Source organism: Dipodomys merriami, unplaced genomic scaffold, assembly GCF_024711535.1.
Source record: "Dipodomys merriami isolate MVZ:Mamm:240054 unplaced genomic scaffold, mDipMer1.0.p SCAF_283, whole genome shotgun sequence".
Lineage (NCBI taxonomy): Eukaryota > Metazoa > Chordata > Mammalia > Rodentia > Heteromyidae > Dipodomys > Dipodomys merriami.
This window is the reverse complement of record NW_027204304.1, coordinates 1,048,250-1,120,338: the sequence shown is the minus strand read 5'-3', so window position 1 is coordinate 1,120,338 and position 72,089 is coordinate 1,048,250. Positions and strand designations below refer to the sequence as shown.

The 72,089-nt window shown below is 36.4% G+C and overlaps 1 long non-coding RNA gene across 1 annotated transcript; it reads left to right on the top strand.

Moving 5' to 3' along the window:
* Positions 1-16,884: 16,884 nt before the first annotated feature.
* Positions 16,885-45,369, top strand: LOC138838569 (uncharacterized). Its single transcript, XR_011375662.1, has 3 exons — positions 16,885-16,991; positions 20,283-20,330; positions 45,341-45,369. It is a non-coding gene; the product is annotated as an uncharacterized lncRNA (long non-coding RNA).
* Positions 45,370-72,089: the final 26,720 nt, after the last annotated feature.

The window sequence follows — 72,089 nt, the reverse complement described above, 5'->3', positions numbered from 1 at the left end:
TCTACATGTAGTTAACCAATTTTCCAGCACCATTTATTGAAGAGGCAGTCTTTCTTCCATTCTATTGTTTTAGCTTCCTTATAAAAGATTAGATGGCTATAGCTCTGTAGGTTCATTTCTGGGTTTTCAATTCTATTCCATTGGTCCTGAGGTCTGTTCTTATGCCAATACCAAGCTGTTTTGATTACTATGGCTTTATAGTAGAGTTTGAAATTTGGTATTGATATTCCTCCAGCAGTGTTCTTTCCGTTGAGGAGCGTTTTTGCTATTCGGGGACTTGTTTTGTTCCATATGAATTTTTGGATTGCCTCTTCTATTTCCTTGAAGAATGAGGGTGGAATTTTGATAGGTATCGCGTTGAATTTGTAGATAGCCTTGGGAAGTATTGCCATTTTCACGATGTTAATCTTGCCAATACAGGAGCATGGGAGGTTTTGCCATTTTTCAAGTTCTGTGTTGATTTCCTTTTTCAGGATTTTAAAGTTTTCATCATAGAGGTCCTTCACTTCTTTGGTTAAGTTAATTCCTAGGTATTTTATTTTTTGTGGGGCTATTACAAATGGAGTTGCTTTCCTAATTTCAGCCACACTTTTCTCATTGTTGGCATATAGAAAAGCCATTGATTTTTGGGGGTTAACTTTATAACCTGCTACTTTGCCAAAGTTTTGAATCAGCTTGAGTAATTTGGGAGTGGAGTTTATGGGATTCTTTAAATACAAGATCATGTCATCTGCAAAGAGGGAGAGTTTTATTTCTTCTTTCCCTATTTGGATCCCCTTTATGTCTGCATCTTGTCTTATTGCTGTAGCTAGGCATTCTAATACTAGATTGAAGAGAAGTGGAGAGAGTGGGCATCCTTGTCTTGTTCCTGAGTTAAGAGGAAATGGCTTTAGTTTTTCACCATTGAGTATAATGCTGGCTGTAGGTTTGTCATATACAGCCTTTATTGTATTGAGGAATGATCGATGGATTCCTAATTTTTCCAGAACCATCATCATAAAGGGGTGTTGGATCTTGTCAAATGCTTTTTCTGCATCTATTGAGATAACCATGTGGTTCTTATTCTTGCTCCTGTTGATGTGATGAATAATATTAATCGATTTGCGTATATTGAACCAGCTTTGCATCCCTGAAATGAATCCTGTTTGATCATGGTGTATAATTTTTTGGATGAATTGTTGAAGTCGATAGGCAAAAATTATGTTGAGAAGTTTTGCATCAATGTTCATCAAAGAAATGGGCCTATAGTTCTCTTTCTTTGATGAGTCCCTGCCTGGTTTTGGGATGAGGGTTATGATGGCTTCATAGAATGTGTTCAGTAGTGAGCTTTCTCTTTCAATTTCATTGAAGAGTTGGAGGAGTATTGGTGTGAACTCTGCTTTGAAGGCCTTGTAAAATTCCGCTGTAAAACCACCTGGTCCTGGACTTTTCTTAGCTGTGAGGTCTCTTATTGCTGTTTCTATTTCAAAGCTTGATATGGGCCTGTTAAGCTGGTTTAACTCATCTTGGTTTAGTTTTGGCATGTCAATATTTGCTAGGAAAAGGTCCATTTCTGTCAAGTTCTCAAGCTTATTAGCATAAAGTTTTGAGAAATATTCCCTTATAATGTTCTGAATCTTGGTGTTTTCCGTGGTGATGTTTCCATTCTCATCTCTGAGTTTATTAATTTGGGTGTGTTCTCTCCTTTTTCTGATAAGGTTTGCTAAGGGTCTCTCAATTTTGTTAAGTTTTTCGAGGTACCAACTCTTTGTTTTGTTGATTCTTTCTATAGTTTTTTTGGATTCTAATTCATTTAATTCTGATTTAATTTTGATTATTTCTTTCCGTGTACTGGATTGGGGCTTATCTTGCTGCTCTTTTTCAAGGAGGTTTAGATGTGTCATTAAATTGTTAGTTTCAGATCTCTCCAATTTGTTGATGTAGGAGCTCAGAGCTATAAACTTGCCTCTGAGTACTGCCTTTGCTGTGTCCCAGAGGAGCTGGTAATTTGTGTGTTCATTTTTGTTGAATAGCATGAACATTTGCATTTCCTTTCTAATCTCGTCCATGACCCACTCATGATGCAGCAGTGTGTTGTTCAGCCTCCATGTGATACTGGACTTTCTTTGGTGGCTTTTTTTGTTGAGTTCTAATTTTATTCCCTTTTGGTCAGTGAGAATGTAAGGTATAACTTCAATGTTTCTGAATTTAGACAAATTTGCTTTGTGGCCTAAAATGTGGTCTATTTTAGAAAACGTTCCATGTGCTGCTGAGAAGAACGTGTATTCTGATGCTGCTGGGTGAAATGTTCGGTAAATGTCTGTTAAGTCTAGTTGATCTATGCAGCTGTTTAGATCTGCGGTTTCTCTGTTGAGGTTTTGCTGAGTTGATCTATCTAGTGGGGAGAGTGGTGTGTTAAAATCCCCAACAATTAATGTCTTTGGATCTATGTGGCATTTGAGGGAAAGTAGTGTTTCTTTGATAAATTTGGGTGCTCCATTGTTTGGCGAATAGATATTTATAATTGTAATATCCTCCTGAAGGAGAGATCCTTTAATTAGTATGTAGCGACCTTCTTTATCTCTTCTCACGAATTTTAATTTGAAGTCTATTTTATCTGATATTAGGATTGCAACTCCCACCTGTTTATGAGGGCCGTTTGCGTTGGAGATTTTGTTCCAGCCTTTAACATTGAAAATGTGTTTGTTTTTACGGGCAAGATGTGACTCCTGCAGGCAGCAGATAGAAGGGTCTTTTTTTTTAATCCAAAAAGAAAGTCTATGTCGCTTAATTGGAGAGTTCAGTCCGTTAACGTTAAGAGATAGGACTGAGAGGTATTTGGGAGTTCCTGCCATGTTATCCACCTTCTTGGGGGCTGCGAAAACTGTGTTCTTCCTAAGTTCTTGGATTTTCAGTTTGGGTGCAGTTTCTTGGCCTTTGTTGCAGTCTTGTTGGTTTTCTATGTGTAGGACATCTTTAAGAATGTTTTGTAGGGCTGGTTTGGTGGAGATGTATTGTTTCAATTTTTCTTTGCTATGGAAGGTTTTTACTTGGCCTTCAGCTATGAAGGAGAGTTTAGCTGGGTACAGTATTCTTGGTTGATAGTTGTTTGTTTTTAGGGCATGGCATACGTCATTCCAGGCTCTTCTTGCTTTGATTGTCTCTGCTGAGAAATCTGAGGTAATTCTAATTGGTTTCCCTTTATAGGTGATTAACCTTTTCTCCTTGACAGCTTTAAGGATCTTTTCCTTGGTCTGGGTTGATCCTGTGTGGAGTATAATGTGACGGTGGGATGTCCTATTCTGGTCTGGTCTATTTGGGGTTCTAAAAGCTTCTTTTATCTAAATAGGCCTATCTTTTTGTATGATTTGGAAGTTCTCTGCTAGGATCCTGTTAAACAAATTTCCTAGACCATTAACTTCTGTTTCTGGGTGCTCCTCTACACCCATTATCCTTAGATTGGGCCTTCGGATGGTGTCTTCCAGGTGTTGGATAGACCTATCATATTTCTTGGACTTGTCTTGGATGGTTGTATGTTCTTTATAATATCTAGGCTGTCTTCAATCCCTGAGATTCGATCTTCTGCATGGTCTAACCTGCTGTCAAGACTCTCTACTTTGTTTTTTATCTCTTTTCCTTCTAATTGGTCAGCTTTGATGGCTTCAAATTCTTTGTTGAAGCTCCGCTTTAGGTCTTGTATGAATTTCTTTACTTCCTTAATTTGGTGTTCAGTGTTTGTTCTCAAATCACTTAGTTGATTGGTTATGGTATCTTTGGACTCCCATTCCTTCTGTTGGGTTCCATTCAGCATTCCCTTTGTGGTCTCCCTGACTTCCTTCAGCTCTTTGTTAATGGATTCCATGAATGCCTTTAGTGAGCTTTGTGTATTCTCTACCTGGTCTCTCAATTCTTGAATTACTCTTTGATTATCTTCCTCCCGTATGTGGGATTCCTGCAGTTCTCTTTGAGTGTTCTCTGCCTGCTCACGCCATTCCTCCCTTTCTCTTTGAGTATTCTCAATTTGTTCACACAAATCCTGTATCAGTTTTTGAGTAGCTTCCTCATGCTTATGATATTCCTGTATAAACTTCTGGGATGTCTCCTCTCTCCCTATCACACTTATACAGTGTCCTTTGTACATTGTCAAATTTCTCATTTATCATGTTTGCTATTAGTGTTTGTAGAGCTATTTGGGAACTCTCCTCTGGATTATTCTTTATCTGTTCTAATCCCTGATTATCAAGATTGGGAATTGAGATACCTGAATTTGCCATTTTTTGTGTTTTTCCGGCTTACTCGGCCCATTTGAGATAAAGATTGCACCAGTTTTGTGCTAGAACACTATCTTAAGGCAACCATCAACCAAAGTTTGCGTTTGTACAGTCAATAGTTCTACAGATACAATCTAGTTCAACAGATATATCTATTCAACATCAAACAACTATATGTTAATGGACTTCGAAGCGCAGAAAATAATTTGGAAAACCAGAAATTATTAGAATTAGCGAGAGATGTGGGTAAAAAATAGGAATAGATTGGTGTGGGGAGGCACAGGGAGAGTTAACTATGTCCTAATCACAATGCAGGAAATGGGTTGGGTAGGATGCAAGTAGAGAGAGAGAGAAAAAGAAGAGACGGAAAGGGGAATGAAGAGAGACCAGAAAAAAAATAGAAACGTAAAAATTAATGTTATTATAGAGGTTAAAAGACCGTCTATTTAGAGAGGAATGTGAATATGTTCAGAGAAGGGGAGGGACATAGAGGAGATGTGAAAAACTTTAAGGATAGGAAAGGGAGAAGAAAAGATCAGAAGTTCAGTAGATCTAGACAAAAAACAAAAAGATAATTAAGAAAGAAAGAAAAAGAGAAAGAAGACAAGAAAAGAAAGGAAAACGCTCATTCACATATTCCTAAAATAAAAATTATAACATGAGAAAAAAAAGTTACAGGAAAACAATTATTTTTTCAGAAGAGGCAAAAATTAAAGATTAATAAAACTTTTAGAAGGGGAAAAAAATATATATCGTAACAAAAAACAAAAAACAAGCAAAAAAAAGAAAAGAAGAAGAAGAAAAAAAAAGAAAAAAAGAAAAAAAAGTCTTTTGATTTTTTGGTGGGGTGGGGAGGAGTGGGAAGAATCCTGTATCTCCCTTTTGTCTGTAACCAGTCTCTTGTTGGAGTCTCTGGTCAGCTTGAGGTCCTGTGGCTTGATTGGTTTCTTAAGTCGGTTGGTTGGAAGAGGCAGAAAAAGGCTCTGCTTTACCCAAGATTTTGAGATCCCCCTCCCAGGTTAGTTTTCTGGCAGGGTGATCTGCTTTGAGAATCACAAAAGAGGGGAATGTGGTGATGAGACTAGGTTCTGGGTAGAGTTGAGGCCTTTCAGCAAACAGTAGCTTTTCCCTGGGGCTATTTTGTGATAAAGCTCACAGTGCCCAGCCTGGAGCCATTCTCAGGGTTTCTGTTTTCAATTGATTGTGGTGGCTGCTAGAGGGAGGGGCAGCCTCTGGCTCTGGTTACCCAGTGAGGCAAGGCACTCCAATGGCTGGCGCCTGAGCTGGGTGACTTTTCCCTGGATGGAGCTGAGTCTGGCAGGTCACTTTGGCGTTAAGTTCTTGTGACCTGCTAAATGACTCGTTTTATTCCAAGGCATGAGCTGGAGCTAGCAGCTCCTCCGAACATTGTTGGTATCCAAGATGGATATCACCAGTGCTGGGTGGGGAGGGGTGGCCTTCCCTCCTCTGCTTCCTGAGAAGGAGTGAGGACGTCGGGCTTGTACTCACGCCGAGTCTTGGATCCTGGGTCGTCTCTGGTCTGCAAACAGCAGGATGAAGATGTCCGCTCCTTGTCGGTTCTTGTTGGTGTTGAGTAGAATCCGCTCATCCGCTGCATCTGGCTCCTTCGTCCCGGACTCTCTGTGTCTCAGGTATGACCCCGTGGCGGTGGTTGCCGCTGCGACCCTGCCGCCGCAGCGGCAGCTCATGTGTTTCCTTGGCTTCCCCTCTCTTGTCTAACTCTCTGTCCTGTGATGGCACACTTGGTGTGATTCTCTGGCTTAGGACTGTTCACTGGAACTCTACATCTGCTTTCTATGCAAGAGCTTGTTCAGATTCCAGCTTCTCCTCCGCCATCTTCCCGGAACTCCCTATGTGACTTAATTCTTGTACTGCACATCCTCAGATAAACCCGTAGTTGACTGTTATACCCTATCCCCCATTGTGAACACACTTAATCCACAAATTTATTACTCAAGTCACAACCTCTAAGACTTAAACTCCTTAATAGCAGTACTACCTCTTTATACCTATATAATATTTTAAACATTTTTATTTTTAAGTTTTTCACATCTGCATTAAATCCCTCCCCTTCTCTCAATAAATTAACGTTCTTATTTAAATAGATTGTTATGGAATCTACATATTTTGAATAATTTCTACCTTTCTATTTTTTCTGGTCTCTTTTCTTTTCCCGTTCCCTTTCTTCTTTTTTTTTCTCTCTCTCTACTGTCATCCTACCTAACCTATTTCCTGCTTTGAGATTAGGACTTAGTTACCTAGCCCTGAGCCTCCGCACAACAATCTATTCCTATTTTTTACGCACATCTCCCCCTAACTCTAATAATTTCTGGTCTTCCAAATTCTTCCTTGCGGTACATAGCCCATTAACGTATAGTTGTTTGATGTTGAATAGATGTATCTGTTGAACTAGATTGTATCTGTAGACTATTGACAGTACAAATTCAGACTTGGGTTGATGCTTGCCTTAAGATAGTGTTCTAGCACAAAACTGGTGCTATTTTCATTTGAAAAGGGCAGAGCAAGCAGGAAAAACACAAGAAAAATTGCAAATCTGGATATCTCAATTCCCAATCTTGATAATCAGGGAACAGAACAGAGGAGAATTCCCAAATAGCTCTACAAACACTGCTGGCAAACATGATAAATCAAAAGATTGAAAGCATACAAAGGTCTCTGTATGAGCGTGATGGGAAGAGAGAAGAGGCAATCCAAAAATTTATTCAAGAATATCATAAGCCTGAGTTAGCTACTCAAAAACTGACAAAGGATTTGAATGAACAGCTTGAGAATACTCAAAGAGAAAAGCAGGAATGGCGTGAACAGGCTGAGAACACTCAAAGAGAACTACAGGAATTCCACGAATGGGAGGAAGCTAATCAAAGAGTAATACAGGAATTGAGAGAGCAGGAAGAGAATACACAAAGATCACTAAAGGCATTCATGGAATCCATTAACAAAGAGCTGAAGGAAGTCAGGGAGACCACAAATGGAATGCTGAATGGAACCCAACAGAAGGAATGGGAGTCCAAGGAAACCATAAGCATTCAACTAAGTGATCTGAGAATAAACACGGAATATCAAATTAAGGAAGTAAAGAAGGTCATACAAGATCTAAAACAAAGCTTCAACAAAGAATTAGAAGCCATCAAAGCTGACTAATTAGAAGGAAAAGAGATAAACAACAAAGTAGAATGACTTGAAAGCAGGTTAGACCATGCAGAAGATCGAATCTCAGGGACTGAAGACAGCCTTGATATTATAGAAAAGAATATACAACCATCCAAGACAAGTCCATGAAATATGATAAATGTATCCAACACTTGGAAGATACCATCAGAAGGCCTAATCTAAGGATAATGGGTGTAGAGGAGCACCTAGAAACAGAAGTTAATGGCCTAGGAAATTTGTTTAATCGGATTCTAGCAGAGAACTTCCGAAACATGCAAAAAGATAGGCCTATTCAGATACAAGAAACTTTTAGAACTCCAAATAAAACATAGAAGAATAGTACATCCCACCATCACATTATAATCCACACAGGAACAACTCAGACAAAGGAAAAGATCCTTAAAACTGCAAGGAGAAAAAATTAATCACCTATAAAGGCAAACCAATTAGAATCACCACAGATTTCTCAGCAGAGACAATCAAAGCAAGAAGAGCCTGGAAGGATGCATGCCATGTCCTAAAAACAAGCAATTATCAACCAAGAATACTGTACCCAGCTAAACTCTCCTTCACAATTGAAGGCCAAATAAAAATATTCCATAGCAAAGAAAAATTGAAACAATACATCTCCACCAAACCAGCTCTACAAAAGATTCTTAAAGATGTCCTACACATAGAAAACCAACAAAAACACAATAATGGCCAAGAAACTGCACCCAAACTGAGAATCCAAAAACCATAGGAAGAACCCAGTTTTCGCAGCCCCCAAGAAGGTGGATAACATGGCAGGAATTCCCAAATACCTCTCAGTCCTTTCTCTTAACGTTAACGGACTGAACTCTCCAATTAAGCGACATAGACTGTCTTTTTGGATTGAAAACCAAGACCCTTCTATCTGCTGCCTTCAGGAGTCACATCTTGCCCGTAAAAACAAACACATTTTCAATGTTAAAGGTTGGAACACAATCTACCAAGCAAACGGCCCCCATAAACAGGCGGGAGTTGCAATCCTAACATCAGATAAAATGGAATTCAAATTAAAATTCGTGAGAAGAGATAAAGAAGGTCGCTACATACTAATTAAGGGATCTCTCTTTCAGGAGGAGAATACAATTCTAAATATCTACTCACCAAACAATGGAGCACCCAAATTTATCCAAGAAACACTAGTTTCCCTCAAATCCCATATAAATCCAAAGACATTAATTGTTGGGGATTTTAACATACCACTCTCCCCACTAGATAGATCAACTTGGCAAAAACTCAATAGAGAAACTGCAGATCAAAACAGCTGCATAGATCAACTGGATTTAACAGATATCTACTGAACATTTCACCCAGCAGCATCAGAATATACGATTTTCTCAGCAGCACATGGAACATTTTCTAAAATAGATCACATTTTAGGCCACAAAGCAAACTTGTCTAAATTCAGAAACATTGAAGTTATACCTTGCATTCTCTCTGACCACAAGGGAACAAAATTAGAACTCAACACCAAAAGCCACCAAAGAAAGTCCGGTATCACATGGAGACTGAACAACACACTGCTGAATCACGAGTGGGTCATGGACGAGATTAGAAAGGAAATGCAAATGTTCATGCTATTAAACAAAAATGAATACACTAATTACCAGCTCCTTGGGACACAGAAAACCAGTATTCAGAGGCAATTTTATAGCTCTGAGCTCCTACATCAACAAATTGGAGAGATTTGGAACCAACAATTTAATGAGACATCTCAACCTCCTTGAAAATGAGCAGCAAGATAAACCCCAATACTGTAGATAGAAAGAAATAATTAAAATTAAATCAGAATTAAATGAATTAGAATCCAAAAAACTATAGAAAGAATCAACAAAACAAAGAGTTGGTTCTTCGAAAAAATTAACAGAATTGACAGACCCTTAGCAAATCTTATGAGAAAAAGAAGAGCACACACCCAAATAAATAAACTCAGATTTGAGAATGGAAACATCACCACGGAAACAACCAAGATTCAAAATATTATAATGGAATACTTGTCAAAACTTTATGCTAATAAGTTTGAGAACTTGACACAAATAGACCTTTTCCTAGCAAATATTGACATGGCAAAACTAAACCAAGGTGAGTTAAACAGGCTTAACAGGCCCATATGAAGCATTGAAATAGAAACAGCGATAAGAGACCTTCCAACTAAGAAAAGTCAATTACCAGATGGTTTTACAGCGGAAATCTTCAAGAACTTCAAAGCAGAGCTCACTTCAATACTCTTCCAACTCTTCAATGAAATTAAAATAGAAAGTTCACTACCGAACACATTCTATGAAGCCATCATCACCCTGATCCCAAAACCAGGCAGGGACTCATCAAAGAAAGGGAACTATAGACCCATTTCTTTGATGAACATTGATGCAAAACTTCTCAGCAAAATTTTGGCCAACCGACACCAACAATTCATCCAAAAAGTCAAACACCATGATCAAACAGGATTCATTTCGGGAATGCAAAGCTGGTTCAATATACCAAAATCAATTAATATTATTCATCACATCACCAGGAGCAAAAATAAGAACCACATGGTTACCTCAATAGATGCAGAAAAAGCATTCGACAAGATCCAACACCCATTAGGATGAAGGTTTTGGAAAAATTAGGAATCCATAGAACATTCCTCAATACAATGAAGGCTGTATATGACAAACCTACAGCCAGCATTATACTTAATGGTGAAAAATTAAAGCCATTTCCTCTCAACTCAGGAACAAGACAAGGATGTCCACTCTCTCCACTTCTCTTCAATCTAGTATTAGAATGCCTAGCTAAAGCAATGACAAGATGCAGACATAAAGGGGATCCAAATAGGGAAAGAAGAAATAAAACTATCCCTCTTTGCAGATGACATGATCTTGTATCTAAAGAATCCCATAGACTCCAGTCCCAAATGACTCAAGCTGATTCGAAACTTTGGCAAAGTAGCAGGTTATAAAATTAACCCCCAATATCAATGGCTTTTCTGTATGCCAACAATGAGAAACTTGTGGCTGAAATTAGGAAAGTAACTCCATTTGTAATAGCCCCACAAAAAATAAAATACCTAGGAATTAACTTAACCAAAGAAGTGAAGGACCTCTATGATGAAAACTTTAAAATCCTGAAAAAGAAAATCAACACAGAACTTAAAAAATGGCAAAACATCCCATGCTTCTATATTGGAAGATTAACATCGTGAAAATGGCAATATTTCCCAAGGCTATCTACAAATTCAACGTGACACCTATCAAAATTCCAACCTCATTCTTCAAGGAAATAGAAGAGGCAATCCAAAAATTCATAAGTAACAATAAAAGACCCCAAATAGCAAAAACGCTCTTCAACGCTAAGAACACTACTGGAAGAATATCAACACCAAATTTCAAACTCTATTCTAAAGCCCTAGTAATCAAAACAGCTTGGTATTGGCATAAGAACAGACCTCAGGACCAATGGAATCGAATTGAAAACCCAGAAATGAACCTACAGACCTATAGCCATCTAATTTTAGATAAGGGAGCTAAAAAAAATAGAAAGGAACAAAGACAACCTCTTCAGTAAATGGTGCTGGCAAAATTGGTTATCTACTTGTAGAAAACTAAAGCTAGATCCTTATATATAGCCCTGCACCAGAAACAACTCCAAATGGATCAAAAACCTCGAAGTCAAAGCAGACACTCTGAAAACATTATGGGATGGAATAGCAGAAACCCTAGGTCTCCTTGTCTCAGGCCAAAATTTTCTGAATAGAGACCCGGAAACACAACAAATCAAAGAAAGGTTGGACAAATGGGATTGCATAAAGTTGCAGAGCTTCTGCATGGCAAAGGATATAGCTAGCAAGATTAATAGAAAGCCCACGGATTGGGAGAAAATCTTTAATAGCCATACAAAGGACAAGGGTCTCATATCTAAAATATACTTGGAACTCAAAAAATTAAATCCCCAACAACAAATCCTCAAAGAAACAACTGCCCAATAAATAACTCGGAGAAAGACTTAATGAGAAACTTCTCTGAAGAAGAAAGAAGGATGGCCAATAGACCCATGAAGAAATGATCAACATCCTTAGCCATAAAAGAAATGCAAATCAAAACAACACTGAGATACCACTTCATTCCCGTTAGGATGGCAAAAATCAAGAACTCTATCAACAACAGATGCTGGAGGGGATGTGGACAGAAGGGAACCTTACTTCATTGTTGGTGGGAATGTAAACTTGTTCAACCACTTTGGAAAGCATTATGGAGGTTCCTCAAAATACTTCACGTAAATCTCCCCTATGACCCAGCAATCCCACTTTTCAGCATTTACCCAAATGCTTACAAAGAAGACCACACTAAAGCTACCAGCTCAACTATGCTTATTGCAGCATTATTTACCATAGCTAAGATATGGAACCAACCCAGATGCCCCTCAATGGATGAATGGATCTTGAAAATGTGGTATATATACACAATGGAATTCTATGCCTCCATCAGAATGAATGACATTGCCGCATTTGTTAGGAAATGGATAAACTTGGAAAAAATTATATCAAGTGAAGTAAGCCAAGCCCAAAGAAACACAGGCTCCATGGTTTCCCTTATTTGCAATATCTAGTATTTGTATGAGTCAAGCGGAAAAGGTCAGATAATGTAATGTTAGGAAAATGAACCCTTAGATATGTATTTTAATGTTTTTTTCTCTCATGCATGTGTTTCTAACGCATTTATAAGATTATTTCTTTGTTGCTTTGTATGCCCTTCCCCACAGTATAACCCCTGCTTTCACTATATTTTATGTCCGTATAATTTGTGGAGGAGATGGGGAAAAACACGTCGTTTAAGGATACAGGTGGACCTGTTGCAACAATGAGAAGTACAAGTTGTCATGTCCAAAACGAGCTTTACAATGTCGGTTTTGGGGGAGAAGAAGGATTGGGATTGGGGAGGGAGGGGGGAGGCTGGGAAGGGATGTCTAGGGTAAACAAAGGAGGAGGCTGCAATATTTGGTAAGAAATGTACGCATTATCCTGCCCATGTAATTGTAACCCCTCCATACAATATGTTCACAAATAAAATAAATAAAATTTAAATAAACATAAAAAAATAAAAAGGTGCGTTTGCTATTTTGTTCAGTCCTGGGGCTTTAAATCAGGCCCTGTACCAGGCCTGACATTATAGTCTTCAAGGATGGTGAGCTTCCCCTTCCCCCTCAGTGCAACAGAGCTATTGAAACCTCAGTTCAAATCCCGTCACTCACAAAAATATTCATCCTGATGTCAGAAGCCAGTTGTTTTAAATATTTTCATCTCCTGTGTAAGTCCTGAGTCTCAACTAGGAAGGGGAATTCATAGGCAACCCTATAACCATGGGAACAGGTTGTCCTCCATGTCAGCACAGTTAAACCTGTCACCTTACTTAGTAAAATACACAATACCTCCATAAAGTAGAAACAAAATAAGGAGAAATTCACTGAACACAAGATTTTGTACACACACGTATGTCAATATAGATCGTATGTTTAAATTATGAATTCATGACTGTAGTGGACCACCCTGGTGATCACTGTCAGATCCTGGGAATGGCCTAGCTCATTAGTAGCTCACATGTTAGTGTGTTCACCTTGACCTATTGGCCAATTGGTCCTACTAGGCCCTGAGTTAAGATCCCAGCACTACCAACAAGTGAATCGTGGAGTAAGAAGCGAAGTGTAAAACTTGTTTTCCTTTTCTCTGAATATCCTTGGTGATCCTGAGAATCCTGGTATGATGGAGAACATTTTTATAAATCTATATGCTTTGTGAAAGGATGTCATCAATGTAATACATGGAAGGGGTTTCATCATAGTACAATCAATGGTAAATAAATGAATATAACAAAAGATACAAGAACAACCACAGCAAACATGTATGGTTGAACATCTATAGGTAAGTAAATATCCTATCTTTACAATGTATATAAATAGTATGTTTCCAGGGCTGGGGCTTGAATTCAGTACTAGTGAACAGGCCTGACTTTTTTATCTTCATCCCCATTGCTGCAGGTTTACCCAGATCCTGAGTTCGAATCCAAAGCCTGGAAGAATAAACAGCATGAATTGCAAGCCAGGGAGCTAATTTTTTTATTTTACTTTTCTCAATACGGTGCTTGAACTCAGGTTATGGCAACTCTGCCTCAGCTTTGATAACCCTAGGCTGGGGTACAGCCACTAGATCTATAGCTCCTCCTGGGATCCTAGACCCCCAGGCCTTGAAGGGAAAGCAATGCACAAAAATGGCCATTTTACGTTTTCTTCCTTTGCATGGTGACCATCATGGGTCTGAATGACACTGTTGCAAAGGGTACTTCACCTTGCATTGCTGAAGGCTGCCAGACTATCAGGATTAACAATGGAATGTTGTCAATGTCAGGGTTGAATGAATTGATCATGGATGATGCTTTATAAAATTAGACAGCATCATTTCAGGAGGCTGATTGATTTGATTTAATATTTATGAAGCATTGAAAGAATATTATTACTTAAAGGAAGGCAATAAATTCAGGACATTGATTTCATTAATAGTTTAAGAATGGAAACAATTTATTAATTACATTACATTAATTACATTAACTACATTGAGGCACAATTAATACCCAGGAATTGGTAAGAATGTAGTTTATCTAACATCTTTGACACTCTATAAAGATATATATTTATTAGCGTACTGCCATCTGCATGTCAATCTTTTCTTATTTTGGTAACCCCTGGGGCTTGATCTGAGGTCCTGGGAACACCCTGTCAGCTCAATTTGCCCCAGGATGGCATGCTAACACTCACCCATTCATGAATTGGGCCTTGTAGGCTTGTAGGCATTGAGTTAAGATGCCAGCACTACCAAAAATGAATCGTGGAAGAAGAAGATGAAGGTGACACATGTTTTCCTTTTCTCTGAAAGTTCTGGGTGTAAGATATGAAGTGGAATACATATGCAGACCTATGTCCTGTGTAATCAATGTAATCAATGTTTTATGTTCCATAATAGTCAATAAAATAAATGGTCAATACATGAATAAAACAAAAAATAAAATAACTATACTGAATGCAATATGGAGTCAACCAATGTATATAAATATAAATCATATATGTAAATTCTACATGAATAGGATATTTTCTAGTGGTGAGGATCTATTTTAGGCATAAGGAACAGACCGGAATTTCTTGACTTCAAGGAGGCCAGCTTCCCATTCCCACACAGTGCAACAGAGTTACTAAGACCATGAGTTTCAAACCCAGACCTGGCAGAAAAATGGCACTTTTGCAGTATGTGAGGCCCAATTCTTATGTATTTTATTATGTCTAAATTTTATGAATGTGATTGTTTAAATGCTTAATAAAGAATTAACTAAAATCGATCAGTGTCCTATAATATATTGTATATAATTTTATCCTAGAATCATTCAAGAACTGCCCATTCAATCAGGACATACATCACATTCCATTGGTATTCATATGGATAGGAATGAGTTCCTTAGAATCTCCTGCCATTTGGAGGTGGCAGGACCAGGATTCCAACTGTGGGCTCCAGCTCCCAACACTTCAACCTGGGGATAGGGTACGCACCGGTCTGTCCAAGAATATCAGCAAGACCAATGATTAGGCAGGCACCAGTGGCTCTCAACAGTCCTCCTTGATACTTACAAGGCTGTAATGGGAGGATCATGGTCAAAGTCATCCTAGGAAGAAAAGTCCTTGAGACCTCTGTCCAACTTCAGTTCCAACAAAGCCAGAAGCCCAGGGCTCCAGTGTTGAAGGCGAGCCTTGAGCAAAAGCAGCTCACAGACTGTTCCCAGATCCTGAGTTCAAGGTCCGGGTCTGGTAACAAACAGACATACACAACAATCTGTGCAGCCATCCAGATAAAGCAGGTCACCCTCTTGTCTCCAACTGAATTGGTCCCTGGGAAAAGGGCTGCGGGAGCTGCTGTCTTTTTGACTCCACCCATGCTGCTTGCATCACAGAAATCCAGCCACACCCCCATTATTTCATGGTTCTTTCTGACCAATGGGATACAAGAATGGTGACCACGCCCACATTCTGTGATGCCCAGTAGCACCTGGATTCCCTCTGTTAGTTTACAACATTACCAGCAGTTGAGGAAGGTAGAGGTGGCTGAGTGATGAGGAAGAGACTCAAGCGACTTTGGATTATAGTAGGAAATTGAGAAGCCTGCCCACACCCTGGCTCCCTCCCCCCTTCCCCAGGTGTGGGATTTCAAACCTCAGGTAAAGTTGCCTGCCAGCCCTCCTAAAGCACTGACCTGGTCCCTGGCCCTGGTTCTTTGCTCTTGGCCCATCTGTTTGCAATGCCACTGCCATTGATGCTTGCCCCACCTGGAGCAGACTCCAGCAGATTTTCCCAGCAGCACAGGTGAGTGGCTGCACCCAAATCACCACTACCCGAGGTCAGACACCCCTCTGGGGGCACCATGACCCCCTGCTTGTTTCCTCACGCTGGCTCTGAGGAGCCACCTTTCTGCCTTGTGCATTTCTGAAACAGAGACTCAATATATGATTCTGGTTGGACTGGATTGAGGTCCTCCTATCTGGGACAGGTATGCTCTACCGCTCCACCAGACCTGGTCCTCTGTAGTTGGGATGGTAGACATGTAGCACCATGCTCAGTCATCGATTTAGATGGATTATCCCAAACATTTAGTCCACAGCAGCCGATTCTTGACCACAGGTGAAGCTCTGGGTAGGGCCACAACCATCAGACCTCATTCTCTTCACAGGACAGTTTTGAGGAAACAAGGGATTTATACAGAGGGAATCTCTGGAGCATGACTTGGCATGGAGGGAGTGGCCTTTAGAGAAGGTTCTTGGCTATTCTGTTAGCAAATGACAGGAAGATACCCGAAAAGGGCTCAGGTGGGGTCAGTTATTAATCATGCAACAGGTGGGGATTTTGAAACAAAACATGGCTCTCTTTCATTATTACCCTATCCCCATGAGGAAGGGGATGCTTCACTGTGTTGAGTTTTGCATCTGGGGAAACCGAGGCACAGAGAAGTCAGGTGATCTCCTTATCATTTTAACTTCACAGGAAACTCGTCCTGACTTCATTACCATCCTCCCAAGGACAATGGGTGCTATTCAATCCACTTCTTGTGGTAGGAAGTCCACTTCTTGTCAGTTGTGGGGCTTGAACCCTAGGCATGGGCGCTGTTCCTGAGCTCCTCAGCAAAAGGCTAGTGCTCTACCACTTGAGCCCACAGCACCACTTCTGGTTTTCTGGTGGTTCTTTGGAAATAAGAGTCTCAGAGACGTTCCGGTCGGGGCTGGCTATGAACCATGATCCTCATATATCAGCCTTCTGTGTAGTTAGGATTAGAGTTCTGAGCCACCGCCACCCGACTTAATTGTAATTCTGACTTTTCTCTCTCTTTTCACAAAACTGGAGGAGGAGGGCCAGCATCCCCATATGGCTGGAATCCACGGTGACCCTCTCATTCTGGAGGTGGGCTCTGGGTCACGAGCTGTCTCGCTTAGCCTGTTGAAACAGCTCCCTGAGGTAAGACCCACTGTGCCCTGGCTAGACTGTGAAATTCATTGTCCATCCAGCCTTACTGGACTTATTATATTGTATTGCTTTCTGCATCATTTTCTAGCACCTGGACAAACTTATGATACATACTTACGGAATGAAAATGTAATGCCTTCTTAAGAAATTCTCTTAGGGCTTGGGAATGTGGCTTCATGGTATGGTGATTGCCTAGCATGAATGAAACCTTGGGTTCAATTCCTCTGTAACACATAAAAAAGAAAAACACTGAAAGGAATCTGTGCCTCAAGTGGTAGAGTGCTAGCCTTGAGAAAATAAAAAGCTCAGGAATAATTCCCTACCACAGAGTTTAAGCCCCTGAACTGGCAAAAAAAGAGTAATTGGAAAATAAAGAACCCATACTTGAAATATATAATTGCTCCTTTCATACTGACACCTGACAATAGCCCCTAATTCATGTATTTTACTTATGTTAGGATACTGTGTGGAAAAAAGGTTTGTTCATTAAGTCACAGCAATTAATGCCAGGAATGTGCTTAGATGTTAGGTGAAGATTAATTCTGGAAATTCAACGATTCCAGGATTTTGTGTCATCACTGCTAATCACAAAGTGAAAATAGTCTAAGTGTGATTTTGAAAACTTTCTGGTCAGTTTTGGCACCAAAAAGGCAGAAGCTAATTAATAGTTGTGACAGAAAATAAGGAATAACTCCAGATGGAAGGAAAAAATGATAGTAACTAAGTTTACCAGAAACTGGTCTAGAGAACCATTTTTGGTTACTGAAGAGCTAGTTGTCAAGTAGGCTTTTCCTCATTGCCTTTAGCATTCTAAATCTCTTAGGCTAGTTCTTAATCTCTGCATGATAAATGTATCTCCTTCTATGCTGTTCTTTCATACCTTATCTCCTTTGTTTTCTAAAAATCTCATTCTTTCTACATTTCTCTATGAACATTTCCTGATACTAAATACACCTATACAGATGTCACAGGATGCTAATGTAAGGGTCCCATAGCTCATGAGTCATTAATGTAACAAAATGGAAAAGGAGGACATATTTACTGCTACCTCAATTTTTCTGAAAATCTACTATGTTATCATTTGGTTAAAAATTCCATTCTTTGTCTACACAGTGTCATTCAGTGCACATATATGCAAATATGAGCTGGGTGTTGGTGGTTTACACCTGTAATCCTAGCTACTCAGGAGGTTAAGACCAGAGGATTGTGGTTCAAAGCAAGCCTTGTCAGGAAAGTCCACGAGACCCTTATCTTCAATTAACCACCAGAAACCCGGAAGTGGTGCTGTAGCTAAAGTGGTAGTGCGCTCAACTTGAACTGAAGAGCTGAGGGACAGTGCCCAGGATCAGAATTCAAGCCACACAACCAACAAAAAGTGAAATATGACTTTAAGTTTTCCCAAAAAGAACGACAAGATCAATAATCTTCCCAAGCAAAAAAATTAATTCCAAAATGATTCAGTGCACCTGCTTTTGCTGAGTTATGTTATAGAATCTTTGCTGTACATATTCTCTAAAAACAAATCGTTTAGGGATACAGGTGGACCCATTGCAACAATGAGATGTACAAGTCATTATGTTGAAAAACGAACTTTACAACTTTGGTGGGGGGGGAGGATAGGGTGAGGGGAGAGGGGGTATGGGAATGGAAGGGAAGGGGAAACAAAGAAGAGGCAACAATGCTTGATAAGAAATGTGCTCGTTATCTTGCCTGTGTAATTGTAACTCCTGTGTACGGTATTCTCACAATAAAAAAAGTCAAATACTAGCTTTCCAATAAACATCTAATATTTCTTCTTTGAAGAGACGTCTATACAGTTGATGTCACTTAGCATTACTCCTACGTGGAACACGAAGTATGAGGCCACTCCCTTTTTAAATCATGCTTGCTAATCACGCAACTTTGTAGACAGTAGAATGGAAGCATAATTCTGTTTCCAATGCAAATCAGATATAAGAGCATGGACTTAATTGGAAAAAAAGTCCATCCTGAGAGAGCAGGGATTATACTAGCCATCAACTGGTGGATAAGATCACATTTATTTTCTTTCCTTTACTTATATATTTTTTGTTGGTGGTGGTCTTGGCACTTGAACACAGGGCTGGGAGCTGTCCCTCTGCTATTCAGCTCAAGCCTAATGCTCTATACTTGAGCCACAGTGCCACTTTTAATTTTCTTGTAGTTAATTGGAAAAAGAGTCTCTGGGACTTTCCTGTCCAGGCTGGCTTTTAACCCTATCCGAAGATCTCACCACCACCAAGCTTAGGATCACATTTCTAACAGTGTACACTCAGCATATGTAATGTGCATGTTCATCTATCTTTATATAAATTCTTTAGTTAAAAATCTATGCTACACCTTAGTCTTTACACTCACAAAATATTTGTAATTTAAAATTTGATACTACTGGAGCAATACAACCTAAGAATGTAAAGTAGTCTGGGAAGTTCAGTTTGCATCCAGCCTGGGCAGAACAGTCTTTGAGAAACTATATATAATTAACCAGCCAAAAGTTGGATTGGAAGAATGGCTCAACTATTGGAATACCAGTCATGAGCAAGGTTGCTGAATAAGATGTTGAGGCTTTGCATACATACATGCAATCATACACATATATACAGAGGCACTTATATGTGCACAAATACACATATGAAGCAACTCTCAGAATATGTGGAAAAGTTAGAAAACAATAGAAAACATGTCCTGAGTAAGACTAGAATCAATTGATAATTTTTAATGTTAGAAAATCCTCAAGTGAACTTTCTTCAAAAAAGTTTAAGAATACTACATAGATAGGGACCAGAGATAGTAAGAGAGTCAAGTAATCATTATTAAAAGGATCAGATCCATGGAGGAATGAATCAGAGACTCCTGCAGGTGCATCTGAAAATATTCATATCCTGTGTCAAATGTTAGAACATCTTTGAAGAGTACATGAACACTCTGAGCAGTGCAGTGCATAATATTACTGGAGAAGTTCAGAATTGCTAGTCTGTATCTAGATTAAATAAACCAAGAATCTATGGAGGGGCAATGTGATACAAGGCTAGAATTCTAGCACTGAGATTAAGATAGGAGATTAGATAGTGGAATTACACAGTGATACCTTCCCTGGACCAGGTAGTATACTTTTGTCTTAATAAAATAAACCAAACAAGAAAGGAATACAAAGTTGGACGTTTGGGCTAATTTTGTCATTATGTTTTGAGAAGTCAAGTTTCTTATTGAAGTGCAACTCATATATAATCCTCAGTTGTGTTTTAAATGCACTCTTCATTACAGAACCTTAGATGCAAAATGGATCATGATTCCCATCCAAAATTTGAAAAAGTAAGTAATCATCACTCTGTTTGATTCCAAGGAAAGGATGAAGGATTACAAAAACTTAAGCCTGGAGAAATAGCAAAGTTAATCTAATGACGGACTATGTAGATCTTGCTAAATTGGAGTTTAGATTTAAAATAAATACTTTGGTTTTGTTTGTAATTTCATATTCTATAAGATACTTACAAAATTCTTTTTAAGTACAGTGTTTAATTGACAAATTTACAAATGTTTCTTGCATTCTATTTGCCTAGAATATTCTTTCATAAGAGTTATAATTAGAACTCAGCTAATAGATAATTACAACACTTCATGTATAAAATTATAATGTGAATAATGTAGAGAGAGTTGCCAACAAATGGATGATATTAATTTATAAATTTAGAAAAAGGGCAATTTTTTTTGGTCCGGTAGTGGGGCCTGATCTCTGGGCCTGGGTGCTATCCCTCAGCTCTTCAGCTCAAGGCTAGCCCTCTACCACTTGAGCCACAGCACCACTTCCAGTATCTTTCTTTTTCCTTATGTGGTGCTGAGGAATTGAACCCAGGGCCTCAGGCATGCAAGGCAAGCGCTCTGCCACTGAGCCACCTTCCCAGCCCGAAAAAGGGCAATTTTTTGAGGCTTTGATATAACATGGTATGAAGAGAATAATTGTGTGACATCTTCTTTCTTCTAACTGTATGTAACACAGGAAGCAATTTCCCTTAATTACTTCCTCTGTATACAGTGAGAAAAATGCTAGGTTTGGGATTTGTTTTTATTTTTGTTTTTGTTTTATTGGTTTGTCCTAGGGCTTGAACTCTGGGACTGGACACTCTCTCTGAGCCTATTTATTCTCAAGGCGTGTGCCCTACTATTTCAACCTCAGATCACTTGTGTCTGTCTTTTGCTGAGAAGTTTATTGGAGATAAGAATCTAGGGAACCTTCCTGCCCGAGTGGGCTTTTGTCAACATCTACTGCGTTGGGGTCCCTGGGTAAGGGTAACGAAATCACCAAGACATAAGGGATGCAGAGTGCAAACAGCAATTGCCACTGAATGCTGTGCTTTATTGTCAGTGGTATTTAAAGACAAGCAAGCATGAGCTTTGCCAAGATTTGGTCAGAAGACATTCACACAAAAATTTCAACAGATACATTTTTACTTGACCTATGAGACAATGTCTTGGTATTTTATGATCTAACCTATTTTAGAGCAAGCTCAAACCACTTCTTCAATATCAGGAAAATGCTTGACCAGCTGATTATCTATGCTTAAGCAAGCAGAAGAGCTACTTCCTCAGCTCCCAGGAGTCTGTGACATGTGTTTTGAGACAGGGAGAGAGAAAATTTTCCCTCTCTAGCCCGGCATCCAAGAGCTTTCTTAATACTCAAACACAGCTCTCGGATAATCCTGAGGCCAGAGCCTGCATCATTCTGCCCCTTTAACATAGACCCTGAGTCTTCACAACTTTATTCTTTTTTCTTTTGTTTTAAAAGAAAAGCTTTCCACAGCGTTATCATAGACGCTTGCATTGGTTTCATAAAAATCAAATATAACAGTACAAGTGCAAACAAAATAATAACAATAATGATTCCCATACTACTAGTAGTATTTAAAATGCTATGTTGTATTTCTTTCGGATCCAACCCTTCCAATTGTTTAATAAATGCATCAGCAATATTAGAAGCATCATCATTTGTAAATTGTTTACCAAAAATATCATGTACATTAAATTATAACTGAGCAATCAATTGAGGAGCTGTAGAATTTCCAGATAAATACTACTGTATTACATTCTAATCATGTATAGATTTATTATATTTTATATTAGTAATGCAAAAGGTAGTAAAATTCCAATCACATTTTAATAATAACTGTTTTTCCACAACCAATAATATTTTTCCTAACCATCCCACTGTCTGTTTAAGAATATTAATCTGTGTTTATATTAGAGCATCAATTTCTACCTGTGAGACCCACAATTCATGTGAATCCCAGTGCCATTCTTCCACAAAGTGCTTAGTTTGTAAGGAAGTGTATAGGGCAATTCCAGACACTGCAGCAACAGTGGTAATAGCAATTAAGTTTAAGATCACATATAATGGCTCCAATCATACGCTTTGTACGTTTTAGTAGTTTGGTAAAAAAATTCAATAACAACACTATCCAAAGGATTTTGGGACCATTCTCTTCCTAATTTAACAGGTAGCCAAATATGAGTTCTTTGTTGTAATATCATAGTACTATTACTGTCATTAAAATTAAGAGAGGAATTAATGCAAGAATACAGGCGACAAGCTACAGCAATAAGACAAGATGCAGAAATAAAGGGGATCCAAATAGGGAAAGAAGTAATAAAACTCTCCCTCTTTGCAGATGACATGATCTTGTATTTAAAGAATCCCATAGACTCCACTCCCAAATTACTCAAGCTGATTCAAAACTTTGGTAAAGTAGCAGGTTATAAAGTTAACCCCCAAAAATCAATGGCTTTTCTATATGCCAACAATGAGAAAAGTGTGGCTGAAATTAGGAAAGCAACTCCATTTGTAATAGCCCCATAAAAAATAAAATACCTAGGAATTAACTTAACCAAAGAAGTGAAGGACCTCTATGATGAAAACTTTAAAATCTTGAAAAAGGAAATCAACACAGAACTTGAAAAATGGCAAAACCTCCCATGCTCCTGGATTGGAAAGATTAACATCGTGATAATGGCAATACTTCCCAAGGCTATCTACAAATTCAATGCAATACCTATCAAAATTCCAACCTCATTCTTCAAGGAAATAGAAGAGGCAATCCAAAAATTCATATGGAACAAAAAAAGACCCCGAATAGCAAAAACGCTCCTCAATGGAAAGAACACTGCTGGAGGAATATCAATACCAAATTTCAAACTCTACTATAAAGCCCTAGTAATCAAAACAGCTTGGTATTGGCACAAGAACAGACCTCAGGACCAATGGAATAGAATTGGAATCCCAGAAATGAACCTACAGACCTATAGCCATCTAATCTTAGATGAGGGAGCTAAAACAATAGAATGGAAGAAAGACAGTCCTTCAGTAAATGGTGCTGGCAAAATTGGTTAACTACATGTAGAAAACTAAAGCTAGATCCTTATATATCACCCTGCACCAGAATCAACTCCAAATGGATCAAAGACCTTGAAGTCAAAGCAGACATTCTGAAAACATTACAGGACGGATTAGGAGAAACCCTAGGTCTCCTTGGCTCAGGCTGAAATTTTCTTAATAAAGACCCGGAAACACAACAAATCAAAGAAAGTTTGGACAAATGGAATTGCATAAAGTTGAGGAGCTTCTGCAGGGCAAATGACATAGCTAGCAAGATCAATAGAAAGCCCACGGATTGGGAGAAGATCGTTACTAGCCATACAACGGACAAGGGTCTCATATCTAAAATATACTTGGAACTCAAAAAATTAAACCACCCAAAAACAAATCCTCAAAGAAACAACTGCCCAATAAATAAGTGGGCGAAAGACTTAAAGAGAAACTTCTCTGAAGAAGAAAGAAGGATGGCCAATAGACACATGAAGAAATGTTCAACATCCTTATCCATAAAAGAAATGCAAATCAAAACAACTGAGATATCACTTCACTCCAGTTAGAACTGCAAAAAATCAAGAACTCTAACAACAACAGATGGTGGAGGGGATGTGGACAGAAAGGAACCTTACTTCATTGTTGGTGGGAATGTAAACTTGTTCAACCACTTTGGAAAGCAGTATGGAGGTTCCTCAAAAGACTTCACATAAAGCTCCCCTATGACCCAGCAATCCCACTTTTGGGCATTTACCCAAATGTTTACAAACAAGACCACACTAAAGCTACCAGCACATCTATGTTTGTTGCAGCATTATTTACCATAGCTAAGATATGGAACCAACCCAGATGCCCCTCAGTAGATGAATGGATCAAGAAAATGTGATATATATACACAATGGAATTCTATGCCTCCATCAGAAAGAATGACATTTCCCCGTTTGTTAGGAAATGGAAAGGTTTGGAAAAAATTATATTAAGTGAAGTAAGCCAGGCCCAAATAAACAAAGGTCACATGGTTTCCCTTATTTGCAATATCTAGTATATTTATGAGTCAAGCAGAAAAGGTCAGATAATGTGATGTCAGGAAAATGAACCCTTAGATATGTATTTTAATGTTTTTTACTTTCATGCATGTGTTTCTAATGCATTTATAAGATTATCTCTTTGTTGCTTTGTATGTCCCTCCCCCACAGTATAACCCCTGCTTTCACTATATTTGATGTCAGTATAACTTGTGGAGGAGATGGGGAAAACCCAGTTTTTTTAAGGATACAGGTGGACCTGTTGCAACAATGAGAAGTACAATTTGTCATGTCCAAAATGAGCTTTACAACGTCGGTGCGGGGGGGGGGGGGGAGAGGGGAAGGAGAAGGATTGGGATGGGGGGAGGGGAGGCTGGGAAGTGATGTGAAGGGTAAACAAAGGAGGAGGCTGCATTGCTTGGTAAGAAATATACGCATTATCCTGCCCATGCAATTGTAACCCCTCTGTACAGTATGTTCACAAATAAAATAAAATAAAATTATAAAAAAAAGAATATAGGCGACAATTAAAACAAGAAATATTAGGAGAAAATGTAAAATTTCCCACTAAAAATACATAAGGCAGAGGTACACAAGCAGTAACATCATAAGATTTGTACAAAGTAAAATTATAAGTGGATGCAGAGTTCGACGTCCCTGAAAACGATCCATTTGATAGCATCACGGGTTTCAGCACTGCTCTGACCTTCCAAATTGAGTCTGAAAAGCAGTGAGTACAGCCATGAAACCCAGCATGCATCTGCAATGCCTCCATCTCCCTAGGCCATCAGTCGATCTCCAGCATCCTGGTAACATTTGATAAATCACATCTGGTACTATTCCATTCTTAACATGTGTTAATAAACTGTCCAAAAGGTCCCTAATTAATAAAATTATTGAACACTTTTCCAAATGTCCCTCTACACTCTTGCCACACAAAAGGCTGATATTATAAATCAATATAAGTAAAATCAGGACACATAGGTAAGGATAACTTGCCATCAAAGGTGACACTTTCCCAGCTACTATTTATGGACCAAGTAGTTAATCGCTTCAGCTGTGTTGTAGAATTGGAAGTGCGTTTCCCAGGTAAAACCCAATGTTGCCAATTCATAACTAAACATGGAGGAGGCCCCAGACAAACAGGCAAGGGATGAGTATAGTAAGTAAAATTTAAAAAGCTACCATCATCCTTATTGCAAAATGTCAAATTATTCCAAGGAGAGATTAAACAGCAGGAACATTATAGATGGTTATATCCATGTCTCCCCAAACAACAGGTTCCAATAAAGGAGGGTTAGGAACAAAAGCCCGAATAACTTACATTAGCATTAGCATGGACAGGGTTTACAGCAAGCAGGGCACACATGGCTAGAACAAGTTCTCAGCCATGACAGGTTTACCAGTGCATTGTAACATCTTCTGTCCTTCTCCAGTCAACTTTTTTACCTGTCCCCAGGTGGGCAGTGGGGATTTCTTCTTCCTCAACTGGTGGCTGATTCGTTGCAGGATATGGGGCTGTCCTCACTGGGCCGCGTCTGTATCCATTGTGCAGGAAGACAGTATTGTTTGCCATCCTGTGTAGACACAAAACTCTATCCTCATCCCTTATGTAATGTTCCTAGTTGCCATTCTGCTTTCAATGTAATCTTAATCTATGTAGGAGCATTTAAATAAGGTTTTTGTGATATTTGTTCAAAATGGCGCTCAGCTCTAGGTAAAATATCTCCTTGTGGTAAGTTAAAAACGTTAAGAACAAAAAGAGCTTGATGTAAAATTATTTTAGGATTTTGCATGGAAAACCACAAAATATCCATACCTTCATCCAACCTTTTCCTCCTTTTTAATTTTTTGATTTGTTGTTTTAGTGTGCAATGAACTCGTTCAATAATGGATTGTCTTGGGAGTTATATTCTATTCCGGTAATATGTACCACATCATAAAGTTCACAAAATCTTTTAAATTTGATACTTTTATAGGCTGATCCAATATCAGTCTTTATTTGGCAGGCACTCCCATAATGGCAAAAACTTCCAATAAGTGTTCTATTACATGGTTAACAGTTTCTCCCGTAAGGGCAAAAGCCCAAATTTGGAATAAGTATCTATTGTAACATGTACAAAGGAAAAATGGCCAAAGGCTTGTACATGGATTATGTCCATTTGCCAGAGCTCCTTAGGTTGTTATCCTGAGGATTTACTCCAGCAGGTACAACTCTCAAATGCATTGGTCTGCAGATGGGGCACCTTTTTATAATTTGTTTACCTTGAGAATAAGGTATTTTATAATGCATATGTAAATGGCCAGCATTTGTATGTAAATGAGCATGATCTTGTTTAGCAGAAGCAAAACTAATTTATCAACCTGATTATCGCCATATACAAGGTACCCAGGTAACGAAGAGTGAGCCCTAATGTGAGTTAGCACTTTGGCCTTATGTTGTTGCAGTAATGCTTGTAATTGTTTAAATAATTGGTTTAGCTGGGGTTTAGATGAATAAGGAACAGCAGTGACTATATTAGTCACAACCCCTACAGCATAGGCAGAATCAGTATCAATATTAACATCTCCCACAAAATCTTGTAACACCTTAATAATAGCAAAAAGTTCATTTTGTTGAACTGATGCTAAAGTAGTTGTTTGAACCCAATATGTATTTGTTGTCCAATAAACACTTTTTGTTTTGGAGCCATCTGTAAAAACAGTAAGAGCAGTGGAAATAGGGACCTTGGTAATTATATTATTAAATACAAATTGTTGTTTAAGCAAGCAATTCCACGATCTACCTTTGGGAAAATGATAGGAAAATTGCCCAGTAAAATTTACTAATGTAATTTATAGCATTTCAGACATGTTTAACAAATATTTTACTTGGTCTTTTGGCAAAGGAAGGATAATTTCAAATAAATCATACCCTGATAGGGTGAATACCCATTGCCTGGCCTGTTGAATAATAATTGCCAACTGTTGTTCATAAGGCATATTTTTTGTAAATCTATGCAGTGTATAAATCCATTCTAATGGTATCTCATTTTGTCCTATAATTCCTTTTGGGTGTTTCCATGTATCTAAAATCAATAAATTTATGAGTTGACTTAGCGTTACTCGATGTATAACCATTTATTTTATTCTCTGTTCTACAAATTGTACTTCTCTTTCTGCTTCCTTAGTTAAAGTTCTTTTGCTATGTAAATCAGGCTCCCCTTGTAACAATGAAAACAAATTATGTAATTGATAAGTAGGAATTCTTAAGGCCAGTTCCATCCAATTAATATCTCATAGGAAATTTTGAAAATCATTTAACATATGTAATTGATCACGTCATAAAGATATTTTTTGAGGTGCGAATGTTTGTCTACAGACAACATATCCTAAATATTTTACCAACATGTCTTTTTGTATTTTTTCAGGTGCTATTATTAATCCAAATTCTTTAAATATAGATGGTAAGCACTGTAACACCATTTCTAATTCTGTCATATTTGGTCCTGCAACTAAAATATCATTCATATAATGAAAAATATAAATGTGAGGCCATTTTTGTCTAACAGATTTTAAGGCCTTATCAACATATATCTTATCAACATATAACACATAGTTGGAAAATTCATCATTCCTTGGGGCAACACCTTCCATTGGAAGCGCTGATAAGGGCCTTGATGATTTATTTGTGGTAAAGAAAAGGCAAGTCTGTTACAATTTTTTTTTTTTTGTCGGTCGTGGGGCTTGAACTCTGGGCCTGGGCGCTGTCCCTCAGCTCTTCAGCTCAAGGTGAGCACTCTACCACTTGAGCTACAGCACCACTTCTGGTTTTCTGGTGGATTATTGGCGATAGGAGTCTCACGGTCTCTCCTGCCCGGGCTGGCTTTGAACCGCGATCCTCAGAGCTCAGCCTCCTGAGTAGCTAGGATTACAGGCGTGAGCCACCAGCGCCCGGCCTGTTACAATTTTTTACATGTACAGGAATGGTAAAAAAGCAATCTTGTAAATCTATTACTATTATTGGCCAATTTTTAGGAAGCATTGCAGGCGATGGTAAACCAGGTTGTAAAGCTCCCATAGGGTACATGGAAGCCTTTACTCCTCGTAAATCAGTCCGGAATCTCCATTTCCCTGACTTCTTTTTAATAACAAATATTGGAGAATTCCATGGTGACATAGACGGCTCAATATGTCCGTTGGTTAACTGTTCTTCAACTAATTGATAAGCTGCTTCTAATTTTTCTTTCGATAAATGCCATTACTCAATCCAAAGAGGTTCCTCAGATTTCCATAATATCAATATGGGCTCCATCTAAAAATGTTAAAATTGAATATGAGCTCCCCATTGTTCCAGTACATCTCTACCAATTATGTTAACTGGAACTTCCATAATATAAGGTTTAAGGACAGCTGTCTGTCTATCTTCTGAGGTTATAGAAACATACAACACTGCTTGTCCTATAAAATTTACAAGAGTATTGTTAACTCCTTTAATATTACAGGAGATTATTTTATATAATAAATGATTAGGCCATTCATGAGTGTTAATAATTGTAATATCTTAGCCAGTATCTACTAGTCCTGTCAATATCTTTTCCTGAATATTAATCTTAATCTTAGGTGCATTTTAGTAATATGAGTAGTCCAAACACATTTTTGTTGGTTAATACTTCCAAATCCCCCAATGTGGGGTTTAAATAACTTTCCAATAGATATCTATGGTAATAACAAAATTTGAGCAATTCATTCTCCCTTTTTAAAGGAATTATCTGCAGAAGCTGACATTAAAATTTTTATTTCCCCAATATAGTCAGCATCAATAATTCCTAAATGTACTAAAACTCCTTTTGTATTAAGACTGGATCTACCGGTCAATAGGCCAAATGTTGCTTCAGGTAAAGGCCCATAAATTCTGGTAGGAATTTTTTGTGGCTTATCACCACCTTTCAAAATAAAATCTTTTAAGGCTGGTATGTCCACTGCGGTGCTGTGGGCTGTGGCAGGGACGAGGGAAAAGATGGTTGGCTGCCCTCGGTTATTAATCCTGGACTCCGGGGCTAGCCCGATGGAGAGTTTCCCTGCATAGGGTAAGCATATTTTATAGGAATTCCTTTATTGTCTCTTTTTGCTCTACACTCCCTTTCTCAGTGCTTCCCCTTTTCACACTTAGGGCAAATTCCAGGTCTTCTCTTGTTAACATCAGTAGCCTTTTTAAAATTTTTCTTTATATGTCCCATTTGACCACATCCAAAACACTTTAGATTAGAGGGTTTGTTTGCATAGCATGCCAGGTAGTGGCCATAGTTTCAGCAAACACCTGCATAGGCCTGGATTCAGATGTAAAGTCTTTGCAGGCCCTTAAATATGTATTCACATCCCCAGATTCTTTAATAGGCAATAGGGCTCATCTACAGTCCTCATTAGTATTCTCATAAGCCAACATGCGCAGCAGTTGTTGCCATGCAACCTCTCCCACAACAGTAAGTTCCAAGGTCAATTTCAATCGTGATAAAAATTCAACATAGGGTTTACTAGGTTTTTGAATTACTTTAGTCCAAGAGACATAATGCTCTCCTACCGGTGGAATCCTTTCCTATGCCTCAATACCTATGTCTCTTAACTGCTCATGGATTTCTTCAGGAGAGTTTACTTTTATATGAGCATCCGCATATTGTTCTGTTCCACCTAACATGGGAAAGGTGTCGATTACTGCTCTGTGCATTTTGTCTAGCCCTTTTTGTACATAACTCAGTAAACCACATTTGCCATTGTAGGTGTTTAGGTTTCTTAAGCAAGGCTCTACAAACATCTTCCAATCCATGGGAGCAAAATTATTGTAATGTCGGGCAAGCCCATTAAGCAATTCCTTAACCTAATGAGACTGAGGACCATACAACTGCCTTCTTAAGTTTACCAATATCATAAACAGCAACACTTTCATATCTGGCTGGTTGAGCTATACCATTCATAGGGGGTGGTTGAATTACAGGATAAGAAAAAATAGGCATTTCATCATCAAACTCACTGTCTGAGCCCTCTGTTTTGGGAGGGAGTGATGCTGTAAAAATTGCATCAGCCAGTTGAGGAGCCGAAGGCTGCTTTACTTTCACTTTCTCAGGTTCTCCATTCACTCTGCTAATTTCCAACTCCATATGTTGTAATCTTGATAAAATCAATTCCATTTGCTCAGACATTTTATTTATACTTTCAGTTTATTCCTTTTCAGCCTTTAGCTCTTGTTTTTCTCTGTTAATTGCAATGCATCCTTATCTATTGCATCTTTAACCTCAGAGTCCAATTGTAAATCTACAAAAGAAGGGGGGAACTCTTTCTTTACATCTGCTATTAATCTTTCCTCATTCAAAGCTTTAAAAAGGGTATGTAAAATAGCCCAAATGGACAAAAATATAATAGGAATCTTTTCCCATTCTCGAACAGCTCTTTCTACATTATTCTTTACTCGGGGAACCAAGGATTCCATTCCCTAACTACATTAATACACATTTCTATGTCATAAGAAGACATATTTACAGCATAAGCAGCAAGTAAATGATTAAGCATATGTAAGTACAGAGTAGATTTAACTTGTCCCATCACCCTGTAATTAAAAGTACTTTCCTGAATATCCTTTCCTGAATTCAACAATGCAGGGTCCCTGTTTGGGCACCAATTGTAACAAGCAAGCATGATCTTTGCCAAGATGTGGTCAGAAGACATTCACACAAATATTTCAACAGACACATTTTTACTTGACTTTTGAGATAATGTCTTGGAATATTATTATCTAAACTATTTTAGAGCAAGCTCAAACCACTTCTCCAATCTCAGGAAAATGCTTGACCAGGTGTTCATCTATGCTTAAGCAAGCAGAAGAGCCACTTCCTCAGCTCCCAGGAGTCTGTGACATGTGTTTTGAGGTAGGGAGAGAGAACATTTTCTCTCTCTAGCCCGGAATGCCAAGAGCTTTCCTAATACTCAAACACAGTCCTCAGATAATCCTGAGGCCAGAGCCTGCATCATTCTGCCCCTTCAACATAGACACTGAGTCTTCACAGTCTTTGAACTGTAATCTTCCAATCTTCGCATCCTGATTATCTATGATAGTTAAAAAAGTATAAATATAAATAATATTTGTAAGAATACCAGTGAAGGAAAAATGATACAACCCTGTTTATAGTGGTGTTCTTTTCAGAATATATTGGGCATCACATTAGCAGAGGTGCAGTGTATTTTCACAATGGACATAAGCTATTTTTAATGTAAATTAAGGGAATTTTGAGGTGCACCCTACAAGTTGGAAACTGGTGCGCTAGGATGACTTTATGGCATAAATTTTGTGATTGATGGTCATAGAAATAATAGCTTAATCTGATAAACAACTGCTTAATCTTGAAGAATTAATTATAAGATGCTTCATAGTTTTATCCCATATCAGAATGTGGCTCTTTTTCTATTCACATTTCAGTCTGTAACACCCCATTGGAAACTGCATCTACTGCAGAATTAAATAACATGCAAACAGGTTCAGAATTTGAAAATGAGTATTTATTAGTCATAAGAATTTTGAAGAACACATACATTCTGTCCTCTTAACAACTTATTTACTTTTAAAAGTTATGGGATTTCATAGAATTAAACTGTTTTCTGTTTTAGAATTACAAAGTACTATATTTATTTTATTTTCAAAATATTGGGAAAAAATTTTCTAGTTGGATATCGTTCAAGTTGATGACCCTTTGATAAAGAAGAGGTAATTAATTCAAATTAGATGCCAATAAGACTGATTTTTTAAAAGTTACTACATAAAGAATAATATTTACTATACCAAAACAGTGAAATTTTATTTCATCAGCTTTTTTTTTTTTAATTTTAATGTGAAAATGATGTGCACTGTGGTTACAGCCATTGTAAGGTAGTGAGTACATAACTTTTCAAATTTGTTATCCCTTCACTCAATTTTCTAAGTTTTTCTTTCACCCTAATAACCCTCCCAAGTTGTAATGTATATTTGCAACTTATTGTCTTGTGAGAATTGCTATTGCATTGGTTTGCTGTTTGTCCTTTGACTCGCCATTGTTTTTGTTCCTGTTCCCTTCCTTATTAAGGTAAATGTATACACAATACACAGGGTACCAAAATCAAACACAGCAGGGGATAAACCATAGGGGAAAATCTCAAAGAAACTAGAAATCACATAGTACATAAAAAACCAACTGCAAATAAATATCTGTTTCCATATCTTGGAATTCATTTTGTTCAGCATCAGCTTATGTGGTCAAATATACGCAATACAAACCCACTGGAAAATAGTAGTTTCATGGACACTATATCATTAAAACAACATGTTAACTGTTTTTGATGGTAAAGGTGGGATTAAGATTGGTGAATTCATGATTCTGATAAAGGAATTTAAAAAGAGTTAAAAATTTTTGACAGGTAAATTTTAATTGTTCAAACATTTTAACAACTTAGCCTATTAAGAAAATTTAAAATTGTCTGAGAAAATAGGCTTTAATGCAAAGAAATCCATGGAGACTTAGCTGAGAGGGAACAATGTGGGTGAATATGGCTCATTTTCACACTAAACAAACAAACCTCACAAACCTTGCTGTAAATCCTGTAGGTTCCCTTGAGAATTGTCCTTACCCAGGAAATATACTCTCACTGTGTGAAACAAAGTTGTAGTGGAATTTAAATTCAAAGTTCTTTAAAAAAAAGACATCAAAATTTGTGAATTGACATTTAATTACCAAACAATAATTCTCTGAAAAAGAAGGAAATATAATTCAAAATCACTTGACTTTATTAAAAGTATGAGAAAAGATTAGTGAAGAGAGATGAGAGAAACCATAGGGTACTGTTTTCTCTCCAGTGGTGTAATGGGTTCTTGATCTTGATTCTTCCATTCTATCTTCATAAGCTATAAAGCCACAGCTCAGGACTGGAGTAAACAGTTCAGACAAAGAATACTCACAGAATGGGGGTTCGATACCTCAGATCCACATAAGCAAAAAGAAAAAAGCCGGAAATGGAGCTGTGGTACAAGTGGTAGAGCGCTAGCCTTGAGCTGAAGAGCTAAGGGACAACGCCCAGACCCAGAGTTCAGGCACCATGACCAGACCAAAAAAAAGAAATACTCACAGAAGAAAATATGTGCAGTAGATGTAGGTGATTTATAACCTTAGACAATCTATTTAAATCTGTTCAAAATTCTCCCCTACCTTAAACTGCCCTCTTTGAACAGCTTTGTTTGCTTTTCCCAAGATTGCCCTTCATTAACTGCTTAAAATTTTGTGAGGTCATATACATACTTTCTAGAGATTGCTGTTTGGTTGTGCTTTTTGTGTGTTTTTGTTTGTAGTTGTGTTTTTAACTGAAGTTCAATAGGTTGTGCAATTGTGTTACAATTAAATATGTCCATCTAATTGTCCAATGCTCCTGGATCAGAGTCACTCCTTCTATCATTCTCAACCAACACTTTCTTCAAGATTTATTTCAGATTTACCACTTCTTTTATTATATGTGTACATTGAGTATTGTAGCTGTACTTGCCCCTTGTTCCATTTTTCATTCATTCTATGTCTTTACTATTATTTCTTTCTGGTTTCAACTTCCTGATAGTTATTCTGTTAAATTGTCTGTTAATACTTTGAAATGTTTATATATATTCCATGGAGTTTCAATCCTGCATATACTTGAACTGATGTCAGCATATACTTCCATAATTCATTCATCTGTAATAACAATTTGCAAGACTGGAGACGTGAAGCACCTAAACAGTCAACAAGAAAGTTTAAAAATTGCTTAGAATTTATAGCTAACTACCAGTTTTTATAAATGGCTTTGTGCAATGGTCTGTGATTATTTGATTTTACATGGGATGATATTTTCTACTACCTATAAGTTTTGGAAAAAGAAGAAAACTAAAATTTACTACTTAGAGGAATATGATAGAAATAGAAGATAGATTTTATGTTTGTCACATCTCTGATCAGTACCCATATTCAAGACTTACAGTCATATTTATTACTATGTTTACAGATAGGGAAAATATATGATAAGGCAACACATGATAAGGCAACTATTAGTGACTTTTTAAAATGTACCTTCTTATGTGATGAAATTTACTTTATTAGATAATATTTGGGTTTGAAATATGGGAGGCTGATCTATTTAACACATTTCTGGAAGGCACCTACTGAACAACGCAAATGGTGGGAGATACTATTTCCACACTTTAATGAATGGTTGAACTTATTTGGCATTAGTGCTCGGTAAATAAATCAACTCTATTGTAACTTGATTCCTACACTTGAGAAACTTTTAATATCACTATCATCTACTTGTCAAGTGTTATTTTGGTGAATATGATTCTAAAAAGTTTATTTGAAAAGGAACATACTTTCAGGAGATTAAATGTAAGTTACATTGGTTTGAGAATGACAACATTTTTATACTACAGAACCAAGTTTTACTGAAGTGCCAGTGTTTTGAAGCACTAGGGTCTTCTCAATGTTTTACTAAATTATACTTGACATCGAAGTCAAGTTTCCTAGCCTTGGTAGAACAATTATGGATCTATCATTCCAGGAATTTTTTTGGCCTACTTATGCTGGGCTGAAATCTTTCATTCATCAATAGGAGAGAGGTATTAAAAAAAATCTTGTGACATTTGTGATTTTGTTTACTCATATGGGCTTGTCATCTGTAAATTGAAAGTTTGAACTACAATACTTTCTCTCATACCTTGTGGTTTCCTCTTTCATTTTAAGTTGCCTTACATTTCACAATTGCTTACTGCTAATTACTGCAAGGAATTGGAGCCCTGAAATATTATAGGAAATGAGAAATTGAGATGGGACTTCAATTACTTTCTGTTAGCATGTTGCATGGGCCAAGGTGAGAAGACTTGCCATTGTTATCTGATGATGCAGATAACTGGGATCTGGTATCCTCGGACCCGTGGGTACTGCAGAAGAATAATAGCTTTTAGGCATCATATGGAGAAAAACACTTTGGGACCAGCGAGTTATTACAATAAACACAGCAGCAGTGTAAAATCTCTTCAAGATTAGAGGAAAACAATACTGTTTTTTTTTTATTATGTGAATTCAGAAGATCAAGAACACTTAGAAGGTATCACAAGCTTATACCAAAGACAATGAATTGATACTTTTTATATTCAAATATATATTCTAAACCTAATTATTTATGTTCCAATCTATTTATGGGAATAAATTTCAATTTATTTGTCAATTTATAAATTAATTCTAGTTAGATTCACTGTGTGAAATTTAAGATCAGCACATATAAATATTAAATATATAAGTAGATATAATATAAGAAATTGTTATGCATTGTTCTGTGTGGTTAGTGTATCAAAGGCAACTCTGTTTTAAAGTATTATCCCATTATTTCTACCTCAGTTTTTGGTAGAGTTAGACCTAAAGCTTTACCATTTGTAAATTTAAAGCCTGGAGGCAAGAGGAAACACTTTGATTAAAACATTACCCATTTAAGGCCTAATATCGAGGAGAAATATATAGACTTCTCCAGGAGCTATGGAAATATTTGGTGATAGAAAGTCATTAGTGTAAGTTCCTGCCTGGTTGTATGGTAGACAGGCCAGGACATTAAGTAAACATGCATATGAACAACTTTTTCATCTTCTTGGCTTTAGCTACTTTTGAAATTATAGGTATAATGAACAATTATATTTTTTTGTTGTTGTGGTTTTTTTGGGTCCAGTCGTGGGGCCTGAACTCTGGGCCTGGGCCCTGTCCCTCAGCTCTTCAGCTCAAGGCTAGCGCTCTACCACTTGAGGCACAGCACCACTTCTGGCTTTTTTCTTTTTGCTTATGTGACCTGCCAGAATCAGCTCGACCCAGGGAAAAGTAATCCAACTCAGGCGCAAGCCCCAGGAGTGGCTTTCTTCACTGGGTAATCAGAGCCAGAGGCTGCCCCTCCCTTTAGCAGCCTTGACAATGAATTGAAATTCAGTAAACATAAATCCAGAGAGTCGCTCCAGGCTGGGCTCTGTGAGTTTCTCACAAACTAGCTCCCAGGAAAAGCTACTGTTTGCTGAAAGGCCTCAACTCTACCCAGTACCTAGCCTCATCACAGCATCTCCAAACTTGAGGAAAAAGCCATCTCCCTCTTTTGTGATAATCAAAGCATATCCCTCCCATTGAACTAAACTGAGAGGAGGATCACAAAATCCTGGGTAAAGCAAAGCATTTTTCTGCCTGTTCAACCGAACTGACTTAAGAAACCAACCAAGCCACAGGAAAATCAAACACCACAAGCGGACCAGAGACTCAAACAAAAGGCTGTTTATAGACACAAGGGAGATACAGGATTTTTCCCACCACTCCCAAAATAAAGAACTATTTTATTTCCTTTTTTTGTACATTTTATAAAAATTTTTTTCTAAAACTTTTTTTTTAATTTTTAATTTTTAACTTTTTTAAAATAAAATGTTTCCTAGTAACATTTTTTCCCTCTTATTATTTTTTTTAGAGGTATATGTGTGTATGCGTTTTTCTTTCTTTTTTTTTTCTTTTAAATTTTTTTTTGTTTTTTGTTTTGCTCTATTGAATTTCTGATCTTTTTTCTTTCTTTCTTATTCTTTTCCCCTTTTCTTTTCTTTCATTCTCTTTTATGTGAGTTAATTGTTTTTCTGCACATCCTCAGACATGCCCACAGTTGATTATTAGACCTTATCCTTTATTGTGTACACACTTAATCCAAGAATTGATTATTCAGTTCAAAACCTCTTAGACTTAAATTCCTTAATGGCAGTATTACCTCTTTATACCTATATAATATTTTCAGTATTTTTATTTTTAAGTTTTTCACATCTCCTTTATATCCCTCCCCTTCTGCATTATATGCATGTGCTTCTCTGAATATTTCGTTTTGAATCTGCATAATATTTTTAATTTTTACTTTTCTATTTTTTCTGGTCTCTTATTTTTCCCCTTGCTCTTTCTTCTTTTTCTTTTATCTCTACTTTCAACCTATCCCACCTATTTCCTGCTTTGAGATTAGGACTTAAGTTAACTCTCCCTGTGCCTTCCTATTTTATACCCATATCTCTCCCTAACCCTAATAATTTCTCGTTTGTCAAATTCATATTTGTGGTTGTTAGCCCATTTGACGTTGAATAGATGTACCTATTGAACTAAATTGTATCTGCAGACTATTGACTGTGCAAATACAGACTTTGGTTGATGCTTGTCTTAAGTTAGTGTTCTAGCACTAAACTGGTGTTATTTTCATCCCAAATGGGCCGAGTAAGCCAGAAAAAGACAAGAAAAATGGCAAGTCCTGGGTATCTCAACTCCCACTCATGATAATCAGGGGACAGAACAGATAATTAATAATCCAGAGGAGAGTTCCCAATTAGCTCTACAAACAGTGCTGGCAAACATGATAAATGAAAAGATTGAAAATATACAAAGGAGTCTGTATGAGCATGATAGAGAGAGAGAGAGAGAGAGGAGACAAACAAAAGTTCAATGGAGGCAAACAAAAGGTCAATACAGGAAAAGATTGAAAACTTACAAAGGACTCTGTATGAGTGTGATAGGGAGAGAGAGGAGGCAAACCAAAGGTTTATACAGGAATATTCTGAGCTTAGGAAGCTACTCAAAAACTGATACAGGATTTGGGTGAACAGCTTGAGAATACTTAAAGAAAAAGGCAGGAATGGCATGAGCAGGCTGAGAACACTCAACGAGAACTACAGGAATGGCGTGAACAGGAGGAAGCTAAGCAAAGAGTAATACAGGAATTGAGAGTATACACAATGATCACTAAAGGTATACATGGAATCCATTAACAAATAGCTGAAGAAAGTCAGGGAGACCACCAAGGGAATACTGAATGGAACCCAACCGAAAAAAAGGGAATTTAAGCAAACCATAAACATTCAACTAAGTGATTTGAGAATGAACAATGAACACCAAATTAAGGAAGTAAAAAAGTTCATACAACATCAAAAACAAAGCTTCAACAAAGAATTTGAAGCCATCAAAGCTGACCAATTAGAAGGAAAAGAAATTTTAAAATAGAAAGCCTTGACAGCAGTTTAGACCATGCAGAAGATCGAAACTCGGGGATTGAAGACAGCCTAGATATTATAGAGAAAGAACATACAACCATCCAAGTCAAGTCCAAGAAATATGATAGATCTATCCAACACTTGGAAGACACAATCAGAAGGCCTAATGTGAGGATTATGGGTGTAGCGGAACAGCTAGAAACAGAAGTTAATGGTCTAGGAAATTTGTTTAACAGGCTACTACAAGAGAACTTCCCAACATGAAAAAGGATAGGCCTATTCAGATACAAGAAGCTTTTAGAACTACAAATAGACCAGACAAGAATAGGACATCCCACCGTCACATTATAATCCACATAGGATGAATTGAGAACAAGGAAAAGGTCCTTAAACATGTCAAGGAGAAAAGATCAATCACCTATAAAAGGAAACAAATTAGAATCACCTCAGATTTCTCAGCAGAGACAATCAAAGCAAGAAGAGACTGGAATGATGTATGCCATGCCTTAAAGACAAACAACCAGCACCCAAGAATACTGTATCCACCTAAACTCTCCTTCATAACTGAAGGCCAAAATAAATCCTTCCATAGCAAAGAAAAATTGAAACAGTACATCTCTACCAAAACAGCCCTACAAAAGATTCTTAAAGATGTCCTACACATAGAAAACCAACAAGACCACAATAAAGGCCTAGAAACTGCACCCAAACTGAGAATCCAAGAACCATAGGAAGAACCCAGTTTTTGTAGACCCCAACAAGGTGGATAACATGGCAGGAACTCCCAAATACCTCTCAGTCCTATCTCTCAACATTAACGGTCTTAATTCTCCAATTAAGCGACATAGACTGTCTAGTAGGACTAAAAAGTAAGATCCTTCTATCTGCTGCCTTCAGGAGTCACATCCTGCCAGTAAAAACAAACACATTTTCAATGTTAAAGGTTGGAAAAAAAATCTACCAAGCAAATGGCCCCCATAAACAGGCGGGAGTTGCAATCCTAATATCAGATAAAATAGACTTCCAATGAAAATTCATGAGAAGACATAAAGAAGGATGCTACATACTAATTAAGGAATCTCTCCTTCAGGAGGATATTACAATTTTAAATATCTACTCGCCAAACAAGGGAGCATCCAAATTTATCCAAGAAACACTAGTTTCCCTCAAATCCCATAGAGTCCAAAGACATTAATTGTTGTGGATTTAACACACTACTCTCCCCACTAGATAGATCAACTCGGCAAAAACACAACAGAGAAACCCAGATCTAAACAACTTCATAGATCAACTAGATTTAACAGACATCTACCGAATATTTCACCCATCAGCATCAGAGTACACATTTTTCTCAGCAGCACATGAACAGTTTCTAAAATAGACCACGTTTTAGGCCACAATGCAAACTTGTCCAAATTCAGAAACATTGAAGTGATACCGTGCATTCTCTCTGACCACAAGGGATTAAAATTAGAACTCAACACCAAAAGCCACCAAAGAAAGTCCTGTAACACATGGAGCCTGAACAACACACTGCTGAATCATGATTGGGTCATGGAAGAGATTAGACAGGAAATTCAAATGTTCATGCTATCCAACAAAAATGAGCACACAAATTACCAGCTCCTCTGGGACACAGCAAAGGCAGTACTTAGAGGCAAGTTTATAGCTCTGAGATCTTACATCAACAAATTGGAGAGATCTGAAAGTAACAATTTAATGAGACATCTGAACCTCCTTGAAAAAGAGCAGCAAGATATACCCCAATGTAATAGATGGAAAGAAATAATTCTTTCAATTAATTCATTTTAATTAAAATTAAATCAGAAATAAATGAATTAGAATACAAAAAAAACTATAGAAAACATCAACAAGAGAAAGACTTGGTTGTTCGAAAAAATTAACAAAATTGACAGGCCCTTCGCAAATCTTATCAGAAAATGAAGAGAACACACCCAAATAAAACTCAGAGATGAGAATAGAAACATCACCACAGAAACAACCAAGACTCAGAACATTATAAGGGAATATTTCGCAAAACTTTATGCTAATAAGTTTGAGAACGTGGCAGAAATGGACCTTTTCCTAGCAAATATTGACATGCCAAAACTAAACCAAGATTAGTTAAAGCATCTTGAGAGGCCCATTTCAAGCATTGAAATAGAAACTGCAATAGAGACATCTCAGCTAAGAAAAGTCCAGGTCCAGTTGGTTTAGAGCAGAGTTCTACAAGGCCTTTAAAAGAAGAACTCACACAAATACTACTCCAACTCTTCAATGAAATTGAAAGAGAAAGTTCACTACCCAACACATTCTATGAAGCCATCATAACTCTCATCCCAAAATCAGGAAAGGACTCATCAAAGAAAGAGAACTATAGGCCCATTTCTTTCATGAACATTGATGCAAAACTTCTCAAAATTTTGGCCAATCGTCTTCAGAAAATCATACAACACAATCTAACAGGATTCATTTCAGGGATGCAAAGCTGGGTCAATATTCGCAAATCAATTAATATAATTCATCACATCAACAGGGGCATGGATAAGAACCACATGGTTATCTCAATAGATGCAGAAAAAGCATTCGACTAGATCCAAAACCCCTTTCTGATGAAGGTTCTGGAAAAATTAGGAATCCATGGAACATTCCTCAATAGAATAAAGTCTATACATGACAAAACTACAGGCACCATTATACTTAATGGTGAAAATCTAAAGTCATTCCTCTTAACTCAGGAACAAGACAAGGATGTCCACTATCACCACTTCTCTTCAATCTAGTAATAGAATTCCTATCTACAGCACTAAGACAAGATGCAAAGATAAAAGTGATCCAAATAGGGAAAAAAGAAATAAAACTCTCCCTCTTTGCAGATGACATGATCTTGTATTTAAAGAATACGATAGACTCCACTCCCAAATTACTGAAGTTGATTCCAAACTTTGGCAAAGTACCGGGGTATAAAATTAAACCCCCAAATCAATGGCTTTTCTGTATGGCAATAATGAGTAAAGTGTTGCTGAAATTAGGAAAGCAACTCCATTTGTAATAGCCCCACAAAAAATAAAATACCTAGGAATTAACTTAACCAAAGAAGTGAAGGTCATTTATGATCAAAACTTTAAAAACTTGAAAAAGGATATAAAAACAGAACTAAGAAAATGGCGAAAATGCCCATGATCCTGGATTGGAAAGGTTAACATCGTGAAAATGGCAATACTTCCCAAGTCTATCTACAAATTCAAAGCGATGCCAATCAAAATCCAACCTCATTCTTCAAGGAAATAGAAGAGGCAATCCAAAAATTCATATGGAACAATAAAAGACCCCGAATAGCAAAAACGCTCCTCAATTGAAAGAACACTGCTGGGGAATATCAATACCAAATTTCATACTCTATTATAAAGCCATAGTAATCAAAACAGCATGATAGTAGCACAAGAACAGACCTCAGGACCAGTGGAATAGAATTGAAAACCCAGAAATGAACCTACAGACCTATAGCCATCTAATGATAAGGGAGCTAAAAAGATAGAATGCAAGAAAGTCTTTTCAGTAAATGGTGATTGCAAAATTGGTTAACTACTTGTATAAAACCAAAGCTAGATTCTTATATATCACCGTGCACCAGAAGCAACTCCAAATGGATCAAAGACCTTGGAGTCAAAGCAGACACTCTAAAAACATTACAGGATGGAATAGGAGAAACCCTAGGTCTCCTTGGCGCAGGCCAAAATTTTCTTAATAGAGATCCAGAAACACAACAAATCAAAGAAGGTTTGGACAAATGGGATTGCATGAAGCTGCAGAGCTTCTCTATGGCAAAGGACATAGCTAGCAAGATCAATAGAAGTCCCACAGATTGGGGGAAGATCTTCACTAACCATACAACGGACAAGGGTCTCATATCTAAAATATACTTGGAGCTCAAAAAATCAAACCCCCCAACAACAAATCCTCAAAGAAACAACTGCCCAATAAATAAGTGGGCTAAAGACTTAAAGAGAAACTTCTCTGAAGAAGAAAGAAGGATGGCCAATAGACACATGAGGGAATGCACAACCTACCTAGCCATAAAAGAAATGTAAATCAAAACAACATTGAGATACCACCTTATCCCAGTTAGAATGGCAAAAATCAAGAACTCTAACAACAACAGATGCTGGAGGGGATGTTGATGGGACTGTAAACTTGTTCACCCACTTTGGAAAGTAGTATGGAAGTTCCTGAAAAGACTCCACATAGAGCTCCCCTCTTACCGAGCAATCCCACTTTTGGGCATTTACCCAAATGTTTACAAACAAGACCACACTAAAGCTGCCAGCACAACTATGTTTATTGCAGCATTATTTACCATAGCTAAGATATGGAACCAACCCAGATGCCCCTCACTAGAAGAATGGATCAAGAAAATGTGGTATATATACACAATAGAATTCTCTGTCTCCATCAGAAAGAATGACATTGCCCCATTTGTTAGGAAATGGAAAGACTTGGAAAAAATTATATTAAGTAAGCCAAGCCCAAAGAAACATAGGTCCCATGGTGTTACTTATTTGCCATATCTAGTATATGTCTGAGTCAAGCAGAAAAGGTCAGATAAGGTGATGTTAGGGAAATGAACCCTAAGATATGTATTCAAATGTTCTTTTTCTTTCATGTGATTGTTTCTAATACATTTATAAGATTATTTCTTTGTTGCTTTGTATGTCCCTCCCCCACAGTATAACCCCTGCTTTCACTGTATTTGATGTCGGTATAATTTGTAGAGGGGAAGGGCAAAAACAAGTCCTTTAAATAAGAATACAGGTGGACCCGTTGCAACAATGACAAGTACAAGTTGTTATGTCGAAAATGAACTTTACAACTTTGGTAGGGGGGCAGGGAGGGCTGGGTGGGAAGGAGGTGGAAGGATGGGAAGGGATGGGAAGGTGGAATAAAAATGTTTTTTTTTCATGTTGTTTCTAACACATTTATAACATGATTTGTTTGTTGCTTTCTATGTCCCTTCCCCACAGTCTAACCCCTGGTTTCACTGTATTTGATGTTGGGATAAGTTGTGGAGGGGAAGGGAAAAAAACAAATAATTTAAATAGGGATACAGGTGGACCCTTGCAACAACGATATGTACAAGTCATTATGTTGAAAAATGAACTTTACAACTTTGGCCTGGTGGAGGGGAGGCCGGGGTAAGGAGTAGGGGGAGAGTAGGCGGAGGTGAGGGGTTGGGGGTGTGAGATGGGAAGAGATGGGAAGGAAACAAAGAGGAGGCAACAATTCTTGCTAAGAAATGTACTCATTATCTTGCCCAAGTAACTGTAACTCCTTTGTATGGTATTTTCACAATAAAAAAATCGTAATTTTTAAAAAATAAATAAAATAAAAAAATAAAAAACAAATAATATAAGGACCTAGGAAAAAGGAATCTTAAAGTTTTACTTTATGGAATGTAATCTGAAAGGACACATTTATGAATGAACCTATATATTGTAAATCAATGTAGACTTCAACGTATTATATATAGAAGACAATGAAATATATTATGGACTTTATACAAACATAGATACTTTTTTTAGACAAGCACCAGGAATATCTTTAATTTCTATACTATTCATTTCAACCATAAGTTAAAATTTAAAAAACTCTCAACCTCTGCAGCAATCATTATAGATGCATACAAACAACTCGAATACATTTTGATATCAAAGTCTGGCAATTCACGTGGAAGAATACTATGGAATCCATGAATTTTTAAATTAAGATATTGCTGTTGCTTTGTATATGAAAATATGTTGTAGGTACACAAAGGATGGACTGGCACTTTTGAAATTTAAGAAACTTAACCAAACTCCTATGTAGGAGAACAATTTGTAGAGCCATCCACAATTTCAAAGAGGTAGTGATACATACTTATCCTTTTGGCAATATCAAATGAAGTTTCTTCCAAGTTGTTCTTCAGACCCGGTTTGATATAATGTTTCAACAGAAGGAGATACAGCATATCTTTGCTATTTCTATTCCCAGCAGCAAGATGCAAGGGTGTCAAGAGACCTTTAGTTTGGGGATTGGTATCTTCATCATGATGAAGTAAGAAAGAATCCATTCTGGTGTTATTCCACATATAAGCACTGTGCAGGGGTGCCAAGCCATTCAGAGTTATTGCATGAATATCTGCCTTGAGCTACCAACTCATGGACAATGTCTAAATGTCCACTCTAGGCTTCCCGATGAAGAGGGGTATACTTACCTCATCCCTAGTATACATATGAGTGGCCTTTTGGGAAAGTAGTCTCGGAACTCTAATAAGTCGATTAATTTCGGCATCCCAAAGAAGAAATTTGCATGGATTCTTCTCCATTATTTTCTTGCAATTGATACCATTCCTCACGTTTTCATCTTGTTCCTTGTCTTCATCAGAATTGCCTAACCAGAGACTTTGAGTAATAGTGGGAATGAGGTGTCCATGTATTTCCCCAGTAGCTCACGTTGGTTGACATGGTCAGAAAATCCGGTGAATTTTCTGCATATGTTTTTCACCATGATTTATTTTCTCTTTTTCCATTTTTACTATTCTAAATTATTCTAACTGGATAGTAGTGAATTGATATTCACTCCGTATTCAAATGCACAGACTGAAAATGAGGACCAGTGGTGTCTTCATGTGCAGCTTATTCTAGGAAGGAGAAAATAGGAAACAATGCCTTCTATGTATATGATTTGGGAAATACTATGATATAGTGTAAGAGAACTTACTATTCAATATATGAGCTTTAAGAGCTTTCTAATAGATCCATTTTTTATTGGTACCCAACATTAGAAAAAAATGTATAATACAGTAGTAAAATAGAAGTCCTTTGCATGACTATTTAAATTCCTTGTTTTTTTAAAGACACTTGTTTTCATCTAAAAAAGTTGGCCTATCTACTGTTTTCAAGTGATTTTGATGATTGAAGATGCTTAATGAGAAGTCAAAATGTATTAGTATTCCTTTGATATCAATTAAATTTCATTTTTTCTTCTTGGAGGATATAATGATCGAAGCAATATTTCAGAATCAGCAAGTAATAGTTCAGCATCATGTTTCCAATGCAAGTGGATCACCAGTAAGTAATCCTCGATACCATTTTCCTCAAAGTTTTTTTTCACAGATACAATCTGCCTGCCTTCTCTAGCAGCTTTCCTAGCCTGGACCTTTTCTTTCATTGTGCAGGAAAAGTGTGATTCAACTGATTTCAGTCATATTTGTTCCTAGAGTTATCAAGGATTTAGATTCTTTTTTAAAAAAAACATTACTTGTGGGGCCTGAACTCTGGGCTTTGGCACTGTCCTTGAGCTCTTCAAATCAAAGCAAGCGCTCTACTACTTGAACCACAGAATCACTTCTGTGGTTCTGTTTATGTGGTGCTGATATGGGAAATGATAGAGCAGAAAGTGAAATAATGCAACCAAAAATATAAAAGCAAAATAAATTAGGACAATTATGGAGCAACCATATTGTCTATGAAAATCATGAAAGAGAGAGAGGAAGAGAGATACAGATGTGCAATGACCTAGCTATCCACAAAATCAATGCTTCTGATCTATTTATAAAGCAGTTTTATTGTTTTATTTGTTAAAAGAGATGGAAATAGAATTTATGTATTTACTTGAAATTAGCACATACATTTTTAGTCACCTACATAAAGAGACATAGCTTTGACTAAATTACAGACAAGAATCTTAATCCTTGGGCTGGGAAGGTGATAAGTGGTAGAGTGTTTTTCTTGTAGCTTACTACAGTGTGGACACTACTTTCCAAAAAGGCCACTCATGAATACTAGGGATGAGGATGAGTATACCCCTCTTCATCAGGAAGCCTAGAGCGGACACTTAGACATTGTCCATGAGTTAGTAGCTCAAGGCAGATATTTATGCGATAAATCTGAATGGCTGGACACCCCTGCACAGTGCTTATATGTGAAACATATTGCAGCACACACACACACACACACACACACACACACACACACACACACACACATCATCATCATCATCATCATCATCATCATCAGATTTCTTCTTAAGTATTTTTGTGTATGATCTTAAGAAGAAATTTACATTACTAATTTGAATTTCTGAGAGAAGAGTATAATCAGTGTACATCTTGCTTCTATACTCTCAATATTTAATTGCTATCGAAGTATATGCAATAGATAAGTATAGGAAAAAGTAGGAGCCACACTGGTGGTTCATGTCATTATTCCTAGCTAATCAGAAAGATGAAATCTGATGATTGTGGTTTGAAACCAGACCAAGAAAAATAGTCCATTAGATTCTGGTTTGAAAGTAACCAGCAAAAGCTAGAAATGGAGCTGTCTTACAAGCAGTAAAATGCTAGCCTTGAGAAAACTAAAACAAAAAAATAACAAATTCTGGGACAGAGCTAGGCCTTGAGTTCAAGCTCTAGTATTAGTATTTAACTAATGAAGGAATGAATTAGTTAATTAATTACCTAAAATAAAATAAGTGGTGACATGTGGAGGGGCAGGTAAAATGTAACAACCCTGGTGACTGGAATATGTATTATTTTGTAATAAGACAAATTATAATTTGTCCTAATCACTCATATTTTATTTGAACTTTTTTGTACAATAAACTCTGAATTTGGCATGCGTGTATATGTGTACATGTGCACACATATGTGTTTAAGTGTGTGTGTGTGTATGTGTGTGTGTGTGTGTGTGTGTGTGCTGTTGCAATGTTGCTTGCAAATATGAACAGGGTGAGGCTGAAAAGAGCTGTGTTAAAATGTTTTTTAAAATGTTTTTTTATTTATCAGTGTTCTGTCCTGTCATTTCAGTGGAAACACCCTTCTGTACATTTTATTTGTTAATAACATCATCATAATCGAAGCAATTACAACATTAAGTTAGATAAAAGAGATCATTTTCAGCGTTTAGTATGTGTTAGGTAAAAAGATACACATATAATTGGGTAGTAAGTTATGACTGTCAGTTCAAAATATGTATTTGACCTCTTAAATTGATTATATTTTTAAGAAATACTCATGGAGTGATTTTGACCGACTTGAACAAGTATTACTCTCTGGTTATTTCTGTGAAACTCAAGGTAGGTAAACTCCGGATTTCTGTTAAAAATAACTTTCTTTGTAAGATCGTATCTATTCACACTAAGATAATAAAATCCGTATTTTTAAGGTTTGAATATCCCATCATATTGACTGAAAATCAGTATTGTGGCTATGCGTGTTAGATATATATTTCAAAAACAAAAACAAAATCATGTGTCACCTCCAGATTGTGGATGCATTTGAAGTTTGTACATACAAAGGTTTCTTCATTAATAGTTCTTTTGTGGGAGTAACTATCACAACTTTAACAAATAAGGCTTTTCGAATATCTTTTCCAATATAAATAACATCCCAGAGCGAGTTTTGCAATTTCTGAAAAACATTTAAATATTTTACTATTATTTTAGTTCATTGACTATACAGCTAAAGACATTTCTGAAATAAATATTGTTAAGATCTGAAAATGTAAGTGGGTATATAGGCTTTTCATGCATCATTTCATGAAAAGCCAGTTTTTATGAAACTAAAAGAAATAGAATAAAAGAATGTAAGTGAATTGGGTATCCTAATTATTAGTATAATTTTATTTTCTATTAGCACAGTCCTTTGAATGTAGATGATGCAGTTAAATTATTTTTTGTCTCACTGTGCTTGTTATTTTTAGATTATTTGTAGTTATAAGAATGAATTTGTAGTATAAATAAAGGTCTTTTAAAATGATTAGGATTAATCTTGTGTTTTGTATTCTACTCCCATGAAAATGAGTTATGATCAAGTGTTAATAGTTTATAATTGAATCTTCAGCATCATAAGAAATTTTGAAAAATTTGGTAGTATTGATGTCTTTTTTGTGGGGGCGTTCGGTAGTGGGGCCTGAACTCTGGGCATTATCCCTCAGCTCTTCAGGTCAATTCTAGCGCTCTACCACTTGAGCCACAGCGTCATTTCCAGCTTTTTTCTTTTTGCCTTTGTGGTGCTGAGGAATTGAACCCAGGGCCTCATTCATGAAAGGCAAGCGCTCTACCACTAAGCCACCTTCCCAGCCCTTCATGTCTTTTTAAACCAATAGTATTCACAAAATGGAGAGTCTTTAATTCATACTTAGGCCTTGATGTCTATGATTTTAAACCTCTCATTCCTAACATTAATGATAGGTCAGAGTGCATTTTTGGTTATAGGAAAGATAAAATATTTATCTAGGGTCAAAGGTGATTTTTATATCAGTCTTGCTTTAATAGCATTTTAAAGTAGTACCTTTCTCTCAAAATGTTGGGTATAAAAAGCAATCAAAATACTTCTAATGGTAAACAACTTAGTTGAGCTACAATGTGGAAATGATTGGTCCATAAGACCTGCAGTCTGTTTCCATCAGGAATTATGGAGGTCATTCTTTCAGTAAGACAGTGTTAAATAGAGATAGGGTCCCCAGGCAGTTCAGTGTTTAGTGAAGGGTTAAAATATGATTTCTACTATTTTGAGCTAGAAATCAAGAATGTTATACTTTAGCAGTTCTTTTCACAAGGGAGGTATGCATTGATTATGAACTTTGAGTATTCATATTACAGTTCCCTATTTTCTAAGATAAAGTAAAATATTATGAGTGTACAAAATAATTCTGGGAAATTTTCCTAGAATTTGTAGCCTAAGTGCTGGTATTTTAGTCATAAAATAGAATGAGGATAATTGATACAGTGGGAGATGAACCTCAGGCTAACACCATGTCTGCAATGTTGTACTAGTAATTCCAACTCTGAAGACTTCAATATAATCATCTGAGAATTAAAAATGTAAGGAGCTCCACTTCATGCAATTATTGTGAGGATTAAATTAGATACAATAGGTAAAGTACTTGGAAAAACAATCAATTAGCATTTGGCACATTCTACCTGTTATTTTATCATGTGATGAAATCAAGCATTTTTACTGTGATTTTATATGTGCAATGTGATGTATTGATATGCATTGCATTGATCACTTTTCTGTCACTATGAGGAAAATACCTGCAAAGAAAATTTCTGAGGAGGAAACTATTATAATGACTCATGGCTTAAGAGAATTCAGTTTAAGATCAAATGTCTCCATTGTTTTTAATCATGTTTTTATTATCTTAACTAGTTGTACACGGGAATTTCCATTCAATAAATGAGTTTTTTAAGTATAATGGATCTTTATATAACTTTTCCTACCCTTCCAAACCTCACCCCACTTTAATTTTTTCTAGTTTCATATTATTTCCATTGAATATAATGTCTTCACTGTTACTCCATAATTCTTTTTATTCCTTCCATTTGACTTCCCCTCACATCTTCCAAGTGATTGTTTCTTGGTATTCAATTTTTGGGATTAAAATTCAATTTTATAAGAAATTACACCTTTTAAATATTGCTCTGAAAAATGAAAGCTTTGGTTAATATTGTTGTTTAACTTGCATATAATTCTGGCTTCCAAATACGAGACAGAACATGGGTCCTTTGTGTGTCTGGATCTGACTTCATTTACTTAACATATTTTTAGATCTATCCATTTCTTTGCAAATAATGTAACAGTCCTCATAATGGATAGGTGCAATACAATTGTGTATATATGACACACTTTCTCCAATCATCCTTCTGCCAAAGGGCATCTTGGCTATGGTGAATAGTGCAGTAATGAAGATGATTGTGAAAGTGATTTTACTGTAACCTTTTAGAAGAATTCATCATTATCTTTCTGGGAGCAATCCTATAGCCAGTTTTTTAGAATAAGCACATCCTTCCCTTCATCTCCATCACAACGTATTGCAAATCCTCAAAAACAAACTACCCCATACAGGTCTCAATAAGCTAAAACCACACTGTGCCCATATTCTTTCAATACATTTTTAATAATTACATAAATTTAGTGAGAACGTTCTATGTACTTTCCTAATGTGGGAATGAGAGACATAAAAACAGTGTAAAAGTAAGAAATATGCATTTTAATTAGCTATTATCATATTTAAAATCTTTTTCAGCTCTAACTCATAGCCTCACTTACTATTCTTTTAATCTTTATTTGATTACTTCATCTAGCCCCTAAATTATAACAGGTGAGTTAAATAAAGACAAAAAGTGTGGTTTGATTTTGACACGCATGTGCGAGGATGTACAATATGGGTAAATAGATGGATTGGAATTAATAGCAATTATCCATTTTGTTAAAGTAGAGATGGTTTTCCCAAACTGATTCATATTTCATTCAACAAAAAGAAACGTGTAACAATTCCCTTTGTTTTCCTCCTCATTAACTTTTGTTTCCATTTTATTTTATAATGATGATTTCATATATGTACTGTAGATACAAAAATATGTTAAACTATTTCTATCCGTATATATTGATAAATACACACATACATATATTACACAGGTTACAATGATAATTATAACTTCTGTAACTATACAATTTACTAAATTATTAAAAACATCGATGGCTCATGCCTGGAATCCTGGTTACTCGGGAGGCTGAGATCTGATGAACATGGTTTAAAACCATCCTGGGCAGGAAAGTACATGAGCCTCTTATCTCCAAACAACCAACAGAAAATCAGAATTGGAACTGTGGCTCAAAGTAATAAAGTGGTAGCCTTGAGAGAAAAAGCTCAGGGACATCACCCGGGCTCTTAGTTCAAGAACTACAATCTACCCAAAAAAATTATTTAATTTACACCTGTGTAAGTAGAGTATTTCCATCACACAAATGTACATCCATGCTCATTTGCAAGGTAACTCTGTTTTGTCTGAAGTACCAATAAATATTATCACTTAAGTAGAAAGCATTGGAACATAGGTTCATTCTGTCTCTCTCATGGAGTTTTCTCGACTCAAATACTCAAGTGTTACAATTATTCCAATTATTTAAAATCATAGCTTTTATCTTTAATACCCCTAATATTACAGTTTGAATTCAGTGTCTTGTGCCCCCTAAATAGGTGTTCTTACCACTTTGTCATGTGTCCAGCCCTAAATTATCAAGATTATTTTTTCAGATAGAAACTGGCTTCCTACTTGTGTATGATCTTGGCCACAGTCCACTTTATGTTATTCTTCCTGCAATTTAGAATAATAAGTGCATGGTATTATGTACAGATCTTTCTGTCTAGTCTGGGCTTTAGCCACTGTTCTCACAACAGTGCACTCCCATGTAGTTAGGATTTTCAAAAGTTTGTCATAGCTGATTTTTTTTAAATCTTTTCATTTCCTGCAGGTTCTTGAGTACTGAATTAATTTGTGTTTTCTTGTGTTGTTTTGTTTCATTTGAATGTATGTATTGATTTGTTCCTTACTTTTCCTTTTGTTTATTTCCCTCAAGTTCTTACCTAAAGTGCTGTGAAACCAATTCTTCTTTCTCAAAATAGGGTGAACATTATTTATTCCAAAGAAATTTCAGTAACATTTAAACACCTTCATATCTATGAATGGTATACAAATGCTAAACGCTGAGAAGGGTGTTTTTACTTTCACGGTAGTCTTTGTCATACACAGATCATGAAATATATGAAGATAATATAACTACAGATGCATGCCAAGAGGAGAAAACCTTATTATTAATTGTTTGACAGAAGCTTCCCTTCTAGTGAAAGAAATATATTACTTGATGCAGGATTTCACAAAATCATATTGCTAGGAGGAACCTAAACAATCATCTAATACTGTAGACTTGAGAGTGATGACTTGACTACCTGAATAATTTACTTTTGGGTCAAATAAAAGCAGGCTTCCAAAATGAGAGTAGATTTTAGAGAAACATGATGAATTTTATGTAAATAGGTCCTTAGCTGATTTTGTTAATTTGTGACCTAATACAGGGAAATAAAGTACAGCAAGGTAAAAATTAAAGAATTTCACATTGAAATACTCATTTGTGTGTGTGTGTTCATGCGCATGTGAGTATGCAAACTCATATGTGCATGTGCTCATGCATGCATTCATCATTCTTGAGGCTTGATAGTGCCTGGGATATATTCCTCAGCTTCTGTGCCCAAGGATAGTGGTCTACCACTTCAGCCACTTCTGTTTTTATTTTTAGATAATCGCTTGTATTTTCATGATTGGACTGGCTTTGAACAGTGGTCATCAGATCTCAGACTCCCTAGTTGCTAGCTAAGCTTATTCAGCCTCTGAGTACCTAGTTAAAATTCTGGGTGTCCTCTATGCTTCACTGCTCTTTTATTCATTTCCTGAGGTAATCACAAGCCTAAGTTATATATATATATATATATATATATATATATATATATATATATATATATATATATATATATATATATATATGTTTAATTGCTTTAAAAATAGTTACTGCTTGGTATCAGGGGTTCCCATCTATACTCTTACCTACTTAGGAGGCTTGAGAATAGAACCCAGGCCAAAAGTTTAGTGGAATTCCTTCTCAATCTACAGCTGGGTGCATTGGATCATTTCCAACATCCTTAACTATCTAGTTACTAACATTGGAAGGACTGCGGATCCATGCCAGTCAAGGTAGCAGGCTAGACAAGTTGGTGTTCATGTCAGATGCCATTGATGATGGGAAGGCTAAAAGGACAGATCAGGTGCATGTTCTTGTGGAAAGAAAATCCCTATCCTAAAATTAACCACTGATATGATGCTGGCCTAGAAAGAAAAATATACTCCAGTTTGAAATACCCACAATTTCCCACAACCAAATTAAGTATATACATGAACAATCAAAAACTTAGTACAATCTATTCTTTAATATCAGCTTTATCTGATTATCATATGATGTGACAGAAGAGTTTCTTCATTAAACTTATGATAATTTAAAAAGTCCTAGAAAATTCTTTCACACTTATTAAGTGCAAATGAATGGCAAATTTCTTCATTTCTTACATATTTGACTACCACTATAAATTCGTCTTATGATTATTATTAATAGTAATATATTCTGATTTATTACTTTACTTTGTAATAGTTTTTAAACTTTTTTGCTTTTCTGCTAAAGTTGAAGTATTTAAATAGTATCATCAAAGTATATTCCTTGCATATTTAGGGAAGATTTTTAGAAAGTTTTTAACCAATGGCTTCTAAGAATTCTTAATTGGTATATATATATATATATATATATATATATATATATATATATATATATATATATATATATATATATAGGTTTATTTTAAATTTCAATTAATTTTATTGTATTGGTAATGTACAAAGGAGTTAAAGTTACATAAATGAGGTAATGAATACATTTCCTAGGGAAGGAACATTGTTATATCTTCCATCGATATTTTTGTACACTCAAAACAAGAACCACTGATACTTTTGCTGTTGCTATTGATCAATGGGTTGATATACAAAGGGTTTACACTCAATTAAGTCAACTAAAGAGTACACTTCATTTTATTTTCTAAATTTCATATTTTGTGCTTAAATGTTTTCATTTGTTTCTTTAGGATAATTCATTTTTTTCAGAGTTGTAGAATTAGTTTATTTATTTTTGCATGATTTTTACACATGTAAATTATTCAGACATGTATTTTGCTTTTATAATATTTAACATGTGACTATTTAAAAATTGTTTTCTTAATTTTTATAATGTTAATGATGTTAAATAAATTTATTTTCTTATACTTATGAACATATTTGTCCAGGTAACAAATACTTACTGTATTTTCAGGAAGCACATACTTTATTAAGAAAGGCTTGTTGATGTGATGAATAATATTAATTGATTTGCGTATATTGAACCAGCTTTGCATCCCTGAAATGAATCCTGTTTGATCATGGTGTATGATTTTTTGGATGAATTGTTGAAGTCGATTGGCCAAAATTTTGTTGAGAAGTTTTGCATCAATGTTCATCAAAGAAATGGGTCTATAGTTCTCTTTCTTTGATGAGTCCTTGCCTGGTTTTGGGATGAGGGTTATGATGGCTTCATAGAATGTGTTCGGTAGGGAGCTTTCTCTTTCAATTTCATTAACAACAACAGATGCTGGAGGGGATGTGGACAGAAAGGATCCTTACTTCATTGTTGGTGGGAATGTAAACTTGTTCAACCACTTTGGAAAGCAGTATGGAGGTTCCTCAAAAGACTTCACATAGATCTCCCCTATGATCCAGCAATCCCACTTTTGGGCATTTACCCAAATGTTTACAAACAAGACCACACTAAAGCTACCAGCACAACTATGTTTATTGCAGCATTATTTACCATAGCTAAGATATGGAACCAACCCAGATGCCCCTCAGTAGATGAATGGATCAAGAAAATGTGGTATATATACACAATAGAATTCTATGCCTCCATCAGAAAGAATGACATTTCCCCATTTGTTAGGAAATGGAAAGGCTTGGAAAAAATTATATTAAGTGAAGTAAGCCAGGCCCAAAGAAGCATAGGTCCCATGGTTTCCCTTATTTGCAATATCTAGTATAGGTATGAGTCAAGCAGAAAAGGTCAGATAATGTGATGTTAGGAAAATGAACCCTTAAATATGTATTTTAATGTTTTCGTTTCCTTCATGCATATGTTTCTAACGCATTTATAAGATTATTTCTTTGTTGCTTTGTATGTCCCTCCCCCACAGTGTAACCCCCGCCTTCACTATATTTGATGTCAGTATAACATGTGGAGGAGATGGGGGCAAACAAGTCGTTTAAGGATTCAGGTGGACCTGTTGCAACAATGAGAAGTACAAAATGTCATGTCAAAACCAGCTTTACAATGTCGGTGGGGGGGGGACGGAGGTATAATTGGGTGGGGGGAGGGGGGAGGCTGGGAAGGGAGGTGAAGGGTAAACAAAGGAGGAGGCTGCAATGCTTGGTAAGAAATGTATGCATTATCTTGCCCACGTAATTGTAGCTCCTCTGTACAGTATGTTCTCAAATAAAATAAAATAATATTTTATATAAAAAAAAAAAAAGAAAGGCTTCATTACTTGGTCACTTTTTGGAAATATTTTTACTTGAAATAAAAAAAAATGTTTGAGCTCGGCATGTTGATTTGTGGAATCCATTTTCTAGCTATGGTGGGAAGTGTAAATAGAGTTTGTAATTCGGGAGATACTGAGAAACTCTGTGACCTTATTATAAAACTATTCATAGTGAACTGATTAGAGATATAGCCATCGCTAGTGTTATATACAGCACCTCGCTATCATATTCTAAATCTTGAGTTAAAATACAAGTAACATCAATCTTTTTTCAAAATAAAAGGACACGTTTCAAAATGTTTATTATTTAAAACTTATTTGCAAAGGTTCTCATTTCTTGTATTAATTTTCAATTTACTTAAGCTATTAAAATCCAAGCATACTGTGATTATTTTATTTCTACTAAACTTTTAAATAGTACAAGCAATATTATGATATCATATAACATACTTTTACTATTTATTATAATTTCCTCTGTTTAATATGATAAAATCTATATTCCAAATATGTGTATGTGGTGTGTATGTGTGTGTTTATATGGTTTTTGTGTGTGTGCACTTTCTGTGTACTTTGTAATGTTTGGGAGGTCACACCATTGCTTTACACATGCTAGGCCAATGTTTTACCACTGAGCTATACTGCCTAGTTATAATCAAAATAGTGTTTTAAATCATGACTTTGAAACTTTCATTCCTAGTATGTTTTTTCAAAATAATATATGATAAAACGTGATCCATATTCTATCCACGCTAGCAATATTTAGTTACTTAGAATATTCCCACTGCCTTTCCACTTCCAAACTCTTGTGTTTGTTATTGATAAAGGTTTTACTTTGCTTCTTTTCTCTCTTCATTTTTTTTCCTTTTGAGTTTAGCTACTCTTTCTCTTATTTCTTTGAGAATTAATTATCATATTCTTATTACAATATCCTTACATTGTTACAGGTATATACAATGCTCTATTTTTTATTTTATTTTTCCATTTTCACTGACTTTTGGTCCAAACTATTAGATGGATTAAAAAGAAACTTGACTTAGGACAATTACTCTTCTCCTTCTCTTCTCTGAAATCTTTCTGTTTTTTGAAACACAATAGCAATGTCATATAGCTCCTACATGGTCCATCATTCTTTCCCCTCTCACTCTCCTCTGTTGTATAGCTCAAGTTGTTATCATTCAGATTTATTATGCTACAGCATTATCTAAATCTTAACTCATTCCTAAATTAATTTTAGTTGTTTCAAGTATTCTCTAAAGACATTTCTCGATATATAATATCTGGGGTCTTGTGTTTTTACAAGGTACAAAATATGAGTGACTATCAAACATCTAGATATCTCTGTAGAATATTGGTCCACCTGCTCAATAAACTTGTATGTAAATTCAAGGAATACAGGTCAGTCAGAACAATCATGTAAAATGATGTAGCTTCAGCCTTCATTCTAGCTTTGAATCTTATTACCATGTTTACTAGTGAAGACAAAATAGTTCTACTATAAGAGCAGATACATAGAAGATTGTAACAAATTTGTCAAAAATAAATTCTTAGTTTTATGGTCAATAAATTTTGAAAACTATCCTATAACTTTATGAAATAAAAATAAAATCTTAAATGGTGTATTGGCACTATTGTCTCTTGAGATTTAAAGAATGATCTTAGACTACTACCTCAATACTTTTTTGTTTTGTTTTGTTTTTTGTCATTCATGAGGCTTCAACTCTGGGCTTAGGCGCTGTCTGTGTGCTCTTCTGTTCAATGCGCGTGCCCTACCGCTTGAGTCACAGCACCAGATCTGGTTTTCTAGTGGTTTATTGGATATAAGAGTCTCATGGACGTTCCTGCCACGGCTCGCTTTAAACTGTGATCCTCAGATCTCAGACTCCTCAGTAGCTAGGGTAACAGATATGAGCCTCAGGCACACGTCCTACCTCCATCCTTACACAAAAATTTAAAATAAAAAATGATTATCAAACTAAATGTGAGATGTGAAAACCTATAAAATATAAATATAAAAATTCATGACATTACATCAGTAAAGGTTTCTAAAACTTTGACATGGAAAGCATTAGTGGCTAAAGATAAGCAAGAATAAACTGGATTATATCAATTGATAGCATTTCATAATTCAAAGGACCCTATAACCGAAGTGAAAACATATCCAACAGATACAGGGAACATATGTGTTAATGCTCCAATGTTAATGCTACAATGATTCTGAATCTTAAGTATTTTTGTATCTTCTAATTCTATATAAATTTTTTCCTGAATAAGATATTTCTTTGAAGAACATATGCAAATTAATAGTCAATAGAAGGAGCATATAAAATAAGTTCCTCTTTAGTATCTAAGAAAAAAGACAAAGAAAACTCACTAGTCTGAACCTAATATAAAAAGATGACACAAAATATAGTAATGCATTTGTGGAGAAAATGATAAGCTCTACATAGGAGAATGATTTGTATAATAGTTCGATCATTTTAGCAAGCAAGATTTCAATTCTTCAAAAGGTCAAAGAGAATTGTATATGATCCAGCCATTACACTTCTATGTATGTATTAAAGAGAAGTAAAAATCTTGTTTGGACAGGGAATGTAGTTCATTGACAGTGCACTTGAGTAATATGTGTGAGACCCTGGAAATAATCCCCAAAAACAAATTTGAAAAGACACACTATAGAGGATGTATGCTGGACAAATTCCTGTAAGTGAATTTTATATCTATTTTAATGTCTGTTCTAAAATTTACAGCATTTCTATTTGAAGAAATGCAAGTTTGTGAAAATTAGGCTTGGAAAATCTATCATTGTATAATTTACTTCCAAAGCACTAAATCTATACAATAAAAGGAGATTAAATATTGCATGTAAATTTCATGGCAACAAAAACAAAACAATTGTTAAAATACTTCACATAAATTGCAGAATACCTAAAAAGATGTTTTCAATATTGACTAAAAATTCTTTGTAAACTACAGCATTTAAAACAAATATGTGATTTTGTGTATTTTGAGTGTTTTTGAGTGTTTTTTTTGAGTTCATACAGAGATAACTCAATCAAAAAGTGTATGTGATAACTGTAATATCTAGGAGTTATGCATCACATATAAGTAATTGATAACCTTTTCCGCAAGAAACTTTTAGCAAATGACAGAAGACCCAAATCCATGCATCTGCATTCTATGAAAGTCATATGTTACTTCCTCAATTCAATTGCTTTTCTCTACTTTGCTAGGAAAAAAATTATTCTCAAGGTAAGAGCCAATAGCAATGAAAAGAAACAAAATACATAATCATCTTTATTTATTTGTGAAAATAACAAATGAAATAAAACAATTCCACTTAAGCGACTCCAATATTAGTACCTATGAAGATGTTCCTGAATATCAACATCCAATGAATTTTTGGAATTTTAATTTCTACCAACATATTAAAACTAGAACAAGAAAACAAATATAGCCTTGGAGCCAACCAGCACTGGACTAATTTTTTTAATTGTTTTGAAATTACAAAAGGATTGATACCATTAAGAAAATGATTTTTTTGGAAATCAATTAAAAGTGTTTATTACTTATTATAACTCAAATACCAAACAAGAGTATTTTTATACAATCATTACAAATATCATTTTATTACTATAGTAAAATATAATAAAAGACCAGTCCCAATAAATTATCATTATTCTTAATTCTTAATTATTACCTTAATATCTTAATCAAACTAAATAGTCATGTCTTTAACATAAACATAAATATTCTATACTTTTTACCTAACATTTTCCAGGGGCATGTATTCATGTTTGTAAGAAATGTTCACAGCAGTTAAATGGTGCTTTTGTGAAATTAATGTGATATATTTTGTTGTTGTTGTTTGCAAGGCCTGGGCATTATTCCTAAGCCTTTTTATGCTCAAAGCCAGCATTCTACAACTTGAGACACAGAGGTAATTCCGGTTTTTAGTGGTTAATTGGAGATCAGAATCTAACAAGTACTTCTTTAGTGGGGGGATCCAGTAGTGGGGCCTGGGGGCTGTCCTTCAGATCTTCAGCTCAAGGCTAGCGCTCGACCACTTGAGATACAGAGCCACTTCCAGCTTTTTTTCTTTTTGCTTATGTGGTGCTGAGGAATCTTACCCAGGGCTTCATGCATGCAAGGCAAGGGCTCTACCACTAAGCCACCTTCCCAGCCCCCTAACAAGTACTTTCCTGTCTGAACTAGTTTCGAACACAATTCTAAGATCTCATTACCCAGAACAACTTACATTATAGGCATGAGTCCCTGGCGCTTGGTTGGATGTATTTTTTAAATTTTAATTATGTTTTAAGATTTTTGTTTCACTATAATATACATCGTTCTACACATAAATGCATATATATGTATATATTTCTGATGACAAATAATCTCTAAAAATGTATGTCTTTCTACATATAATATATGTATATATATATATGTTGCTGAACACAGACTTACTCTAAAACTTTTATGCTATTTTTTTACCTTTTTCATTTCAAAGACATACAGTCTATTGTTCCAAAAGTTTCCTAGAATAGACTCACTAATATTTCAATAGAATGTAGAATCTATTCCTTTCAAGGTAATTTTAGATATACACATGATATTGCAGTAACATTTATACTATATTACTTGAAATAATTCTGTTCACACTCTTAAATCTTTGTGTGTAGTGATGGGGAGAGAGGAAGTTATTTCATACTAGTTAGGAATTTGCAATGCTTCCAAAATCTATTCCATAATTTGATATAAGCATGTAGTCAATCTACCTGTTATGGTTTAGTATTTTTGTTTCTTTATTTGTGCAAATTTTTAATATGGATGCATGCAAAGTGGTAACATTAAAAATATCAATCCAGATTTTGTGGGTATTTATATTTCTCTTGGGAAAACTAATGAGCTCCAAGAAAATGTCCATAAGGAGCCTTCTAATTCCAATATCACGGTTTGTCTTACAATGCTTTAAATTCTACACACTCTAATGTGGACATAGGGTCATATTGTGGAACTTTTCTCCTCAGAGAGTTAGAACTACACTATTGCTTAACATGGACATTGTACCTTCATACATAGACAGGGCATGTGCAAAGAAGAAGTGGTAGTTGAACAATTTTCTTATCAGTTTTTACAGATGAAATGGAAATAGAGCAAATATGAGCTCAAAAGGAATGTGCAAAGAAGACAAGGGCACAAAATAGAATGTGCCAAGAAATGCTGAAGTATAATTTCAAATAATGTGCTCAGGTGTGAGGGTGTGTTCAAAGTACAAATTCAGACAATGTACTTGGATATCTTAGGGAAAAAACTGCTTTAACCTATTCTGGGATAATTGTACAAGTACAAGCCCTTAACTCTGACTTTAATCAGCCACAACATCATCAACCAGGGACTATTTTCCAACTGCAAAGTGAGAAAAAAAGGGCTCATCACAGTTAGTGTTCAGGTTAAAGCAATGGCAATCACATAACTTTTCTATAATTCTTCAATTGTTTTGGAGCATTAAAATAGGAAAAAAACAAGTAATTATTTTGCATGAACCTAAATTAAGTAGGATGTATTCTATTGGTCTCTCTTTAACTTGAAAGTTATACATTATGTCTTTTTCTACTCTATCTTGGGACAATGATATGCGGTCAGTCATTTTTTTCTCTTCCCCTTCTTTTGCCCTTCCACTTACATAATTGTTATTTAAAGAGACATACTTAAGCTTGCATTTCTAAATTCTTCAAAATTATCTGAACTACTTTATACTTCTGGCAGCCTTCTATATCTTTCTCAAGGGAAATATTTTTGTCACTACCATTTTTATCCTCTATGATATTGGATATCTTCCTGCCTAATTCAGTGCAAGATATACACGAGACTCATCCAGATATCTCAAAACTCGTACCACCATAAAAATCCTATCTTACTTAGAAATCATGCTTTTAGAATGTCTGGGGAAGTGGCTTCTCTCATTTTTGAATGACACTAAGTGATAGTTATATGCAGTCATGTTTTAAACCAATATGCCACTCAGTAGATGAACGAATTGACAAAATGTGGTTTATGTATGCACTGGAAAGACTTGGAAAAATCCTATGAAGTAAAATAAACAAGACACAAAGAAACAGATTCCGTGGTTTCCTCATTTGTAATAAGTTAGAAATGTCTAGGATAGGGAGTTCCGGGAAGATGGGGAAGGAGAAGCTGGAATCTGAACAAGCTCTCGCATAGAAAGTAGGTTTAGAGTTCCAGTGAACAGTCCTAAGCCAGAGAATCACACCAAGTGTGTCATCACAGGACAGAGAGTTAGACAAGAGAGGGGAAGCCAAGGAAACACACCAGCTGCCGCTCCAGCGGCGGGGTCGCGGCGGCGACCACCGCCGGAGTCATACCTGAGACACAGAGAGTCGGGGACGAAGGAGCCAGACGCAGCGGACGAGCGGATTCTACTCAACACCAACAAGAACCAACAAGGAGCGAACATCTTCATCCTGCTGTTTGCAGACCAGAGACAACCCAGGATCCAAGACTCGGCGTGAGTACAAGCCCACATCCTCACTCCTCAGGGAGCAGAAGAGGGAAGGCCACCCCTCCCCCCACAGCACCGGTGATCTCCATCTTGGATACCGACAAAGCTCGGAGTTGCTGCTAGCTCCAGCTCAGGCCTTGGAATAAAATGAGTCATTTAGCAGGTCACAAGAACTTAACGCCAAAGTGACCTGCCAGACTCAGCTCCAACCAGGGAAAAGTCACCCAGCTCAGGCGCCAGCCATCAGAGTGCCTTACCTCACTGGGTAACCAGAGCCAGAGGCTGCCCCTCCCTCTAGCAGCCACCACAATCAATTGAAAAACAGAAACCCTGAGAATGGCTCCAGGCTGGGCGCTGTGAGCTTTATCACAAAATAGCCCCAGGGAAGAACTACGGTTTGTTGAAAGGCCTCAACTCTACCCAGAACCTAGCCTCATCACCACATCCCCCTCTTTTGTGACTCTCAAAGCAGACCACCCTCCCAGAAAACTAACCTGGGAGGGGGATCTCAAAATCTTGGGTAAAGCAGAGCATTTTTCTGCCTCTTCCAACCAACCGACTTAAGAAACCAATCAAACCACAGGACCTCAAGCTGACCAGAGACTCCAACAAGAGACTGGTTGCAGACAAAAGGGAGATACAGGATTCTTCCCACTCCTCCCCACCCCCCCCCAAAAAAATCAAAAGACTTTTTTTTCTTTTTTTTTTTCTTCTTCTTCTTTTCTTTTTTTGCTTGTTTTTTGTTTTTTGTTACCTTATATATATATTTTTTTTCCCTTCTAAAACTTTTATTAATCTTTAATTTTTGCCTCTTCTGAAAAAATAATTGTTTTCCAGTAACTTTTTTTTTCTCATCTTATAATTTTTATTTTAGGAATACGTGAATGAGAGTTTTCCTTTCTTTTCTTGTCTTCTTTCTCTTTTTCTCTCTTTCTTAATTATCTTTTTGTTTTTTATCTAGCTCTATTGAACTTCTGATCTTTTCTTCTCTCGTTCCCATCCTTAAAGCTTTTCACATCTCCTCTATGTCCCTCCCCTTCTCTGAACATATTCACATTCCTCTCTAAATAGACGGTCTTTTAACCTCTATAATAACATTAATTTTTACGTTTCTATTCTTTTTCTGGTCTCTCTTTATTCCCCTTTCCGTCTCTTCTTTTTCTCTCTCTCTCTACTTGCATCCTACCCAACCCATTTCCTGCACTGTGATTAGGACATAGTTAACTCTCCCTGTGCCTCCCCACACCAATCTATTCCTATTTTTTACCCACATCTCTCCCTAATCCTAATAATTTCTGGTTTTCCAAATTCTTTTCTGCAGTTCGAAGTCCTTTAACATATAGTCGTTTGATGTTGAATAGAAGTATCTGTTCAACTAGATTGTATCTGTAGACTATTGACTGTACAAATGCAAACTTTGGTTGATGGTTGCCTTAAGATAGTGTTCTAGCACAAAACTGGTGCAATCTTTATCTCAAATGGGCCGAGTAAGCCGGAAAAACACAGGAAAAATGGCAAATTCGGGTATCTCAATTCCCAACCTTGATAATCAGGGATTAGAACAGATAAAGAATAATCCAGAGGAGAGTTCCCAAATAGCTCTACAAACACTAATAGCAAACATGATAAATGAGAAGTTTGTCAATATACAAAGGACTCTGTATGAGCGTGATAGGGAGAGAGAGGAGGCAATCCAGACGTTTATACAGGAATATCATAAGCATGAGGAAGCTTCTCAAAAACTGATACAGGATTTGCGTGAACAACTTGAGAATACTCAAAGAGAAAGGGAGCGTGAGCAGGCAGAGAACACTCAAAGAGAACTGCAGGAATCCCACAGAAGGGAGGAAACTAATCAAAGAGTAATTCACGAATTAAGAGACCAGGTAGAGAATACACAAAGATCACTAAAGGCATTCATGGAATCCATTAACAAAGAGCTGAAGGAAGTCAGGGAGACCACAAAGGGAATGCTGAATGGAACCCAACAGAAGGAATGGGAGTCCAAAGAAACCATAACCGATCAACTAAGTGATTTGAGAACAAACACTGAACACCAAATTAAGGAAGTAAAGAAATTCATACAAGACCTAAAACAGAGTTTCAACAAAGAACTTGAAGCCATCAAAGCTGACCAATTAGAAGGAAAAGAGATAAAAAACAAAGTAGAGAGTCTTGACAGCAGGTTAGACCATGCAGAAGATCGAATCTCAGGGATTGAAGACAGCCTAGATATTATAGAGAAAGAACATACAACCATCCAAGACAAGTCCAAGAAATATGATAGGTCTATCCAACACCTGGAAGACACATTCAGAAGGCCAAATCTAAGGATAATGGGTGTAGAGGAGCACCTAGAAACAGAAGCTAATGGTCTAGGAAATTTGTTTAACAGGATCCTAGCAGAGAACTTCCCAAACATACAAAAAGATAGGCCTATTCAGATACAAGAAGCTTTTAGAACCCCAAATAGACCAGACCAGAATAGGACATCCCACCGTCACATTATAATCCACACAGGATCAACCCAGACCAAGGAAAAGATCCTTAAAGCTGTCAAGGAGAAAAGGTTAATCACCTATAAAGGGAAACCAATTAGAATTACCTCAGATTTCTCAGCAGAGATAATCAAAGCAAGAAGAGCCTGGAATGACGTATGCCATGCCCTGAAAACAAACAACTATCAACCAAGAATACTGTACCCAGCTAAACTCTCCTTCATAGCTGAAGGCCAAATAAAAACCTTCCATAGCAAAGAAAAATTGTAACAATACATCTCCACCAAACCAGCCCTGCAAAAGATTCTTAACGATGTCCTACACATAGAAAACCAACAAGAACGCAACAAAGGCCAAGAAACTGCACCCAAACTGAGAATCCAAGAACCTTAGGAAGAACCCAGTTTTCACAGCTTCCAAGAAGTTGGATAACATGGCAGGAAATCCCAAATACCTCTCAGTCCTATCTCTTAACGTTAACGGACTGAACTCTCCAATTAAGCGACATAGACTGTCTAGTTGGATTAAAAAACAAGACCCTTCTATCTGCTGCCTGCAGGAGTCACATCTTGCCCGTAAAAACAAACATATTTTCAAGGTTAAAGGCTGGAACAAAATCTACCAAGCAAACGGCCCTCATAAACAGGCGGGAGTTGCAATACTAATATCAGATAAAATAGACTTCAAATTAAAATTCGTGAGAAGAGATAAAGAAGGTCGCTACATACTAATTAAAGGATCTCTCCTTCAGAAGGATATTGCAATTATAAATATCTATTCGCCAAACAATGGAGCACCCAAATTTATCAAAGAAACACTACTTTCCCTCAAATCCCAGATAAATCCAAAGACATTAATCGTTGGGTATTTTAACACAACATTCTCCCCACTAGATAGATCAACTCGGCAAAAACTCAACAGAGAAATCGCAGATCTAAACAGCTGCATAGATCAACTAGACTTAACAGACATTTACCGAACATTTCACCCAGCAGCATCAGAATACACGTTCTTCTCAGCAGCACATGGAACGTTTTCTAAAATAGACCACATTTTAGGCCACAAAGCAAACTTGTCTAAATTCAGAAACATTGAAGTTATACCTTACATTCTCTCTGACCACAAGGGAATAAAATTAGAACTCAACACCAAAAGCCACCAAAGAAAGTCCGGTATCACATGGAGGCTGAACAACACACTGCTGAATCATGAGTGGGTCATGGAAGAGATTAGAAAGGAAATTCAAATGTTCATGCTATTCAACAAAAATGAACACACAAATTACCAGCTCCTCTGGGACACAGCAAATGCAGTACTCAGAGGCAAGTTTATAGCTCTGAGCTCCTACATCAACAAATTGAAGAGATCGGAAACTAACAATTTAATGACACATCTAAACCTCCTTGAAAAAGAGCAGCAAGATAAACCCCAATCCAGTAGACGGAAAGAAATAATCAAAATTAAATCAAAATTAAATGAATTAGAATCCAAAAAAACTATAGAAAGAATCAACAAAAGAAAGAGTTGGTTCTTCGAAAAACTTAACAAAATTGACAGACCCTTAGCAAACCTTATCAGAAAAAGGAGAGAACACACCCAAATTAATAAGCTCAGAGATGAGAATGGAAACATCACCACGGAAACAACCAAGATTCAGAACATTATAAGGGAATACTTCTCAAAACTTTATGCTAATAAGTTTGAGAACTTGACAGAAATGGAACTTTTCCTAGCAAATATTGACATGCCAAAACTAAACCAAGATGAGTTAAACCAGCTTAACAGGCCCATATCAAGCATTGAAATAGAAACAGCAATAAGAGACCTCCCAGCTAAGAAAAGTCCAGGACCAGATGGTTTTACAGCGGAATTTTACAAGGCCTTCAAAGCAGAGCTCACACCAATACTCCTCCAACTCTTCAATGAAATTGAAAGAGAAAGCTCACTACCGAACACATTCTATGAAGCCATCATAACCCTCATCCCAAAACCAGGCAGGGACTCATCAAAGAAAGAGAACTATAGACCCATTTCTTTGATGAACATTGATGCAAAACTTCTCAACAAAATTTTGGCCAATCGACTTCAACAATTCATCCAAAAAATCATACACCATGATCAAACAGGATTCATTTCAGGGATGCAAAGCTGGTTCAATATACGCAAATCAATTAATATTATTCATCACATCAACAGGAGCAAGAATAAGAACCACATGGTTATCTCAATAGATGCAGAAAAAGCATTTGACAAGATCCAACACCCCTTTATGATGAAGGTTCTGGAAAAATTAGGAATCCATCGATCATTCCTCAATACAATAAAGGCTGTATATGACAAACCTACAGCCAGCATTATACTCAATGGTGAAAAACTAAAGCCATTTCCTCTTAACTCAGGAACAAGACAAGGATGCCCACTCTCTCCACTTCTCTTCAATCTAGTATTAGAATGCCTAGCTACAGCAATAAGGCAAGATGCACACATAAAGGGGATCCAAATAGGGAAAGAAGAAATAAAACTCTCCCTCTTTGCAGATGACATGATCTTGTATTTAAAGAATCCCATAAACTCCACTCCCAAATTACTCAAGCTGATTCAAAACTTTGGCAAAGTAGCAGGTTATAAAATTAACCCCCAAAAATCAATGGCTTTTCTATATGCCAACAATGAGAAAAGTGTGGCTGAAATTAGGAAAGCAACTCCATTTGTAATAGCCCCACAAAAAATAAAATACCTAGGAGTTAACTTAACCAAAGAAGTGAAGGACCTCTATGATGAAATCTTTAAAATCTTGAAAAAGGAAATCAACACAGAACTTAAAAAATGGCAAAACTTCCCAAGCTCCTGGATTGGCAAGATTAACATCGTGAAAATGGCAATACTTCCCAAGGCTATCTACAAATTCAACGCGATACCTATCAAAATTCCACCCTCATTCTTCAAGGAAATAGAGGAGGCAATCCAAAAATTCATATGGAACAATAAAAGACCCCGAATAGCAAAAACCCTCCTCATCGGAAAGAACAATACTGGAGGAATATCAATACCAAATTTCAAACTCTACTATAAAGCCATAGTAATCAAAACAGCTTGGTATTGGCATAAGAACAGACCTCAGGACCAATGGAATAGAATTGAAAACCCAGAAATGAACCTACAGACCTATAGCCATCTAATTTTCGATAAGGAAGCTAAAACAATAGAATGGAAGAAAGACAGCCTCTTCAGTAAATGGTGCTGGCAAAATTGGTTAACTACATGTAGAAAACTAAAGCTAGATCCTTATATATCACCCTGCACCAGAATCAACTCCAAATGGATCAAAGACCTTGAACTCAAAGCAGACACTCTGAAAACATTACAGGATGGAATAGGAGAAACCCTAGGTCTCCTTGGCTCAGGTCGAAATTTTCTGAATAGTGACCCTGAAGCACAACAAATCAAAGAAAGGCTGGACAAATGGGATTGCATAAGATTGCAGAGCTTCTGGAGGGCAAATGACATAGCTGGCAAGATCAATAGAAAGCCCACCAATTGGGAGAAGATCTTTACTAGCCATACAACGGACAAGGGTCTCATATCTAAAATATACTTGGAACTCAAAAAATTAAACCACCCAACAACAAATCCTCAAAGAAACAACTGCCCAATAAATAAGTGGGCGAAAGACTTAAAGAGAAGCTTCTCTGAAGAAGAAAGAACGATGGCCAATAGACACATGAAGAAATGTTCAACATCCCTAGCCATAAAAGAAATGCAAATCAAAACAACATTGAGATATCACCTCACTCCAGATAGAACAGCAAAAATCAAGAACTCTAATAACAACAGGTGCTGGAGGGGATGTGGACAGAAAGGAACCTTACTTCATTGTTGGTGGGAATGTAAACTTGTTCAACCACTTTGGAAAGCAGTATGGAGGTTCCTCAAAAGACTTCACATAGATCTCCCCTATGATCCAGCAATCCCACTTTTGGGCATTTACCCAAATGTTTACAAACAAGACCACACTAAAGCTACCAGCACAACTATGTTTATTGCAGCATTATTTACCATAGCTAAGATATGGAACCAACCCAGATGCCCCTCAGTAGACGAATGGATCAAGAAAATGTGGTATATATACACAATGGAATTCTATGCCTCCATCAGAAAGAATGACATTTCCCCATTTGTTAGGAACTGGAAACGTTTGGAAAAAATTATATTAAGTGAAGTAAGCCAGGCCCAAAGAAGCATAGGTCCCATGGTTTCCCTTATTTGCAATATCTAGTATAGGTATGAGTCAAGCGGAAAAGGTCAGATAATGTGATGTTAGGAAAATGAACCCTTAAGTATGTATTTTAATGTTTTCGTTTCTTTCATACATGTGTTTCTAATGCATTTATAAGATTATTTCTTTGTTGCTTTGTATGTCCCTCCCCCACAGTGTAACCCCTTCTTTCACTATATTTGATGTCAGTATAACATGTGGAGGAGATGGGGACAAACAAGTCGTTTAAGGATTCAGGTGGACCTGTTGCAACAATGAGAAGTACAAAATGTCATGTCAAAACCAGCTTTACAATGTCGGTGTGGGGGGGGAGGGGGGTATAATTGGTTGGGGGGAGGGGGGTAAAATTGGGTGGGGGGAGGGGGGAGGCGGGGAAGGGAAGTGAAGGGTAAACAAAGGAGGAGGCTGCAATGCTTGGTAAGAAATATATGCATTATCCTGCCCATGTAATTGTAGCCCCTCTGTACAGTATGTTCTCAAATAACATAAAATACAATTAAAAAAAAAAAAAAAGAAATGTCTAGGATAGTCTTAGCAGTTGAGCAAAATGACCTCCTGGATATGGGAACAGAATTTTCTGTTTGTGGTTGTTGTTTTTAATGTACTATGTGATTTCTTTTTTCTTTTGTGTTTTCTCTTTGGTTTATCCCCTGTTATATTTGATTTCAGTATCCTGTGTATTGTAGATACTTTTATCTTAATTTGGCAAGGGAGGATGCACAACGAAATGGCGAGACAAAGAACAAAGGCCAAACCAATGTAATAGCAATACTCAAAAACAACATGTTGGAAATTTACATTACAACTTATGAGCTGTATAGGGGTGAAGGAAAACTGTGAGAAAAATGAGGGAGCAGGTAAAAAGTTCAACATGTTATGTATTCAAACCTTACAATTACTGCAACCCCTTCTATATAACACCTTGATAATAAAATTATATTAAAAATGAGCTGCATAAAATATAATTTCACTGTATTGGTATAGTAAATATTATTCTATGTGTATTACCTTTTTAATTAATGAACATTTTGGCTACTAATTTGAATTAATTACCCCTTTATCAGAGGGTCATCATCTTGAATATTATGAAACTATACAATATTTTCAGAATTTACTTGCCATTATTTTCAAAAAAATATTATTTTAGTATTGTCTCATACTAAAACAGAAATAGTTCCATTCTATGGAAACTCTTAACTTTTCAAACTGAATAATTGTTTTAAGAGGGCAGAGTATATGTGTTCTTCAAGATTCCTATTATTACTAACTACTCATTTTCAAATTCTGAACATGCCATACTAGAGACATTCAAAAGAGTACCTGTTTGCATTTTATTTAATTCTGCAATAGGTGCAGTTTTCAATGTGGCATTACATATTTAAATTCAACAGAAAAAATAGCCACAGTCTGGTAGAAGGTAAAACTAAGAAGTATCTATATTAATTCCTCTAGAGTAAACATTTGTTCATCAAAGTAAGCCATTATTTCTATGACCATCAATCCCAAGTTTTCTGCCATAAAGTCATCCTAGCTCAACAATTTCCAACTTGTAATGTGCACCTTAAAATTCCTTAATTTCACAACAGGACAAGCATATAATTATTGTGAAAAAATACTACACTTCTGCTAATATGATGCCCTCCGTATTGTAGAAAGAACACTACACTAAACTTTGCTGCATCATTTTCCACCAGTGTTATTCTTTTTTTTTTTTTTTTCGGTCTTGGGGCTTGAACTCTGGGCCTGGGCACTGTCCCTCAGCTCTTCAGCTCAAGGCGAGCGCTCTTTCACTTGAGCCACAGCGCCACTTCCGATTTTCTGGTGGTTTACTGGAGATAGGAGTCTTACGGTCACTCCTGCTTGGGCTGGCTTTGAACCGCGATCCTCAGATCTTAGCCTCCTGATCAGCTAGGATTACAGGCATGAGCCAAGAGCGCCCGGCTCCAGTGTTATTCTTGAGATCAGAACACTTGCAAATATTATTTACAGTTATATATTTTATCTATCATAGACATTCAGGAGATCTGAATGTCTGAATATTAAAATATGAAGACCCTGGTTCAAATTCCACCCAGGAAGGAAGGTTCCTTAGATTCTTACCTCCAATAAACTGCTCATGAAAAGTGGCACTGAGGTTCAAGTGGTAGAGCAGAAGCCTTGAGCAAAAGCAGGCTCAGAGACAGTGCCCAGGCCTAGAAGTTAAGCCCTAGGACAAAGCAAACAACAAAACAAAAACAAACCCTAACCCTAACATTTTTCTCATTGTATACAGAGGTACATAATTAAGGAAATTTCTTCCTGTGTTATGTATAGAAAAAAAGATGTAGAAAAAAAAGATGTCACACAATTACTCTCTTCATACCATGTTACAGCAAAGTCTCAAAAAATTGCTCTTTTGCTAAATTCATAAATTAATAGCATCAATTTGTTGGCAACTTTATCTAGATTATTCACATTATCATGTTACTTATGAACTGTTGAAATTAACTATTAACTAAATTCTAATTATACCTCACTTGACGAATATTTTAGGCAAATAGAATGCCAGAATCATTTGTGAATTTGTAAATTAAACCTTCTACTTAAAAACAATTTTATATATCTAATAGAATATTAAATTACAAACAAAAATATTTATTTTAAATCTCAATTCTTATTTAGTCAGGTCTACAAAGTCCCACATTAAATGAACTTTCCTGTTTCTCTAGGCTTAAACTTCTGTAATCCTTCATCATTTCTTTGGAATCTAACAGAATGATTATTGCTCTTTCAAATTCTTGGTTGGGAATCATGTGCTCTTTTGCATCTAGTAATGTTCTGTAATGAAGACGATATTTAAACACAACTGAGTTTAAATATATGAGTTGCAGTTCAATAGGAAACTTGACTTCTCAAAACGTAATGACAAAATTAGCCCAAACTTCCAACTGTGTGTTTCTTTCTGACTTATTTTTTATTCCTTTCTTGGTTTGTTTTATTGAGATAAAATTATACTACCTAGTCCAGTGAAAGTATCACTATGTCATTCCATTCTCTAATTACCTGTTTAAGTCTGAGTGATAGAATTCCTGGCTTGTATCACATTGTCTTACCATAGTTTGTTGGTTTATTTAATCTAGATACAGACTAGAAATTCTGAACTTCTCCAATAATATTTTCCGCTAGACTGATGGCTCAGACTGTTCATGTACTATTTTCAAAGATGTTCTAACATTTGACACAGGATATGAACATTTTCAGATGCACCTGAAGGGGTCTGTGATTCATTTCTTCCTGGATCCGATCCCTTTATTAATGATGACTTGAGTTTCTTACTATTTTTGTTCCCACCTACGTAATATTCTCAAGCTTTTTGGGGAAATTTC